Below are 61,801 nucleotides of genomic sequence, written 5' to 3' on the forward strand. Positions count from 1 at the left end.
TATATTTATTTTTATGCCTTCTCCTCCAGCCTGACATTTCTAGAGTGCTACCAGAGATACAATCTTATTTCTTGACATGCTACCTTATTGAGGATGGGAATTAGACTTTCCAATGGGACAATGTAGGAAATGGCCCAACACTTTACCAATAATTGCCATCATGTGTCTATCCAGGAGCACAATCCTTTATTTCCCCTTCTGGCTTAGTACACCAGAAAATATAATAGATGCATAGTCATCAACCTGACAGGGCTATTGACCGTAAAGATTACATCCGTCATCTGATGTTCACTCACCTTGCCTCTGGAAAAAAGTACCCGCAGAGCGCTCAGCAAACATGCTACCTGGCTTAACTTCAGCTCAATGTGTGCTTCAATTTCCTGCAGCTACGTGACTGTCACACATGCCTGGCCTAGGGAGCTGTTTGCATGGAAATGCATCTGCTACTAAGAAGCATTATGGATTTGTCCAGAAGATAGATGTGTTTGAATCTAAACTGCCGTGACTTAGAAGACCAACTGGTGGAAATTAAGAGCATCAGTTCTAAACCTGACTTGAATGAAATCTGTCTTATCTGACATTGGCAGTAATGTAATATTTTTCCTTAGCTTCCCCACTTATAAAATAGAGACAACAATAAGGCCTCCTGATAAATTGTTGTGGGTATTTAACAAGATAATATTTTATTTTATTATTATTAGTAGTAGTAATAGTAGTACCAGGGCACTACTTAACCACCGAGCCAACTTTTTTATATTTTATGAGCGACAGGGTCTTGCTGAGTTGCTTAGAGCCTTGCTGAGTTGCTGAGGCTGGTTTTGAACTCATAATCCTCCTACCTCAGCCTCCTGAGTTTCTGGGATTACAGGTGTGCACCGTGCCCAGCAGATGATATTTTTAAAAGTGCTTAGCACAAACCGAAGAAAAATAGAGACTCAGTAGATGAAAGCTGGTAATTATTATTGTTACTTGTCACTTTGACATTTTTGCAAATATGAAATGCCATACTGACCAGCTGCTCAGGATCCTAAGCTGGCCTCTGAAATTAGATGTCAGGAAGGGCAAGGGTTTATCTAGACAAATCTTTCTCTTCAGTCATTATGCTCTCTGACATTCTGTCTGATCCACTGTGTAACACCTAAACCTCACAAGTCATTGATTAATATCTCTTTGGGTTTTTGTGATTTGCTAAGACCATGAATTCACTTCTGAAAGTATCAAAACTAAAATGGGCCTCAGAGATCATCTCATCCAACCCACTTATTTTACAGACTGCTGAGATACTGAGACTTGAGTCTCCAGACTGACAGCTCTCCTTTTTCCAATACACCTTGCCACCTACCCTGAAGTTGTGCTCTTAGAGGCTCAAGCCATGCTTTTCCCTGGTAGTGGAATAGCAGAGGGCAATTTATTCTTTTCTGAAAGCAAATATTTCCTTCCCTTCGTGAGTAGCCAGTACTTCTAGGTAACACGAAATGGCCCCATATACAGCTCTTCATAGGGACAGTCTGATGCCCTGAAGAACTGGTGCAGGATACAAACTGTGGGATCCATACAAATGACATCACCAAGGGATCAGATACCCCAGCAGCAATCACTGATAAGCCCTTATTATTTCCCTTACAAACTGACAAATGCACCCCTTCTTATACTTTGAGGAGCACTTGGTTTTAGAGAGAAGTGAGATTGGACTTTATTGTTTTGCTATAGTTTTCACTTCATGGATGAAGAAACTGAGACTCACAGAGGTTAGGGAATAGGCCCTGGCTCATTCAATTGTCAGAGTCTCAATTTCAATCCTGTTCTCTTTAACTTCAGTGAAGTGGCTAGGGTTAGATCTATAAAATGGAAACTTAAGCACTGAATGAATATAGTTGCTATAAGGATTAGGTGAAGGTAAAAGTGACACAAGAGTCCCATAAGGGAAGAAACCATCTTATTCATGTTTGCATCCCCAGTGCCTGACACATTGTTGGTGATCAATATATTTTTAAAAATAAATCTATGAATGTATAAATTAATAAATGGATGGATGAATAAAGAAATGAGCCACCTAGCACAGGTGCCTGGAACACAAGAGGTGTTAGATAAATATTTCCTTTCCCCTCCCTCACTCTGGAAGGTTAAGGCCGTATTTGCAGTCTCTATGCCTGGCACTTGGTAGGCCTTAATGAGTGTGGGTTGATGGAATGACTTACTCTCAGGAGCTCTGAGCCCTTGAGGCTGTGAGGAAATGCTTGTCTTCTTAGCCACAAGCAGATGCTGGTGTGTTGAATTCCAGGGAATGGTACATTCTCTTGGCCAGGGCTTTCCTCCTCTGCAAGGTAAGGGCCACCCATCTTCCAGGCTGACCTGATCCAGATGTTATTGAGTGTCAGGCCAGCTTCAAATACCAGCAGAAAGAAGTTGCAAATCTTTCCAGCTATCGAGCAGAAGATGTGCTCTGCCTGGCCAGACTCAACTGCATTCATTCCATTTCTCCACCCCACCTCTCTTTCTCTGTCTTCTCAGGGCTTCTAATCTTAGCCCCTTGTCTCTGGAGAGTTAGTAAAATGAGTTTCTTGAAGAATGCCTGGGATATAGCAGTTGCTCAATAAATACTGGTGGAATGAATAAATGAAAACAAGACTTAAGGAAGAGACAGGCTGACTGATGTGGTCTATTTATTGGCACAGGGTCCTACAGGGCCAACACCATACCCTCCCCACCCTCTTCCCTGTAAAAATAAACTCTGTCCTTCCCTCTCCCTGTTCTGTCTTGCTTTCCTGTTTTGTCCAGGGAGAATCAGTCACCCTCTAAAACTTGCTCCCTAAAACACAGGAATTGGCACTGCTACACATGAACACTTCCCCTCTCAGCAGGGAAAATGAGGCAGCAGGGAGGCTTCTAAAGGCCCTCGGCTTCCACTAAGAAGAGAGCATAGTAGATCTCTCGGTGAGGGTGGGCAGCAGTACAGGGAGCAGCAGCACAAGGAGCACGGGGTGGGGGTGGCCTCTGAGGGCGGATTGGAAGGGAGCTGAGCCCACTTCCATCTGGGCACTGAGTAAGTCTGGAGAGAAGCCTGGGAGGCACAGCCGCAGGCCCTGTGGATCACAATAGGGCAAACACAGCAGGCCCCATAGCCCCCAAGCTGAATAAGCTTGGAGCCAAAGACTCATTTCTATGGGAACTGGATTCTCTGCCTAGACCTCCTCAAGGCAGGGTGACACAGAAGAATGTCACAGTGAATGGTGGGGGCTCTGCTGGAGGAAAGGGCACCCCCAAAGCAGAGGCACGATGTGGTGGTCAAGGGGGGACTAGACTTATGTCACCTGTGGGGTGGAGGGGCTGGACCCAGCCCAGCTTGCATTTGCTTTCTCCTAACCTGGGAGTCCCAGGCCTTGGCAATGGCCAGCCATCTTTTTCCCCAACCCAGGTCTACCACACCTCACACAGCTGCCCTGGGTTCATGGAGGAACCGACAGGGCAGCCGAAGTGCCGCAGGAAGTCACGGGAGTTGGAGAGAGTGCCCAGCACGCGGAAGCGGGCAGGGCTATGGGGGTCGGTCACCAGCCCCTCGTGAGAGCTCTCTGGTGTGCGGACTGAGCACCACACCTGCGGGCCAGGACAGACACGGGGACATATGGTGTCTAGTTTGGGGCTAGGCCATATCCTTGGCCACAGCAGAACCATCTCAGGGCAAAACCATCATTGCCCCAGTCCCTTAGTTCAGGAGGACTCAGGAACACTGCCGGGGTCTCCATCAACATCTCAATTCCAAGGGAGGGGAATGTACCCCCACTCCTCCCCCAATTCCTTGAAGCTCTTCTAAAGCTGCCCTGGACATTGGGTTGCCCAGTGTGGACACGGCCCAGTGGAATTGGGGAAACAAAGCCCCTCAAGGCTGGCCACTGTGATGCAAAGTACCTGGGGGAGGCCCCACCTGAATCCTCCCACTGCTACTTACTTTACTCCTGGATAGCCCTGAACAAGCTACTTTGTATCCCCAGATTTCAATCTTCTTCTTCATACCTACCCCACAGGAACATCAAGAGGATGGATGCCTACTCCCATCTCTTACCCCCTCAAGCAAGGCAGCCCTGCTCTTAAGATCTGCAAAATCCTATCCAAGACTTTCCCTCCTCAGGTTGTTTTTGTAGGCTCTGGGCATAAGGCCTTCCCAACCCACCTCCCAAAGCTCAACTTCGGCCCTATTTGTCAGTCCCTTTTCTGCATGCCCCCCATTTCTTCTAATAACATTCTCTAGAGGAGATCAAGAAAGGGCAACCCCAGGTCTCCCGGGGGGCAGTACCTGGGCAAATCCCACAAAGAAGAGCTGGTGATTGGTGAGCCCCACGGCTGGCAGCTGCTGCTCCTCCCCATGCTTCCTGAGCCATGCTTTGTAAGCCTGGGGGAAAGAGTGGGCAGCAAGTCCACCTGGGCCTGCTGCTTCCTTCAGCACCCTTCCACCTAGGCCCACAGGCCTCGGCCACGGGAGGCCCACCAGGCTACTCACATTGTAGGCAGCCTTAAGCCCCCCATTGTCAGCGATGTTCTCCCCCAGTGTCTGGCGGCCATTGAGCCTCTCCCCATTGACTTGGTACTGGTTATACTGTTCCTCCATGCAGGCCGTGTGATTGCGGAAGGCTGCCAGTGACTCATTCTGCCACCAGGGTCGCAGATTCCCTTCCTTGTCGTACTCACGACCTGAGGAGAACTCACCTTTGCACCCCACAGGATGATAGCTCACCCCTTGAGAACAGAAACACCCCTGCCATCCCTGATCCACAGATTCCAGGGCCCCTAGGACCTGCCCCCCAAATTCCAAGGTCTTTCAGGAGCCACTAGGAATTCTATGGGACAATTCCCCAGGTCCCTACCTTGGTCATCAAAAGCATGTGTCAACTCATGACCCATGACTACGCCAATACCTCCAAAGTTCAAGGCCCTGGTAGATGAGGAATGCTGAGTGAGGACATTATAGGGGACTTGTGAATCCCCTCCTCTAGTTCTGCTCCAAGCTCACATGCAGGCCCAGGTCCCAGCACCCAGCCCCTTCTGCTTCAGATATACTTGGGGTGGTTGCGGGCATAGAAGGGGGCCTGCAGGATGCCAGCAGGGAAGACAATTTCATTCTTGGTTGGAAGGTAATAAGCATTCACCGTCTGAGGGGTCATACTCCACCTAGAGGGGAAAGGGAGAGGCTGAGGCTCTCTACTCTCAAAATGCCCACCCCCAAGTCCAGCAGCCCTGCCCTACTTTCCGCAAGAGCCATGTGCCACCCCTTGTTTCCCACCTCCCCTGATGTCCCCAGTGTCTGTGGCCTCCCATTCTCACTGGTCTCGGCTGGGAGGCTTGCGGAGCTGGTCAGCCATCACCTTAGCAGAGAAGTTGTACAAATTCAACATGTTTTGGAAGAAAGAATCTTCAGAGACTTCATACTATTGGCATGGCGGGAGGTGGAAAGGGAGAACATAAAGAAGATAAGAGTCCCAGATTGACTACTCATTAGCCTCTCTCCAAGCTTCAGTTTCCTCAACTGTAAAATGGGAGTAAAAGATTGGGGATATAGTTCAGTGGTAGAGTACTAGTTTAGTATGCATAAGGCTCCGGGTTCCATAAAAAAAAAGGAGTAAAATACCTGGTAAATAATTGCCAATATATAAAAAACAACTTATTGCCAGGCATCATGGCATATGCAACTTGGGAGGCTGAGACAGGTAGACTGGAAGTTCAAGACTAGCTTCAGCTATTTAGGGAGAATCTGGCTCAAAATAAAAAATTAAAAGAATTGGGGATGGATTTGTGCTGCTGGTGCTGTTATGTTTTTTACATATTTCCTAATTTTGTTCTCACAACAACCCTGTGAAGTATTAGTAGGACCCTCATTTTGCAAATGAAGACACTAAGGACCACAAAGGTCTTGTCCAAGGTTATATAGTTAGTTATGGGTAGAAACATGATTCGACTCAGTCTTGATCCAAATCCCTACTCACTCACTAATATTTACTATCATCTGGCCTGCAGCCTGGCACAGAGCCTACACTTAAGCAATGTGGGTTGCCTGTATCCTTTGAAAGAAACCAACAAGCACCTCCTTTCCTTCCAGTGCTTGAGTCCCAGTTACTGAGGCTGCGGGTCAGTACTCTGAGCACGGGTACTCACCCCATCATAAACATCATCCAGCTCTTTGGGCTCCAGGATAAAGTCCGGGAAACCAATCATATCATAGATGGCGTCTGCCTGAAGAGAACAGGTTAAAGGGTTCCCTTCCCAGGTCCCAGTAAAACTGTATCCTCCATTCCTTCCTCAAGATGGCGCTCCAACTCTAGACATTACTCACTTTCTCCTTGGCTGCCTGACGGGTCTTCTCATCCATCCAAACCAGCTGTCCCAGAGCCTCCTCAAAAGCAGAACGAATTTCACTGATCATCCCCTCTGCCTGGGAAACAGAGGCACAAGTTAGTCTCCCATCCACACTTAATGTATCCCTGCTCACCTATTTGCCCTACAGCCCCAACCCCATCCCCAGGTGAGCCATGGGAATGTTCACCTAAAGTTTAGCATCTGGGAAGGATAAGAAGGAAGGATCATTTATGAAGGTACTGGCATTAAGGATGGCTTTCTTTTTCTAATTAATTCAAAAATTTTTAAATGTTAACAAGCCAATTAAATAAATTAATAATATAATTTAATCTAGCACATTGTTTTTATCAGATTCTGAAAGAAAGGAATTAATGGAAACTCTGGGAAGTTGAGAAGAGTTGAAAAGAAAACACAGTGTTTATAATCCAATCACTCTGAGATAACTTCTTTTAACATTTTGATGTGTATTTCTAGTGTTTTCCTCTGTCCAGATATAAATATAAAATATGGAGTATGTTGTATGACATATGTTTTTTGCAGCTTATTTTTTCACTTAAAAGTACATCTTGAATTTAAAGTTGCATCATAATCTAATCTGTTCTAACCAATTTATTTTTCCTATGGTTGGTCATTTAAGCTGTTTTCATTCCCTCTGTTATAAACAACACTGTCATAAACATTCTCATGGATAATACTTTAAGCACACCCATTAATTCTACCTAACAAGAAAATATTACCTTTTTCTAATTATATAGATAATATAAACTCATTATAAATTTTTTTGAAAATAAAGAAAACCTTAAAGAACAACAATAAAAAAAATCTTTATGTTTCCTCTGTCCAAAGTAACCACTATTCATTTAAGAATTTCCTTCCAGTTTTTTAATATATACTCATATAATGGTGAATTTTAAGGTAGGGTCAAGAAGCCTGAAGACTCACAATTTCCTTGCTTTGTCGGTCAAATGTGGCCTTCACAAAGAGGGATCCCAAAGCAAAGCCAAGGGCATCATCCGTGTTGGAGATGCAGGTCTGCCATCGTGGTGTGCAGGACTGTAAATGAACAAGAGGGCCTTTCTGTCTCTGAAGCTAGCCCTTCTCAGCTCTGGACAACAAAGGCCTGGATTTTGGGTGCCATTTCTCCCCCAGACTCCAGGGGATATAAAGGCAATATCTCAAATTGTGCCAACACCAGGAATGAAGCTTCAGTAGGAACACATGGCTACCCACTCTGTTCTTGGCACTATTGTCTCTTGCCTGAAGATTGCAGTTGTCTCCTGACTAGACACTGGTTTCATTCTCATCCCCCTCCCCCATCATTCTCCTCCATCATCCATTTGGACATCAGAAAGATCATCTAATATATAACAACTCTAGTGCTGATCTCCTGCAGTTACTCCCGTGGTCTTCCATGAAAGAATCAAGGCAAAACATCTTAACACAAGAGCCAGGTCCCTTCATGGATGCCCCATGCACACCTCACCAAGCTCATCCTCTCTATTGTCTAGTTCTCAAGCTCCTATCAGAACCAAACTCTTCCTTTCCTCTGGGGATTTTCATATGCTATTCCTTCTGGCTCGAATGCCCTTCTTCCCTAATTTCTTGGTGAACCCTTTCTTCTCAGGGAAACCTTTCCTTATGCCTCTCCCTTTGTTCCCACCTCTATCCTATATCACAAAGAAAGTCTTTCACTCAGTGTGAGCTCTTATCCCCCCCCCCAAATACATGTATTTGTTTATAAGTCCAAACCCACAAAAGGGAATTGTAAAATGAAGGGACAGCATTTATTTGCCTTCCCCATCCATCATCAAAGTTACAATGTCTGTACATATCATGTACTTAGGACATTAACTCAATTAATCCTCATAACAACCCTGAAAGTTATTCCTGCTTTACAGACTAGGAGATAGAGAATCAAGGAAGCTGGGTGACATGCCCAAAGTACCACAGGCTAAAAAATGGAGGAGTTGGAATTAGAACCCAGGTCAGCTTGATTCTAAATTTTGTGCTCCACACTCTACACCATGAGGCAACTGGTGCCTGATGCACTGTGAGTGTGCAGCATCAGCTGGGATGGGTCAGAAGGTGGGGGCAGAGTCAGAGAGCCCACCTTCTTGGTGCCATAGAGGGTCTCCAGCAGCTTTTCTTGTGCAGACTCAAAGCGCCGATCTAGGCTCGAGGTCGTCTTTTGCACCAGGTTCCAGATCAGGTAATTGTTCAGGACACTGGCATTCATACCAGGAAATAAGGGGAAGTGGAGTACCTTTTTCCTTTCCCACCAGCCAATCCCCAAGAACATGCAGGCAGCAGGAGTCCTGAGAAGCACATGTTGAAGCTGTCCTAGAGTCCCTCTCTCACCCTGAGACCACATACCTGCCTGCAGAGGTCAGCTCCAAGCTGACTTGGGAATGGAGGTCACAAATGGGCAACCTGAAACCCTGGTCTGGAGGAAGAACCTACAGACATTCTCATGACTGGAATGACCCAGGTCCTTACTCATCAAATGCTGCTTTGTGTGGTTGTATGCATCCACTGGGTCTAGTCCCTACTATCTCCACAGAGCCCCGAGTCCCACCCCCTGCACCTTGGGCTCCCTCCCACCTTGGTTCGGTGCGGTTGATGAGTTCTGACACCTGCTGCAAATAATCCGTCCCATACACCACCACAGGCTCAGAGTCACCCAACTCCAATGGTGACAGCAAGAAAGACAGGAACTCAAGCCAGTCCATGGAGGGCGCCAGAGCCTGAGAGCAAAAAAATTCTCAGGCTTGGTTGACTGCCTGCTGATGCTTCCAGTGGACCCCTCCCCCACTGATACATTGTAGCCTGGGAGGTCTTCCCATTGCCATGGCAACAGCTACTGGCTGCTTAGTGACTTCCTCCCTCCCTTTTCCAGGCCTGAGAACCACTCAGTCTGGGAGCTCAACCACTTACTATACAAGGAAATGTGTGATATTCAGCTGGAGCACAGATAGTCAAATATTTTCATAACTGTTGATACAATACCACTCCCCTGACACCTCCCACACACCTGGCCTCTACTCCAGAACCTCCCCTTTCCTAGCCTTCCCATAATTCACCACCAAAAGGACTGCTGCCTGACACAGAAGGAGCCTACGGGAGACACTTCCATATCCATTCTGATTGTTGTGTGAACATCTCATCCAAGTCGTTATAAATTTTTAACACAATCTCTCCATTCATTCACAAGAAAGAGACAAATGGATGATCCTGTGAGAGGTGGCTTAAAATGGTCACCATTTGTCTTTGCAGGATAGGAACAGTGCAGCTGGGAAGCTCAGAAAAGAGAGGAAATGAAGAAAGGACCAGATGCCTCAAGGAAAATGGCATGAAGGAAAGCTAGGTGCTCTGTACCAGGGACCGGCCCATCCCAGATGTCTCTAGTCCTCTGCCTATCCCACCTGCAGCTCTGAGATGCTCATCTTGTGATAGATCTTCTCCTCATCCCGCCGCTGGTCCTGGGGTACTGTGATGTTGGCCAGTTGTGTCTCCAGCTCCAGCACCTGCCTCATTTGTTCCCGGGTGGAAGTTGGCTGTCCACCAAGTAGCATCCCCAGCTCCTCCATGTAGTCCAGGTAGGCTGTGAGCACCTGTGAAGCACCAAGACATCCTCAGAGTCAGCAAGCGCTGGCTCAGGCGGCAAGGATCTGTCCTGGCCCCACCTCTGCCCACTCTCTCTTCTGCTCAACTCATTCTTAGGGAAGCCATCCTGGCTGACCCTGTTTCATTTCCAACACAGCCCTGACCACTGTCTGCTCTATCTTGATTATTTATTTGTGCACTTGTCAACTACTTTCCCCAAGGAGAACTCTGTTCAAGTTTCAGCAGCTGTTTACCCCTGTATCCCAAAGGCCTCAAACAGGACCAACCAAACACAGAATTGGTGCTCTGCAAATATTTGTCCAGTGGATGGTCTGGACAAATCTGCTTTGCCTTCTCATTTCCTAAAGCTCTTCTAGTCGTCCTAGCCCATCAGTGGCTGTGGGTCTTCACTGAATAGCTGACTGGACCCTACTGGAAATCTGGCCCCCTGTAGCCTTCAAATTATTTCTCTCTTTCATCCTACCATGCCTCACACTTGCTGTTTTTTCCAATCCCCCCTGATCTCCAAGGGAGAGAAAAGCACAGAAAATAAATCCTTAGTGATTCTATATACACACATCAGACTGCTAGGGGCTTTGCATATAATATATATTCCCCCACGCTCCCACAGCAACTTCATAAAGTGAGTACTAATCCATTTTACACAGAGCAGAGGGAATAAGTTTGGTAAGGTGACATGGCTTGATTCCTATCTCAAATTACTCCATAAAAGAATCAGAATGTGCCATGGCCTGAGCACTACATGGGTCCAGCACAAACTTATGTTGCTGGCATACAAGCTCTGTGAGAGTGGGGACTGTTTGCTTTGTTCACCACCATGGCACAGTGTCTGCCACATAGTAGATGCTCAAAATGTATTTGTTGAAGAAAGGGATGAAAATATACAAACAGAACTCAGTACTGTTTGGCACCAATCCCTGTGGCTTTCTTCCCAGAGACCACTCCCAGCCCTATCCTGGACTCCCTTAATGGACAAAGAAAGGCCATCTCCTTTTCTATTTTACTGAAAAGGTTTTCAATCCCTTAATATTCACAATGTCTGTACTACAAAATATCTCTTTTTCTCACTCTCCTTTTTCTTGCTGCTGGTGCTAGAGGAAGAGAGAGAAGTGCCAAAACCCAATCATCCCGGATCCTAACTGGGATGGTCAGCTCAACCAAATTACAGCTCCAGCTCCTTACCTGTGGCTGAAGACTTACTTTGGAGACTTCCCTAAAGCCTCTGTATTCCTACTTTTTTTTTTTTTACTCCATCTTAACCTTTTGTGCTGCACCCTCCTCTAGACCTTGGCAGGAAGCTTCTGCCCAAGGCAACCAGTGACACACTGAGAATCAAACCCAAGGCTTTCCCTCACTCCATCAGACATGCTGAATGATGTGGTTCACTCCTGCATTCTCCAAGTTCTCTCCTCACAACTTAGATGATGCTAAAAACACACATCTATTCACATCATTTATTTTGCAATAAATCCTAAACTTGACCAACAATATTCATACATAAAACTGGTCTATATCCCTGTCCAGAAGGACTTAGCCACTCTCCCCTCCTGGTCCCTCTCTCCTTGAGTATATCAACAGGCCATCTGCCTTCCTACCTCAGAGCCTTCACCTAAGCTGCTCCCTCTACAGAACCTCTCTACTCACTGGGGTCCACCCTCACCCCAGCACTAGGCTGGTTCCTGGTCCTGCTCACACTGGGAACCATGCTTCTCCTCTATTTCAGTCCCAACAACTGGGAACAGGACACTGTGTAACCAGCTACTTCATGTCTTCTCTTCCATTCAGAGGGCCATGGTGATGTCCTGTTCACCAATGCTTAGAAGAGAATCTGGCCCAGGAATGCTCAGGAAATGTTTGTGAAGGACAGTGTGATAAAGGGCTCTCCAGGTTGTCCTTCCCCACAGCAGTCTCTTTTGCTGATGCTCCTTCTTCTCACTGCACTTAAAACACTAGGATTTCCTCCTTTCCCATGTCCAGTCTTTTCCTTTCTCTTACTTTCCCTAAATCTTTGTGTAGTTCTCAAAGAAGATGCCCCTCAAGCCTCACATTTCCTTCATACTGTCGTATCTCTGGGATTCCACTTGACTTTCACAGCTGCTACAGACCTCTCACAGACAAGGCATCCAGGCCCCTTGTACTCAGACATCTAATAGGAGAGGCTCTCACCCACTGAGTGTCTACTACAGCAGGAGCAGAAGCTTGCACTCCCACACCCCACGCCCCACATGAGTTAGAGGCTCTGGTTCCCCTACTTACAGAAGAGAAAATAACCTTAGCAAGATCAACCTTCTTGCACTAAGCAGCAAAGACGAGATTAAAATCCAGGTCTGACTCCAAAATCTCTCTGATGACATCACATTGTCTCCTTTTCCCCAGTGTACCCAAAGCTGGTTTCTCCTGATTCCCTAAGGACCCCTCCATTTCACCATCACCATCCTAACATTCCCTCTGCACTCTCTCACTTGGGCCCTTACTGACTCACAGCCTGGAATTCAGAGCAGAGACTCTTACCTCCTCTCCAGGCTCCCTGTCTTGCATCTACTTTTCACACCCTAGCCAAATTGTTTTCCCAGAGAGTGCTCACTGCATCACTTCCTCCCTGCTCTGGAGCATACAATGGCTTTCTGGGGGCTATAGAATAACTCCTTAGTGAAACATTCACAATCCCCTCCATAACTAGTTCCTGACCACCTTTCCAACCTCTCTTCTACTTAGATCACCACACCTTACCAAACTAGACTCATTCCCATGATCTGAACACACCTTGTCTTTCCTTCTTCAACACTTTTGTTTAACTTGTTTTTCTCTACCCAGTATGCTTTCATATGCTTCTACATGTTCTACAGGGTCTGGCTCAAATACAGTCTCTTCAGGAAACCTCTGGACACCCAAGTCTCTCCTGAGTCCCAGAGATCCTCTTTTGAGCCCTTTTCTTAGCTATCTAGGTACACCAACAGTGCAAATTTCCAGTGATAATGGCTCTGCAACTTACATCTCAGAATTCCCCCACTGTACCTGGCACACAGTATGTGCTTATAAAATGTTTTCCTGGAGCTGAGGGTATAGCTCCATGGTATAGCCCTGTCTAGCACTCACAGACCCTTGGTTTGATTCCTAGAATCACAAAGAAAAGAAAGGAAAAGAAAAGCAATGCTTTTCTGGAAAAACAAAATGAAGGAAGGAAGAAAAGGAAGGAAGGGCAGTCAGCTCACTAGGTGACAGAATGGGCTCACCTTCCCCACTCTGACCCTGGACAAACAGAAAAGTATTCAGGGATCAGTCCAGCTCAGCAAGGGGTGAGGATGGGGGTTCTGAGGATGTTCCTTACTTTCTCATTGGCGGTTCTGTTTAAGTAGTAATCTCGAGAGGGCAGAAAGAGCCCAGACTGGTCCACCTGCAACAGCAAGGAAAGAAGGTGAGTCCCTATCACACCTGGAACCTGGACTCCTGTGCAGGGTGCACCTGCCTGTCACCAGGTAGAGGAATCTGGGCTCAGCAAAGAGTCTCTCCCCACCCTTTCTCAGTCCAGCACCTGGATGACATTGCTGTTGGAACTCTTGGAGTCGGCACTGATGTAGACGGTGAAGAACGGGGTGGCCCTGTAGGTCCCTGCTACTGCCTTTAGCACCTCCATGAAGTTGTCCTGGTCCCAGGGCCCCGTAATGTTCCAACCACCGATCTGAGTAGAGATCATAAGTGGAACCTCTAGCACAGGTACCCCAAAGCTTTCTTTGAGCACATTCTCTTCCAAGGCCCTCTTGCTCCCCCTGCCCGCAGTCCATTCAATAGCCCTGCCTTGTCAATGAGGTCTCTTAGTGGCTGGGCTCCCAACTCCTCAATGCGCTCCACCTGTAGGCAGGACAGGTAGAAGCGCTGTGTCTTCCGCTCAGCTTCACTGCTGGAGTTGAAGGTGGTGTTCTCTGAGGGGTGAAGACAGAGTCCAGGTGCCAATTAGGTTAACTGGTGAGGGGGAGTCCCTGGCCCTTGATTGTGCTTCTCCTTGCCCTACCAATGAGAGTCTTCCTAATGTGGACCTAATAAGACTGTCTGAAACAGCAAATGTGGGTGCCTTCCTCTCCCCTGTTCGTGGAGACCCTCAAAGATATCCAAACACTACAGGGTCCCTGGTGTCTACCACATCTTGAAAAAATGCAGGAAGGAGCCCTTTTATTATACTCAATGTTTTGCCTCCCTCTAACCTGTCTCCACCTCTCTGGAGCCCCCTACTTTCGGCACATTCTACCTCACAGAGCAATCTACTTCTTCACATGTGGACATCAATTGAGTATCTACTAAGTGCCAGGCCCTGGGCTGGACACCCCTAAAAATATACTTGGCACACCAATTCACTGACAGCTCCACTCACCAAGCAGGTGCTTCAGTATGGCCTGGTTCTGGTCCCAGAGGCTATTGAAGGTATTCCAGCGAGAACGCCCATCTGGCAGAGGGTTCCTCCGAATCCAGCCCCCACAGGAGAACTGGTAAAAGTCTTCACAGGGACTCACCCCACGGTCTAGGGACTCCAAGATTTTTCCAGCCACTCGAATGCAGGCCTCTGTGAGGCAGGTACTGTGGGATGGGTCTGTGGCAGGAGACATAGTTTGAGAGTAGGAGACTTTCAGATAATCTGGGAGAGGCAAACTCTTTCCAAGGGCCATGATCATAGGAAGGATGGGAAGGCTGCCTCCAAACAGAGGAAAGCTTAGAGGCCCTTCAGCCTCCAGATCCCTCACAACTATGAGGGCTGGTGACAGGTGTGGGCCCACGTACCTCTGTGGTACTGGACCCCCAGGACCACCAAGCAGCCCAGAAGCAGTGCAGCCAGCAGTAAAGAGACACCTGCCAAGATCAGCTCCAACTGGGTGTGCAAGCCTAAAAGTTGTCTTGTCCCCTTCCGGAATCCCACCTGGGGAACACAGGGGGACAGAGGGAATGAAAGGCAGGGCAGGGATCCAAGATTACAGAAGTACTCCCAGAGAGTGAAGTCACAAGCAATTCCGGAACCATGAAGCAAAAACACTAAGGGGTTGAACATTGGGCCCAGGGGCAATGAGGCAGGCCGAGTGGAGCACTGAGCCTGTTTTGTGCAACGTCATGGCTTAGAATCACCTCACCATAGTCCTAACGCAGAGGCCAGAGATGGAGCGGAGATGGGGGCAGGTGACCCTCCAGAACAGCCCAGAGCTCCTGGGTGTGCCAGGCGTCATGCCAGAGCTGGGGCCTGGTGAGAAAGGGGGAACCCCCTTGCCCACCTCCACGGCGTCTGGGGAGGCCCCGCCCTCTACGGGGGTCTCCGGTGCGTCTTCATCCAGAAGAGTGGCCCGTTTGTACTCCACCATCTGCCAGACAGTCCGGGGGTGCCAACGAGGTCAGGCAGGCAGAGAGAGCTGATGCCCATGTCCCTGGCCCAGCACCCGTCGCCCAGCGGACCCCTTCCCTCCTGCAGTGAGGGCCCTTTCCCACCACCCGGGCTCTTGGGCCTGGGGTCCCCTTTGACACTGTCCCCCACCCCAACCCCCACACGAGGCCTCATCTCGGCCAGCCAGAGCCTCTTGCCCGACGCCGCCTGCTTCCTCGCGGCGGACCCCGCTGCCTGGTCCCTTCCTCCACCCGGGTCCTCTGCCTTGGAACCCCAGGCCCCCACTCACGTTGCCGCCGCTGCCCAGCTCCTGAAGCGCGACGTTCATGGTGAGTTGGGCCGGGCAGCGCTTTAGGGCTCGGGGCCTCTGACCCTCTCCCGGGCCGCGGCCCAGGACCCGCGCCTCGTCCCGCTACCGACCGCCATCACGGCCGCTGCCGCAGCCCCTCGCATAGTCGCGGCGGCCCCCGCCTGCCCGAGTCCCCCCTTCCCCGCGGCGCCGCGCCCGGGGGTGGGGAGCGAAGGGGAGGGGCGGAGCGCGCCGGCGGCTCCCAGCCAGCCACCCGGAGCCCGGCGCTTGAGCCCGGTGCTTGGCCCGCGCTGTGCTCCAGCCTCTCTGGAGAAGACCTCCTCCGTTCCCCTCTCTCTTTATAATCATACCACCTCTCAGGAGCGTCTTCCTGCAAACCATCCATAATTTACTTTCCTTTTACCCAGGCCCAATCCCCGTTAATATTCCATGGTCCAGTTCTCCAAGTTTCAGGCCTTTAAGCACCTTGGAGAAATCATGCCCTCCTGAAGAAGACCTTTCCCCAATAGTCTGAACAGCTTGTGCAAAGCACACAAGCAGTTGGCTCCTATGCAGGTGTCCACAGGATGTTTACACAGAGCACAGACCCCAAGTACACAGGCAGGCACAGAGCCCAACACCCAGTCCCCCCCCCACACACACACACACACCGAAATTGGCAGAATGCTCACACACTACATACTCACATGCAGGAGGCACCCAGAGTCAAAGTACACTGTTGTTGGGTACACAGGATACGCGTGCAGTCAAGTTGCAAGGGCAGCATGCACTCCACACGCAGCCCCCACTGACTCCATTCTTACATGTTGCTTCAAGACTGCACTTTTACTCTCCAAGATAATTGCTGTCATCAGATCATCTCATAAAGGGAGGGTTACAGATGGTGACAAATTGGCAGGGAAAAAAACAGCCATGCACAGATATTTAAAGAAAAGACGTGCTAACACTTCTAACTTGGGGAAAGCAAAGGATTTTATTTGGGAGGTTTACAAGGAAAAAAAAAAAAACCAAGCAATATTTAACTGAAGCGCAATAGTGTGGCATCCATGCATTTGCCATCTGCCTTCCATATTGTCATTCCTTAATCAGGCCTGGTGTTGCCACAGTCTGCTGTACTGAAGACTGCTTAGTGTTTTTTACAGTTGGGGGCAGGGAGAGGAAGAGAGACAGACATTTTCCTCTCACCAGCCTCCTTCACCAAAAGACTACAAGAATTTGACCTGAGCTGACTTGAAGTGGTTGCAAATACATAATCCGTTTCCTGACTCCCACCTCAGTTCCCAGACATCTTGCTGCAAGTGGTTCTAGCAATGGAATATTGTTGTGACTGAGAAAGGGAGTATGATGAATGGATTTGGCTGAGAAGTGTTGCATTGCTTTCGTAGTCATTTTTCCACCCCAAGTTGCATATTCTCAAACAGGAGACAGTACAGTGTCAGAGAATGAAAGATTCAGACTCAGTTTCCCCATCTGTAAAATAGAAGAAAGAATAGTACCTACTTCAAAGGGTGGTTCTGAGTATTAAATGAAATGGTATTTGTAAAGTACTTTGGATGGTGCCTGGAATTTGGATGGTACTCTTTATGTAAAGAGTACTTGTTATGTCAGTACTATTTCATTTTAATTATTATTATCACTCACGCACCATAGCTACAAATGGGAATTGTAAGACTAGAAGAAGCCTGTTCTAATTCCCAGATGGCAGAATAAGCAGATATTTACTAGGTTAGTCAGGGTTCCCTTTCACTTCTTTGCAAAACTGGAGACTGAAGCAGCAGATCTTTAAAAAATGACACACCACTTTCCTCTTCCTCCTCCCCTCCCCAAAGTTACATGGAGAAAAACAGGGCATCAAGGTCATTCCTTCTCCCGAGGAATTCCACCATGGTGTGTGGTCGTGAGTACAATCAAAGCTACTGCAGAAGAATCACCTGTCAACAGGATGATCAGAATTAGTCTTATGACCACTGCAACACCATATTGTAATTGACCAAGTTTATGCAATACTTTGCTATCTGGCAACCACTATTCTAGGTGCTTTATATCTATGTGTTCATTTACCCCAATTATATTTATGAAGCCATTCTACAGATGAGGAAACTGAGGCATAGAGATGCTGAGAGCCACAGCTAGTAGGTGGCAGAGCTTGGATTCAAACCCAGGGGTTCTGACTCCTTTCTGGAAAATAATTTGGCAATAGGAATCCAAAGGAGGCTATGTATCCTCCTACCATTAGTTGCTAGTCTTTTCTACATCTCCTCTAGAAAGAGTAAGTGGAAACATCAGTTTTCAAGCCAAGCAGATTTGGACTCAAATCTGGAATATCTTTATCAAGTTCTGACGTTTAGTTTTTCTTATCTGTATCATGAGAACAATTAAATGCAAGCACATATGAAAGAGTCTGATACCTATGTTTACAGTGTTCTCAGATTCACAAGGCTTTCCTTAATAGCATTTCTTTTCATACATCTTGTAACCATAATCATTTATAAGGCCCATAACTATTCCTGATTACATATTAAATAACCTATTATAAAAGGTTTGAAGGTGGTTTTATTCTATAAGTCTGTTATTTCTTCTGTATGTATTTATTTATTTTTAGAGAGAGAAAGAGAGAGAGAGAGAGAGAGAAAGAAAGAATTTTAATATTTATTTTTTAGTTTTTGGCGGACACAACATCTTTGTATGTGATGCTGAGGATCGAACCCAGGCCGCACACATGCCAGGCGAGCGTGCTACCGCTTGAGCCACATCCCCAGCCCTTTCCTCTGTATTTATAACTTTTGACTTTTTTCTTATAGTCTTCCATTTTTTCTCTTTTCTGCTCTTTTTCTTTTCTTTTCTTTTTCTTTTTTCCTTTTTTTTTTTTTTTTTGGTGCTTGGGATTGAACCCAGGGCCTCATGCTTTTCAGGCAAGCACTCTGTCACTGAGCCACATCCCCAGCCCTTCTGCTCTTTTTCCTCCGACATATTTTTCCCCTTTCTTTCCCTAAACTGACTATGAACTGAGAGAGAATGGACAATTCACTCTTAACTTTACAAGCACAATGCAGTCACAATGATAACAAGAAACATTAGTGTTTAGTATTGACAAAGATGGGAAATATGGGTATTCTCATTTATTGCTAGTAGTTTATAAATTGATACAACATTTTTGGCACTTTGAATCAAAAGATATAAAAGTGTTCACACTGACCCAGAAAGTCATGCTTCTAGGGAACTGTCATCTAAAGAATGTTTGTATCACTGGGTATAATAGCACACACCTAGTATCCCAGCTACTCAGGAGGCTGAGACAGGAGGATCTAGGTTCAAGACTAGCCTGGGCAACCCATTTCAAAATAAAATAAAAGTGCAATGGCACATGCCTATAATCCCAGCAAAGTGGGAGACTGAAGCAGGAGGATTGCAGGTTTGAGGCCATCTCAGCAATTTAGCAAGGCCCTAAGCAACTTAGCAAGACCCTGTGTCCAAATAAAAAATAACAGGGTTGGGATGTGGCTCAGTGGTTAAGCACCCCTGGGTTCAATCCCTCCTACCAAAAACCAAACAACAAAAAATACATTGCCAGTGTATCTCAGTAGCAGTGTCCAGTACTGGGGGAGAAAAAACATATTTGCATTAATTAGCTTTTGCTGTGTAACAAAGGATCCCAAATGTAGCAGATTGAAATAACAAACATTTATTACCTTTTATTCTGTGGAGTGATTGCTATGATTGGGTGATTTTCAGGGCTGGACCAGCTCAGTAGGAGCTGATGATCTGGGATGACTTAAAATGGTCTCATTAACATGTTTGGGCTTTAGCTGGGATGACTAAATCCCATCTCTCTATAGTTTTTCCTCTTCTAATAAGCTAACTATAACTTCTTCAGAGAGTGGTCTCAGGATTCTCAGCATCAAAAAAGGAGGCATGCCTTGATATATAGGCATCTTTCAGGCCTCTGCTCCATCATACTTGCTAACATCCCCACTGGGCAAAGCAAATCAAATGGTCTAGCCCAGATTCAGAAATAGACTCACTTCTTGATTGGATGAGCAACAAAATATCATGGTCATGCTTTTAAAACATTGGTTCATTGTAGCACTATTTATAATATAAAAGAAAAAAGGGGGGTGTCAATGTCCAAGAGAAGAGGGCTTCTTGAATAAATCAAACACCCACACAATGGGACATTTGCAAATGATAGAAAAGGAGTTAATGCTATGGGGAAATATATTCTACATATAGGTTTAGGTGGGAGAGAAAAAGGGTTACAAAATCTCAATTTTGTGAAGCTACACACACACACACATTAATTACAGGTGTTTGCCACTGCACCTGCTCCAGTGTCATTCTTAAAGGTAATCATTATCATTAGCAGTTTGGTATCCTATCATATCTTTCTCTTTTTTTTTAAATAATATTTTCACTTGTAGATGGACAAAATACCTTTATTTTATTTGTTTATTTTTATGTGGTGTTGAGAATCCAACCCAGTGCCTCACATATTAGGCAAGCCTTCCACTGCTGAGCTACAACCCCAGCTTCAGATCTTTCTTTTATGCATTTACATACTTAAACATCGTGTGTGTGTGTGTGTGTGTGTGTGTGTACACTTTCCCCTCACATATGAAATTATATTTTTCATGTGTTATTCGGTGACATTTTGATAAGCCTTGGAGATCTTACATGTCTGTTTACACAGATCTGCCTCATTCTTTTTTTGTGTGTGTAATTTATCAGCATCTTTTAAATAGAATAAGTCCTGGAAATACCCTGATGGTAAAGGCTTCCTTTGAGTGGATAGGGTAGGGGCAAAGGGCCTTATCAGAGCATTTAAGAAGGAGAAATCTTCTTAAAAAAAATGATTACCCCAAAATATTTGAAACAGCTTGTATTTATTTCCAAAGTCTGGTGTAACAAAGTACCACAAACTGGTTGGCTCAAAACAACAGAAATATTCTTTCATAGTTTTGGAGGCTAGAAGTTCAAAATTAAGGTTTTGGGAGGGCCATCCTCCCTCAGAAAGATCTAGGGAAGAAACTTTTGTGGCTCCTTCAGTTCCTGGTAGCTTCCACTCCTATTTCTCTGCCTCCTTCATTTGGTCTTTTTCTCCTGTGTGTTTCTGTGTGCCTGTCCTCTTCTTACAAAGACATCAATGATTGGGTTTTGGGCCCACACTAATTCAGTTTGGCCTCATTTTAATTTTGTTACTTGTATTTGTAAGTATTTTATTTCCAAATAAGGTCACAATCTAGGTATTGGGTGGACATGAATTGAGGTGTATGTGAAAAGGGTTCTATTCAACTCACTATATGTCTGTACAGCTTCCACTTGAATAAAAATGTTGATAATTGCCAAAACACATATTATTTTGTTTGGAACCTATGGAGTAAGTACACTAGGTTTTGGGGGACATTCAAGTGAGAAACAATGTGCCATTACACATCTCCAAATTTTATTTCATTTTAACTGAAAATATATTTTCTTCTCATGAGAAAGGATGCAAACATCAGAATTTTAAGTATAGGATCAAAGTTTAAAGAACTCCTCCACATTTTTATAATATAGCTGAATCTTATTTATACACAGTATTGCAATATCTTTACAATTTTCCCTTAAGTCTTTTGCTTTAAGCATGATCCAGCATACATAGGAAGGACAAGAATATAATTTAAACAAATGAATTCGGGCTTACATTGTTAATCCCCGCTTTCCCTCATTCTGTAGGGAGAAACGAATTGTTTAAATTCCCCACACAAAGCTGTTATCTTTGCCTGAACAAGAACCCTCATGGCCCCTTCTTTAGCACCTTAGGTGAGGGGTTACTCATTACCTACTGAGACAACATACAGTCTCACTATCTTTGTAATTTGACTGGAATGAGTAGAAAGGGCCTCCGCCTGGGGTGTGGAGTGAACGTACAAAGTGATTATTACCTTCATCAGCGCTGTCGTCACTTTCGCCGAATGTGAGACACCCACTCCGCTCCAAGGCCTGTGATTGCGCCAGAGCCTTTGCGCTCTAGCAAGCAGGTGACGTTGCCGCTGACGGCCAGCTAGGGCGGGGGTGGGGGTTGCCAGAGGTAAGTGGGAAAGAGCTTGTTCCGGTCCAAACCGCTAGAACTCTCCCATGGTCCCGGCAACCAGGGCTAGGGGCGCCCTCAGTCCCTCCCTCCCTCCCTCGCGACCCATACTAGCAAGCGCCAAGTCCTCAGGCGCTCCGTGCTTCCCCGCGTCACCCGCAGCCCAGGCACCCCCCACGACGCTGCCATTCATTCCTCCTACACTGCAAACGCGCGGGAGCCTCCTGGGCTGGAAGAACCAAAAGGCGCAGCGGGCTCTACGAGTCCCGATTTCGGCCGGGAGTCCGCTTTGGTGCGCGATATGACCTTGGATTTACTTAGACTCCTCCTAGCAGAGACTGAAATAGACTAAGGAGACAGAGACACCGTACAGCAAAGGTTACAGAGGCCAAACATGGAAACAGATTCAGAAAGGCAAAGATCCTAACACAGAGATATACAGGGAGACACGTAGAGATACACTGACATACAGAGACAGACATAGAAAGGCAATCGGAGATGAACAGACCCTGAAGAACCGCAAGAGACCCGCAGAGCAACTAGGATAAGAGAGCGCGCCAACCACGAGGGCACCACCCACAGGCCTGAGCTCTTCCCGCGCTCCTGCGGATTTGTGTCTTTTCCACTCTCCACCCGTACCCAGAGCTTCCTGCTGCCGCGGTTCTGATGTCCGCTCTTTGGGTTGATTGCCTTGCTGCTGTTTTCAGGCCCCAAAGGGCCGCGTCAGCTTTTGCACCCCTGCTCAGTCTCCTTTGCACCGCCTTCTGAGCTTTGGTGTCGGACCCTCCCCCTTTCTCTCTAAGTACCAGGCTCGCTCCCAATTTCTCTCTGGTCCCGCCCCTCCCCACCAGCTCTTCCCAGCGTTGGTCTGTACAGTTCTTCCAGACCCACTGCGGGCCATTCCCCGCCACTGTGCGGGAACCTCCCACTGCTGCTCCTTCCTTTCGGGGGATAGCTGGGCGCGCTTCGGCCCCTCGACCCCGCCTCTTTCTCCTGGCCGGTGCCCGCCCCGCCTCCACCGCGCCCCGCCCGCCGTTCTCTGCCGCAGTCGGGCGCTCATCGTCATTCCGCTCTCGCCGCCGCCGCCACCCCCGCCCCCCGCTCACTGCCCCCGCCCCCGCCCGGTCCCCGCCGCCGCCGCCGCCGCCGCCTGCCCAGCGGCCCGGGAGGCGGAGGCGCGGGGGAGGAGGCCCCGCTTGGCTCCGCAGTCCCGGATGCTGCATGACTTCATCCTTCCGCCGGCTCCCCTACTGAGCTAGGGCCGGTCCGGCAGCTAGCCCGCCGCCCGCGCCCAGCTGCAGTCCCGCGCACGCCCCGCGCCCGCCATGTCCGAGATCCTACCCTACAGCGAGGACAAGATGGGCCGCTTCGGCGCAGACCCCGAGGGCTCCGACCTCTCCTTCAGCTGCCGCCTGCAGGACACCAACTCCTTCTTCGCGGGCAACCAGGCCAAGCGACCCCCCAAGCTGGGCCAGATCGGCCGAGCCAAGCGAGGTACGCGGCCCCGGCTCGGAGTCGCCGCCTGACCCAGAAACCCTCCGCTGGGCGCCCCCCTGCTGCCGTTCCCCGCCGAGTAGCCGCAGCTCCTGCCGCAGACCAGCGCAGCCAGCCGCTCTTCGGCCCGGGTTGTGGGGGGAGGGTCCCTGCTGCAGTGTTGTCCCCCTCTTCTCCTCTCCCTGGAACACAGTGCCCCGGATTCGATCGGTGCTCGCCACCTCTGGAAGCAGAGCCCTGGCACCTGGGCGAGGGGGAGGGGCCGGTCCGGGCATTTGGGGCTGCTTGGAAGTGGGAACAGAATGGTGGGCAAATTCTTTGGGATCAAATGCTCAGTCGGTGGATGCTACGAAGAACCTTCAGGTCCAGAGGGTCGTCCGACTGGAGGGCAGAAAGGCCAGGGGTTCTGTTGTCCTGGTTGTTTGCATGGGGAGGGGGACTTTGTTGGTCCCAGGATCGGAAGAGGGGTTCAAGTAGCAAGAGGTTTAGGTGAGGGAGAGGGTCGGATTAGCTGCATGTTCCGTTTGAGCCCCATTTGAGGAAGGGGTTCTGTTGAACTGAGGGTTGAAGAGGGAGGTTCTATGAGCTAGAGATATCTCTGGTCAGCTCAGATTAAGGAAGGCTCAGGTGGCGGGAGGGTTCGCACTGGGAGGCACAATTGCCAGAGCTTTTGGAAGAGGGGCGTTCCAACATAGGGAGGGAAGGGGGTCTGTGGGAGCGAGGCTTGGTAGCCTGGAGGGAGGCAGGGGATGGGGAAGGCTCGGTGGCACCGGGTTCCGAGGGGGCGTCGCTGGGCCGGGGGGCAGTAGCTACGCGGGGCGCGAGGACGCGGGGCCCATTCTCGCCGCCGCCCCCCGAGGCCGCGCGGCTGACGCGCTTTCTCCCTGCGCAGTGGTGATCGAGGATGACCGGATAGACGACGTGCTGAAGGGGATGGGGGAGAAGCCGCCGTCCGGAGTGTAGACGCGGTGGCTCCGGCGGCGAGCTCCGGGCCCAGCCCCGCAGCGGCCAGGAGCGCGGGCCGGCGATGCGGCTGCCGGCGCCCCCCGCCCCGGCCCAGGAGCCCGCGGGCGGGGGCTGCAGGTCTGCGCCGCCGCTGGGTCAGTGTCTCTGCCGCCGCTGCCAGGCACTCCGGAGCTGTCCGCTTCAGCACCACGGCGGCGGTGGTAGCGGCGGCGCGGACCGGCCCGGAGCCCGCCGCTGCGCTCATGCACTTTAGAACCTCGGGCCGCAGCCCCACCCCGCACACCGGAACGGACACAGAGACCCGCGGCCCCCATTCCCCGGCCCGCCCCCTCCCGCACGGCTCCCCTGCCCCGCCCCCCTCCTGCCAGTTTGGTCTGCAGACCGGGTGGCTGCCGGTGTCGGACCGCGCGTGGCCAGGGATGTTTGGCTGCGTATTTGCATGAGCTTCCCACCCACCTGAGCCCAGCCCTCCGGGCAGTTCCTAATCCTCACCCCAGTCTGGCGTGACCCCAGCCTCTTTCTAAGGAACTTCCTCAGCACATTTGTATTTTTATATCCGATTCTTTGTTTACTGGCTCCGCTCATGATTCGTGCCCTCCCCCCATAGCCTCCGCCATGCTCTTCTGCGCCTGGCAGATAGGACGGGTGTTGAGGCTGGGTTGGGACAAGCCCCCAACATGGTAACCAATCATATGGTCAGTCTGCCAAAGCCTCACTCCAGGAGGTTCTCGGGCAGACCCCTTTCCCCCAAGGTATCACCTTGTAAGGGCCCAGATCTGATTTTACCTTGGATCCTTTCGTTCTACCCCTGGGAACCCAAATGGGACTGCTCTGCACCTCTGGATGACACCTGTGGACCTGGAGATGTCCTCAACCCAGGGGTGTCCTTTGTAAAATGTTCCTCCATCCTCACTGTATCAGGAGTGTGTGAATAAACACAGACCTCCCTGTGTGCGTGTGTGGCCACTGCTTCAGTCTGCTCAGGAGCGGGGCCAAAATGGGAGGGAGGCAAATACTTGGTAATCTCAAGTGCAAAGTTGCTGGTAGGGGAGGGTTGCCAAGGGAATACAGGCAGGCCAGCCTGAGCTGGGAACATGGTTACCATGTGGTCTCCTTAGGTACATGAACAGTCTAAGCAGGACAGGTAAGCAGTGTTGGGGCTGGAGCTGGGGTCGGAAGCATAAAGCAATCTATATTCAAAGTCTGCTATCTCCTGTACACAAATGCAAGTTGGAAGGGGGCCCCTTAGGCCAGCTGTTGTACAGAAGGGCTGTTAAAATTTACCCCAGGGGATGAATTACTGGTGGTCCGGTATGGTGGAGAAGTTTATGGGGAACGAAGTAGAGTTCAAAGGATCATAAGAAGGAAGCCAGAAATCTAGGATCTGGGGACCTAGTTGGAGCAGGGCTGAATTGGCTCACATGGGCTTGTTCTCACAACCTCTCTCTTGCACATGAGACCTCTGGAATGTGAGCACCTTTGAAACAACCCCAATCCTGAGTGAGGAATTCCTGAGAAGCCCAGGGAGAGCTGGAGGACAATGCCTCTGGCCTCACAGCTGAATGGCATTGAGAAAGTCTTCATGATCTGAGTCTTGGAAGAAGCAGGGTGAGGTGGGAGGGCTGGGAGGTGACAGGATCTGGGCTCCTAGGGCCAGCTGGGCCACACTGAGCTCCCCACCCTTGTGCATGAGGTAGAAGTGGTAGTGGAAACCGCTGCCGTAGGTTGCATGCCTCAAGGACCAGCCATATCGGGCTTGGGCATAGTGTCTGGTACGAAAGTGGGGGGCTGCAGAGGTCATTGAGATGAACCGGCCCCCAGGGACCAGCACCCGGCTCACCTGCAAGGCAGACAGAGAAGCCATCGGTGATGAGTCATCTCCAGGTTCTCAAAGGTCAGTACTGCCCCAGTCAAACCTCAGGTATTACCCTCCATCCAGTAGCTCAAACTTTCCATGGCAAAGAGTAAGCCACATTCTCTGCTCCTCGCCATTTCATGAAAGCAGGGCTGCGATCTAAATAGGAGCATGCGAGTTCAGGAGGCATGGCTTTCCTATCAGCTGTTCTCCTTCTCAGTCTGTATCACCTGTCTGGAATTTGCCTGTTACCTTACCCCTGATGCAACCTAGTAGCCAAACATTGGCCTTTGTAAGCTTAATCACTCCAGCCCCTTCTAATCTTGATCCAGCTTAACACTCCCATTCTTTAGAGAACTATACTTCTGAGGGTGATCCACCATCTGCTCCAAACCAGACCTCTAGCTTTTGAGTTCTTTCCATCCCCTCATCCCCACCCCTTAATCTGCCCTTCTCTCTTGCTGATTCCTCACCTCACTGAGCACCTGGTCCACAATGTGGATACCTTCAGATGATATGGTCCAGGGATCCTGTTCCCCAGCCAGCAGGGCATCCAGTGTGCCCTTCTCAAGCACCACATCAAAGGAGCCACTAGGGAAGGCAAGCATCCGCACATCCATGGTCTCCCAACGCAGCCTGGGTATATGGGCATAGCGAGCCTGCATGGTAGCCACCACTACTGATGAGTAATCCACACTGGTCACATCGGGAAAGCCTCCAAGGAACAGCTCGTAGCTCAGAGCACTATTCCCGCAACCTGGTGTGGGATGGAGTGGGTGGCAAAAGAGCTAGGTTAGTTTTGGTTCTCACCTTCCCTGTTATTCATCGTGGCCCCACATTTTCTCTCAGTCCAAATCTTCTAGTACTAAAGGAAAGGCAGAAGTGTTCAGAAAACACATAAGCTTTGGAATCACGCAGACCTCAGCATAAACCCTGGCTCTATCATTCCTGGCTGTGTGAACTAGGGCAAGTTGTTTCAATACCAATAACTTGGATTTCTTATTCAGAAAAATGACGATAACAGTCAATAGGCTACAGAAAGGATGCAACACAAGAACTAAAACATCTGTTGAATAGCTGAAGGAGGTCCATGCTTAGGAATTCAAGGGTCTGGATTCTGATATCTCTAACCAAACAGCCATGGAAAAAATCATTTGACTTGTTGAATTTCAGTTTCCTCAAACTCAGGATGGTAATAATACTGGCATTATTAGGACTGTAATCTCAGTATTATTCTAATCCCTAACCTTTTAGAGGATCTTGGAAGATATCTACCCTGGGAAGGTTTCGTGATAGGAGTTATTATCTTACTTTGATTTCCATGGCAGAATTGGTAAGTGAAGGGTAAACTAGGTGGGGACACACAGCAGGGTTGATCTCTTATAATTTTTAATGTACATATTTTTTTAAAAAAAATTTAGCTGTAGATGGACACAATAGCTTTATTTTATTTATTTATTTTTTTAATGTGGTGCTGAGAATCAAACCCAGTGCCTCACACATGCCAGGCAAGCACTCTACCACTGAGCCACAACCCCAGCCCCTCATGTACATATTGAATACTACATATTGGTCTCTGTTGATGAATAAGAGTGCCTTCCTTCAAGAAACTCATGCTCTGGTGGAAAGGAAAAACATGGAAGCAGGCAACTGTCACATAATACAATAAGTATTTCAATAGGGACAGGCTGTGGGAGCACAAAGAAACCCTGATCTCACCCCAGGTGGATTAGCCAACAATTTCAGGGCAGCTAACAAGCAGTATCTTGGCGGGGGGGGGGGGGGGAAGAATCACAACTCTGATGGGAAGTGCTTAGAATGCAATCTCAAAGAGGAACGGTTAGAGAAGGGTAGAGCTTAGAGTAGATGTGGATCTACATCACAGTGGACATGACTACTTTAAAATATCCAGTGGTCTCTGCCAGGCCATCCTGTGGCCAGTCTCAGGCTGAGAATGGGACAGGATGACAGCTCTTGGCAGTCCCATGTAGGGGATGTTAGATCTTAGAATTAGTCTCATTTTAACCCTCATTTGGTTCCCTAAGAGGATCACAGGATCAATTGTTGAGATATCCCTAATCTAGCAGAGCTTGGCACCTAGACAGAGCATCCAGAAGCAGCTCACCAGTCCTCAGCAGTCCCTTCCCATGCTCCTCCTCAGGCCCTGGGGCTCAAGGAGAGTACTATCTTGCCTGGTAAAGCCTAACGCATGCTTCCCCATGTTGGACCTGCAAGCACTGGATGGCATCTTTTAAGAAAACTTTCACACTTACAAAGCAGTGATTTCTGCCTCAGTGATTTGGGTCCACAACTAAGAAAGGGATTGGAAAGAACACTGCCTCCTAAATGGTGCCTCAGGGAAGCAAAGCCCTGGAGAACTGACCCAAATCCAAGAACACATCATATGTGGATCCAAAGCTATGAGGATGCTAACCCAACACTAAGAGTCTGAGATGTAATCCTGAATGCCAATTCATTAATAAAAAATAGCCATCGTTGGAACTGGACAGTTGAATTCTTTGGTCAGTCCCTTCTCTCTATAGGAAACTAGAAGCCAAATTATGATCAGAAGATTCCTAAAGGATATGGAACCAGGCAAAGATGGAAAATCTGAGAAGTATACTGACAGTAAAGCAGAGACAGCCATCCATATGCATTCACCTGCCATGAGAACAGTCTACTTATAGGGATCAGACACACAAGACTTCAGTCGGGATCTCTGAACATTCATGGATAAACTGTCTCTGACTTTCATTTTCAATAATAATGAGGGCTAGGGGTATAGCTCAGTGGTAGAGTGCTTTCCTAGCATGCACGAGGCCCTGAGTTTGGTCCTCAACATGTGTGGGTATGTGGCGTATGTACACATGCACAAACACATATGCACACACACAAGCATGGTTCAATAATAACAATGATCATTAGCCAGTAACTGAAATTGAAAACCAGGTACTGTGCTAACCATTTCATAAGAATTATCTGTTTATTTTCACAATAGATCCATATAGAAGACACTATTATATTAACATTCCCATTTTCTAGATGGGGAAATTGAGAAACGTGGATAAGAAACATACCCCAAGACTACAGTCAGATGTAGAGTCCTAATTTGGACCCAGACCTGCCTCACTCCAGAGCCAGAGCTCTTAAATCACAATGCTCAACTACCTTCCAAGTTCTGAGAGGCCCACTCACCTTCAGTAGTGACATTTCAACTTTATCAATAAGACCATTAAGCTATAATTTACAATGTAGTCACTGGACCAGTTTCAACAGAATGCTAGATGTCTCTCACCCATCTATGTGGTGCAGCAGCAGAACTAGAAGCTCTGGAGTCAGAGTGTACCCTACTTCACCTTGCTGCATGATAGTGGTAGACACTGTCAATACTCTGACCAGATCTCCTCGAAGTCCTTTAAGCAATTTTTCTATGTCCCTAGGTTGTGGTATATGTTTGCATTGAAGTTTGCATCTGTGATTCTTCAGGCTGAAATTACACTTAGGGAAACTTTGTCTGACATCACAATTTTGCTTGGCTTCTTCCCTTTTGTTACCCCAATTTCTCACCAATATCTTCTGGGAGCTCTTATCTAACAAATGACTTGGACATGATTCTCATCTCAGGATGAGAAATTGCTCCTGAGAAACCCATAGCAATGACCCATAGCAGTGGTTGCCAAATCCAGCTCACCACCTCCTTTTGTAAATAAAGTTTTATTAGAGCATGGCTATTCCTATGTATGTGTTTGTACAGTACAATAGCAAAACTGAGTAGCTGTAACAGAGACTGCAAAGTTTAAAATATTTACCATCCAGCCATGTTCTGAATAAGACTCTTAATACTTTAACTTACCTTTAGGGAACGATTAAATAAGTCAGAAAGGACCCAGCATGTTCCATGGCATCTACCAGATACCTTATGTTTGTTAAGGTGGCATGTAACATATGGTACACCCCATGTCGAGGGTCCTATTGTTAAATCTTTGGACATCCTTTCTGAAAACTCTTCGCTTTTGATTTTTAGACTTTTCACCCCTCTTATCCAGAAAAGGCTACTTCTCAGTCAAGCAAATTTTAAGGCAGAGTTACTCTGCCAACCGCCAGCATAAGAATCAGCTGTGGGGCTTCTTGAAAATAGATTCCTCAGCTTGGGAGGCAGAGGCAAGAGAATCATGAGTTCAAAGCCAGCATCAGCAACATAGTGAGGCACTAAGCAACTCAGTGAGACCCTGTCTCTAAATAAATATAAAAAGGGCTGGGGATGTGGCTCAGTGGTTAAGCATCCCTGGGTTCAATCCCTGGTAAGAAAAGAAAAGAAAAGGGAAGGGGAGGGGAGGAGAAAATAAATAGATTCCTAGAACCCATCCCTGGAATTAGAATCTCACGGTGGGGGTCCAGCTTTCCAGATTATTTTGATGCACACTACATCTTTAAAAAATAGCTCTATGGTAAATCTATACATAAATCATTTAGTTTACAATCACAAAATTCATGAACATTTACCTCTGGGGGAAGGGGTTTTGGGAGGAATTACACAGAAAACCTTAAATATACATGAGGCTTATTGCCAGGCCTTGCTCTTTCACATTCATTCAATCACCTTAGAAAATCAATATTTAAGTACTCATTTTTTAGAGGCTGGGAAAATGTAGGTACAGAAATTTAAGTACTTTGATGATAACACACAGCCAGAATTAGATGAGCCAAAATTCCAAACATGATTAGCAACTTCCACAGTCCAAGTTCTTTTTTTTGTAGTGGGAGGGAACTCAGGGGCACTTTACTATGGAGTACATCCCTAACCCTTTTTATTTTTATTTTGAGACAGGAACTTGCTAAATTGCTGAGATTCTCACTAAATTGCAGAGGCTGGCACCAAACTTGCAATCCTTCTGCCTCAGCCTCCGGATTCACTGGGATCACACTGCACCTGACCAGAACCCAAATTCCTCACCATTAGGTTATACTTCTTTCTAGTCCTAAGTGCACACACACGCATCAGATTTATTATTCATATCTTACATATATATGGTATTACAGGTATCAAATATTTCACTTACAGACAAAGACTTTGACGCTGAAAAATAAAAACTATAATTGGTAGGAAAACCTTTGCTCATTCAAGCTTCACTATGTGCCTCCAAGGCTGACAGAGGAAGAGAACTCCTAGTGGGGCAACTGGACCTCTCAGAGCCCTCCCTACTTTGCATCCCAGCACCTCTTTTCCACAGGAAATCACACCAATCTCGGCCGCAATCTCCACTTCGATCTCAGAGGGCGCTGTTTTTACCTTCACTTCACACTGAGCATAGGACAAAGTTTCAGTCAGGGTTTGGAGAGTGCTAACTCCCTCTAGGTATCAATGGCTCCTGGTGCCAACTGGCGCAAAAAGAAAAGCGCTAAGCAAAGTGCTCGAGATGCCTGCATTTGTATTATCTCGTATGAAATCCTAGTCCCATTTCTAAAATTGAAACTGACGCTCACAACGGATTCATCACTTGTCCTAAGTTATACTGCCAATTTGTATTGGGACTTAAACTAGGTCCTCTGCCTTCTCCTGGGCCAGAGGTTACTTCCCAAGAGTCCGGAACAGGGTCCAGGATCACTCCTGTTTGCCCTGGCTAACTACAGCTGGATTCGGAGGTACTGGATCTTAGCTTCCCACTGGGGTCCACTGAGAGGGGCAAAGAGACAAGGAGAAAGTGGATGAGGTCAGATCAGGCCTGACGCAGCCTGATCTCCTGGCCGGGACAGCTCTGGGGATACCCACCTAGCACGAGGATACGGTCCTCCGGCCGCAGCTCAGGCTCTAGGAGGGAACGGAAGGAGGAGAAGTCCCCGAACCACTCGTAGGGCGCAGAGTCCGCCGCGCCTTGGTAGCGCTGGTCCCAGTACTGGACCTCGCAGTACTCGAAGTTCTGCTCGGGTAACTCCGGCCAGGGCGCCGGGGACCCAGGAGAGGCCATGCTCTAGGCACTCTCCAAGACCCGACCTACGCAGCCAATCCGGAGGGTGGGATGTGGTGGGCGGGGCCCTTGTGTCTCCGCCCACCACCTGCAGTTGCTCAACACAAACACGTGGAACTTCCGTCTTCTGCTAAGCGCTCTTTGAAGAATCCTCCGGCTGGGAACACTGAATCATCGTCTACTTTTGCAGTCCTCCGGCTGTACTGCTTAGTCGCCTTCGCGGGCCACACTTATAGCGCCAGACTTCTCAGGCTCACCACTGCCCTCTTATGTTTCAGTTTGAACTGCTACTTCCATTAGTAACTGAAAACAAACTGAAAATTCACTTCTTCCCAAGCAGTTTTTGAGCACCTAGAAGGCTCAGAAGGGAAGCGGGAGGAGTGCAGACCGACTTTGGCCTCCAGCATGAACACAAGTATTCCCAGCATAGGGGAAGTGGAATGCTTGGCTTGCGAGGAACAGAACTGTTGTTTTCCGGAGCAGACATTCGTTCTGTATTGGCGCCATGTGTGCCCAGAACTGGGTATATACTGAGGAGTAAAACTTTGTTCCTGCTATTTCGAGGTGTGTATTCCGCCGGAGGAGACAGATACGAAAGAAATAAATTTTAGTGTAGTAAAGTATTCTGGCTACTTGGATCAGCGCTAAGTTTGGTGTTCCGGAGAAGAGGAACGGAACTGAAGTGTCGAAGGGTTGGATTTCCGGGGTGGTGGACCAATTAGAGCGGCGCACCGTCAACATGGCGGCTGGGCTGCGGAAACGCAGCCGGGCGGGTTCCGCGGCCCAGCCGGCGGGAGTCTGCGGACAATGGCTACAACGCGCCTGGCAAGAGCGGCGCTTATTGCTTTGGGAGCCGCGCTACACGCTGCGGGTGGCCTCCTGCCTCTGCCTGGCAGAGGTGGGCATCACCTTCTGGGTCATTCACAGGGTAGCATGTGAGTGCGCCGAAATGGAGGGGGGGAGGGAGGGAGACCCGAACCCCTACCCTAAAGTGGGTCCTAGACCTGGACTCAAAAGTAACCTCTATAGCCACTCATTCATCATCTGTAGAGTCATATCCTTTATCGGAGCCCCAAATCTGCTCCACAGGCAGGGTGACCTTAATTCTGCTCCCGTGACTAGGGGCAACCCTAAAGGTTGGCCTTCTACCCTGATCATACAGCCTGCCAGGCTAAGAAAAAAAAGCAGCCTGGAAGTCAGTTCTGGGTCAGAGTTAGTATGATGCTACTGCTGCTTGTCTTGTGACTTGGACACGTCACTTCCCTTCCCGGATCTTGACGTTATCAACCATTTAAATTCTGAGGTCTTCGAAGTCCCTTCTCTACGATGGCATTTTGTGACCACTTGAATCTGTTAGGCATTATTAGTTGTTCTTTCCAGGCTGAATCTAGACTCTGGGCTTGAGGCACCTCTGTTTCTTGTTAAGGACTTTTTCACTGAGAACATATTGAGTGCTTGTCCTATGTCTAACATTATGTTTTCTTCTCTTTTTTTTAATTACCTAACATTATGTTATGTGCCACAAGTACAGTGGTGAATAAGAGAGATGTATTTATGACTTGGGCATATGGTTTGAACTAAGATGTTAGTAGGCAATTATAATGTATCATATTCATCTTGATAGGAGTAATACAGAGTGTTATAAGAATTTAGGAGGGTTCAAGCGGGGGGACACTTGCCTGTAATCCCAGTGGCTCAGCAGCTGAGGCAGGAGGATTGCAAGTTCAAAGCCAGCCTCAGCAACTTAGGGAGACCCTGTATCAAAATAATTTTTTTTTAAAGGGCTGGGAATGTGGCTCAGTGGTTAAGCACCTCTGGGTTCAATCTCTGATGGTGGGTGGGGAAGGGCTGCAGTGACTTAGGAGGGCCAGACACCAGGAGTAAGGGAAAGTTTCATAGAGCCCCTCTTGAAAGGTATGTAAGAACTAGCCAGATAAGGAAAGAATAAGGAAGGAAGGGGATGGCAGAGAGGATCTTGTACCAAAAACCTCCAGTCAAAACAGAGAATGATTCCTTTGAAGAATTTATTTTTTTAGAGCTGCAGTGTCGAAACTGATTTGAATGGTAATAAGAGAGCAGATTATACAAGTCGAGATCAGATCATAAAGAAATTTAACAGTGTTGTAAGGAGACAGCATGGTGGTTAAAAACTTGGGGCCCCCAACTCTATCCTTTCTAATTCTTAAGTTAGTTGTTTAGGGCTGGGGATGTGGCTCAAGCGGTAGCGCGCTCGCCTGCCATGCGTGCGGCCTGGGTTCGATCCTCAGCACCGCATACAAATAAAGATGTTGTGTCTGCCGAAAATTAAAAAATAAAAAAAAAAGTTAGTTGTTTAACCTAATTAACTTTTAGATTCCTTTTCTAAAAAATGGGAATAATAGAGATCGATCTTTATCTTTAGAGCCTTGGGAAATCACTGAAGGGTTTTTAAGTAGAGAGACCTCATAATGATTTTTATTTCAAGAAAACTGTTTTGTGCAGGGTAGAATATGCATTGTAGTGGAGTGAAAGTAGAAACCAGGAGCCTAATTAGGATACTATTGTGTTGTCGAGGCTACAGGTTATGTTAGACCCAAAATTGACTATGTAGTATCAGAGAAAGATGAACTACTAGAGATCTTTAGGATGAGAAAACAGAATTTGTTGACCAAGGGTTAGAATGAAGGAGGAAAATGTATCAAAGATGTATTCCAGCTTCATGACCTGGGCAGGTAGGAGGTTGGTTGTTCTATTAATGAAACCCAAGAAAGAGAGCAGATTTGGAGTGGGAGGAAAGATCATGAGTTCAATTATAGACACATAGTTTGAGATGCTTGAGTTCACCCAGCGAGTAGGCAGTTAGATAAGGAGTGGAGATGGAAGTCCTGGGAATGAGCTGGAACTCTGCTTTGATGTTCTGGAGGCCTGGTGGTATGGGGCAGGCAAATTCTGGATTCAAAATTAACCAAACCATCTTATCCTCTTCCAGACACAGAGATTGACTGGAAGGCCTACATGGCCCAGGTGGAAGGCGTCATCAATGGCACATATGACTATACACAACTGCAGGGTGATACTGGACCTCTTGTGTGAGTTATTATAGGAGGTTGAGGGAGAATGTGAAGGGCTAGCTGGGTATCAGGCTGATTAGCCTGACCTAGTCTCACATTCCCCTTCATCTTCCAGCTACCCAGCTGGCTTCGTGTACATCTTTATGGGACTATACTATGCCACTGGCCAGGGCACTGACATCCACATGGCACAGAATATCTTTGCTGTGCTTTACCTGGTGACTTTGCTACTCGTTTTCTTAATCTACCACCAGACTTGTAAGGTGAGTCCATGCTAGAATCAGAGGGCCCCAACCTGGGATGGTGGGTTATGGGGATGGCTCAGATTGGGGGAATTGACCTTATTCCCCACCGTGCCCATCCCTCAGGTACCTCCCTTCGTCTTTTTCTTCATGTGCTGCGCTTCTTACCGGGTCCACTCCATCTTCGTGCTGCGGCTCTTCAATGACCCAGTGGCCATGGCGCTGCTTTTCCTCAGTATCAACCTCTTCCTGGCCCAGCGCTGGGGCTGGGGCTGCTGCTGTTTCAGGTTGACGCCCCTCCACTCATGCCTCTTCTCTCACTTTCTGCATTTCCAACTCTTTCTCTCCAATTTTCTGTAGCAGAGGGAATAAGGGAGTGAACAGATAATGTAGGTCACTCAGGGCTCCACAAGCAAGTCTAGAAAGCCTCTGTCTTCCATGTCCCTTCCCACGTATAGCCCTCTTCCCCTCTTTCTCTTCATCCAGTGTTGGGGTTGTTCCTTGAACTTCTAAATACATCAGTATGTGCTCATTCAGTTTGGGCAGAGGGACTACATACCTGTCCCCTTCCTCCAGCCTCCTCCCAAACTACCTAACCCTCCCTCAGCAGTTCTGAGTGAGGACCTCATCCTGAAGCTTGCTGGTAGGAGGCCAGGAATTGCTGTGATGATGGTGGTACATCTTCAGGCAGGATAAAGAGTTTGGAACTGATCTTCACCCTTCCTCTCCCCTGCCCACTTCAGCCTGGCGGTCTCCGTGAAGATGAATGTGCTACTCTTCGCCCCTGGTTTACTGTTCCTTCTCCTTACGCAGTTTGGTTTCCGTGGTGCCCTCCCCAAGCTGGGCATCTGTGCTGTCCTTCAGGTATCCCTTCTTCACTCTTCCCCTTATGGATGAGGAGACCATTAATCTGACCTTCTTCTGTTACTTGAGACTTTCTCAAACTGAGAGACAGGGTTTGGGAGTTGATTCTGAGATGGGCAGCTTTAGTTTCCTTAACTCTAAAATAAGACTGTTGAAGTAGTTGGCCTCTGAGAGGCTTTCCAGTTCTGTCTACTTGTGAGTTGGTTAATCCTAACCTACTTGGGGAGATGTTAAACTCATGGGGATGAGTCTTAAAGCATCAGGTTAGGATTATTTCCTGTTATTACCTGCAAAGAAGCTCAGATCAGAGCCTCTTTGGTGCCAGGCTCTGATCTGAGGTAGTTGTGGAGGATGGATTTTTTACTATTCCTGATAGAAATTAGGGAACCTCTGAGACCTCCATCCACTCCCACACCCCTCATTGATTATCATGGAGGCTGGGGTAAGCCTTGGCAGCTCTTCTGACATCACACTCATTCTCAGGTGGTGCTGGGGCTCCCTTTCCTGCTGGAGAACCCTATTGGCTATCTATCCCGCTCCTTTGATCTTGGCCGCCAGTTTCTCTTCCGCTGGACAGTAAACTGGCGCTTCCTCCCTGAGGCCCTATTCCTGCATAGAGCTTTCCACCTGGCCCTGTTGGCTGCCCACCTCACCCTGCTCTTGCTGTTTGCCCTCTGCAGATGGCACAGGTAAGAAATAGGCAGTGCGATGGACAGGGTTGGGGGAAAGCCCTGAGCTTTAGGAGCTACTTGGGGAGATGTTAAACTCATGGGGATGAGTCTAGAGTTTGGCCCACGATGGAAGCTTGATAAATGTCTGAATGACTTCTCCCCAGGACTGGGGAAAGTATCCTGTCGCTGCTGAAGGATCCCTGCAAAAGGAAGGTTCCACCCCAGCCCCTCACACCCAATCATATCCTTTAAATAATGGAAAGGTAAGTCTTGTACTCTTCAGGTACGAGGTGGGGTCTCAGGTCTATTGACCTTAGATGGCTGATAACCTGGGGGAGTGAAGGGGAACCCATTCATAAAGCTCTTCTGTACCAAACACTGTGCCGAGCACTTTACATATCAAAGCTTAGTTTATTCTTTTGTTTTGTTTTGTTTCTGGGTACCAGGGATTGAACCCAGGGCCACTTTACCACTGAGCCACATCTCCAGCCCTTTTTTATATTTTATTTAGATGCAGGGTCTCATTGAGTTACCTAGAGCCTCAACTAAGTTGCTGAGATTGACTTTGAACTCATGATCCTCCTGTCTCAGCCTCCTGGTCAGCTGGGATTACAAACATGTGCCACTGCACCTGACAGTTAATTCTTAATTCTAAATATTGAGCTTCTGTGATAGTGTACACACTCCCTGCCTGGTATCCTAAGATGTATATACATTCAAACATTTGAAGCTCACAAGAGATAAGGAGACACTCTTATTATCTTCATTTTCTAAAAAGCAAAATAAAGGCTTTAAGAGGTTAAGGTTAAGTAGCATCACATAGCTAGTGAGAGATTCAAACTCACTAGGCTTTTTGGTCCTAGGTATTACCATCTCCCTGTTAGATTAAGGAACAGGTCCAGAGAAGTTGAGAAATTTGCCCAGGGTATGCATCTAGGAATGGCAGAACCAGGGGGCTTTCTGACCCCAAAACTTTTGCCCTGTTGGGGACACGCCCCCCCCCCCCAACTCCTATACCTTCTATTCCTGCCCTTGGCCTTGACCATCACATACAGATTGTTTCTACCCTCTTCACCTCCAACTTCATTGGTATCTGCTTCAGCCGCTCTCTCCACTACCAATTCTATGTCTGGTATTTCCACACACTGCCCTACCTCCTGTGGGCCATGCCTGCACACTGGCTCACACACCTGCTCAGGTACTGGCTGGGACAGCCTGGGGGAGTGGGAAGGGCTAGGGGATGTGTCTAGGGCATGAGAAGTCAAAGGACTGTTGGTCTTGAAACTGGACCAAACCTGGGGCCTGTTTCTGATCTCTAGGTTGCTGGTGCTGGGGCTCATCGAGCTCTCCTGGAATACATACCCATCTACATCCTGCAGCTCTGCTGCCCTGCACATATGCCATGCTGTCATCCTGCTGCAGCTCTGGCTGGGCCCACAGCCTTTCCCCAAGAACATCCAGCACATCAAGAAAGCCCACTGAAATCTACCCCTTTCCTTCCAGTCCACTCTCAGGACCCTGGGTGGAATGGACTCTGTGCCCTTTCAAATAAACCTTTCCAAGTCGACTTCTGTGCAGCCTACATGGAGATAGGAGTAGCTGGTTCCTGGACCAGGCTGTGAGGGGTATGTACCCAGCAGATAAAGAGCTTACTCAGGCAGTCCTAAGAGGCACTTTATTGCATAGGATTTGGGGACTGTGGCTCTCTCTCCTTCCCCTGTGCTACACAGAGGAAGGGGCACAGGGTGGGAGGAGGAGAGAGCACTGGCAGGCACTTTTTGTGAGGGTAAGAGGATTTCTAGGGAGGGAATGAGACGCAGTGGAGGACAGGCTGACACCAGCCTACCTCTTCCCAGCACCGAGCAGCCGGCCTGGGCGGCAGTGAATTGAGTATGTTGGGGACACCAGTCCCAGTGAAGGGCGGCCCTCACACATTTGCTGGGCTGTAGCACAGCAGGTGCAGCTGCAGGTTCTGGTCCCAGTGGCGTAGCAGCAGGAAGAGTCCCCTGGCTGCAGCCTTGAGGGCGGCCAGGTCAAGACCATCAGGCAGGTGCTGGGCCCGCAGCCAGCAATCTGCCTTGGCTGCTGTCAGTTCCCATTCACTGAAGGCAGCCGCGCAGCGGTGCTCCAGCCACGCAAGTGCCACAGCTGTGGCCCAGGTGCGATCCCGAAGATCTGAGCCTCCTATCCCTTCCGCCCCTTCCGAAGCCTCGGTATCTGAACCCCGCCCACTGTCTGCCTGGCCTGGACCCTCTGAGCCTGAGCTGGGGGACGGGCTACAAGAGGCTGTGGCACTGTCACCCTGGCCAACACTAGGGCCCAGAAGTGCCCAGGGAGATGAGGCAGAGGTGGGGCTGAGGCTGGCACGGTGTGCAGCAAAGGGTGAAACACGACACAGGCGCTCCTGGGGAATATGCACAGCAGCACAGAAGGGTGCATCCAGACGGAAGGAGCCTGGTGCTTCTTGTAGCCGCACCTGAGGAGAGAGGAGGTGGGGGGAGAAGTGAGCTGAGACATCACTCTAACTCTGGTGACACTGCCCTCCACCTCCCGAGTCCTCACCAAGGGCAGGTAGTCGTGGTCGCTGCCTCCACTGTTGCTTCCATTGGCCTGGCCAGCCTTGGGACTACAGAGTCTCCGTCGGCGGCCCAGACTGAGCCTCGAGGAAGGCTGGTAGGGCAGGTGGTAAGGACCTCCAGTGGGAGTTGTTGGCTCCCCCAAAGCTGACTTGGAGTTGTCATTTCGTTCCAGGTCCCAGGTGCCTACCAGAGAGCCTCCCTGAATTCTTGTGGTGGGGCCAGCCAGTGTCAACTGGTAGTCCCTCAGCCTTGAGCTACCTTTTCCCCACATTTGGGCTATACCTTTAGGGTGAGCTGCAGTGGGCAGAGAAGTTGCATCTAGATGGCCCTGAGAGATATAAGTGCCTGGGGGTTCAGCCGATTCTGCAGGGGCATAGGAGACAGGAGTCAGGTTTGTCTGCACAGGTAGTTAGGTGAGAACTGTACCTAAGAGATCACCAAGGGAGGACTCCTACCTGAGCTCCGCACCTGCAGGACTCCGGGCAGGACCTCCCTAGTAGTAGCATCCACAGCTACTGGGCAGGTGAAGCAGGAGGGAGCACAGCTGACCTTGCTTGTCTGAAGGGCTCGAAGCCAGGACCTCCGGGCGTGGCCTGGAATCCAAGGAGCAGCATGCTGAATTCCCACCCTCTACAGAGGGCTACATAGAAAAAACCATGTTCCCCACATCTTCTCCCTTTGTCTACTTTTAAACAGAGTAGTAAAGTGCCCTTCTCAGGCCTAGAACCAGCTATGACAAGCAGAGCTAGGAACCCCTAGCTGCCCAGAAATTCAACAGTCTAGACACCACCAAAGGAACATTGCCTTTACTCTTTCCTCCACTCATTTCGCAGTGTCCAAAAGAACTTTTCTGAGGGAATGGAAATTTTCTGTCTGCACTATCCAATATGGTAGCCACTCGTCACATGTGACTTCCAAGCACTTCAAGTGTGGCTGGTGCAATCAAGGAACTAGAATTTTAACTAATTGTAATAGTCATTTTCAGAATGACAAAGATTTGTTTTTGTGTTGCAGGCACTGATAATTATTACAAAATCATATTTTCCTCTGTATTGGCAGCTAGGAAGCTTATCAGGCTTGGGTCCCATGCTTTTATGGATATATAACTTCATGGTATACATCGTTAATATAACCTAATTCTTGGCTCCCATTATTTTCATTTTTTCCCATTGTCCTGCTTGATTTCTAATCTCAAGCCACCTGAATCCTTTATGAACAAAGTGAGGAAAAGAGTGATCTAACAGACATACCTCTGCTGCTTTCTGTCCCATGCCCTTGGGCTCCAACTGGGCCACTAGCAACTCACCCCGGTCAGCTGTGGTCTCAGCTCCTCGGAGCGCTAGCTGTTCATTGTCTCGGACCACTGAGGCTGCTGTCAGTCGGTGAAGTGCTTGGTCCCAAGCAGCTTCTCTTACAGCAGTTGATGGAGGCTTTGAGGCATCCCCAGGTCCCCACAGTGTCTCCAGCCCAACACCCACCTCCCAGCACATTGGTTGCTCCCCATACAGGCCCCGGATCACCACATGGCAACGTGGAGCCTGGGGAGGCACTGGTACTGCTGGAGGGGTTGGTTCCCTATTTGGGGGCACAGCTGTGAACAAGAAGGGTGGTTCCATCAACATGTCCCAGTCCATGGGGGCTGGGGAGAGCAGGTTTCCTAGGGAGAAAAGATGGCAGGGACATTGGCAGTGTAGTGCCCTGGGCTCCATGTCCCCAAGCCTCCTTTTTTTTTTTTAATTTTTATTTTTTATAATATTTATTTTTTAGTTTTTTTCAGTGGACACAACATCTTTGTATGTGGTGCTGAGGATCGAACCCGGGCCACAGGCATGCCAAACGAGCGGGCTACCACTTGAGCCACATCCCCAGCCCTCCCCAAGCCTCCTTGATATTAGAGAACCCAGCTCCATTTCCAGCCCTTACCTGAATCGTCCAGGCCCTGCCCAAGCTGTTGGCCTGACTCAGGGCCTGGCACATCTGGTACTGCACCCAGAGAAGGTTGCCGGGGTCGACAAGGGACTGGGTTTGCCCGGCCTGGTGGAGATGAGAGACTTCTGCCAGCCAGAGCTGCTCTATGCCTACGGCCCAGTACCTCAGCACTCAGGGCTCCTGGCTGCATGAGAGATGTGGGGCCACTGGTCAGGGGCTGCAGAATCCCCAGCCTTCAAAAATACATGGTGGGCTACATGCCCCTTGTCATCTCACTCTACTCCCTATTGCCCACTTCAGGTTGTTGCTTCTCTGTTTTTGTTTATGTCCCCTTCTTTGCCTAGTTAACTTCTTCTACTTATTCCAGACATGGCTTTTACTTTCCTGACTCCCTCTGACAGAATTAGCCATCCTGATTTGGAGCCCCTATATTCATCACTGATTATTGCATGGTATCGTCATTATAAATTTAGCCATTTATCTATCTAGACTTGATAAACATTGCATAATGTCTGGCACACAACAGGTGGTAAATAAATGCTGGATACATGATGGTTGAATGTGGGCTGGATCTCACCTTGAATGGAGACTGTGGTGGTGCAGGCAGGGGGCAGGAACGGGAGCCTGTAGATTCTCCCCAGGCCAGGCTGCGGCAGCCCTGCTGAGAGGGAGGATCCAAGGGAAAATAGCCCTCGGGGGAGCCAGGGCCCTGGGAGCCAGGAGACTCACTGCTGCCTGTGGAACCCTGGCCTGGCTCAGGGCTGGCAGAGCAGTGGGTAAGCACATACTGTTCCCGGATGTATGAAGACTGGAAGATGCGGCGCCATATGGCTGTGTCATTGGACGGATTGGGTCCAGGATCTGTGACTGGGTCTGTCAGAGCATCAGTACCTGCTGGAGGCAGGAGAATGGGCCCTAGCCCTGACCTTTCCCATTGTCCTCTCTTACACAGCCATACACATACACTAGAGTACTCACTCTGATCTGAGTCCCCAGCAGCCCATGGACTGGACAGCTCTGCCGACACAGTGCGTGTTTCCAGTGGCTCTGAGGTGCCAGTGGGCTCAGTGCCAGGGCTGGCAACAGATGGTGCCTCCTCTGGGGATGGGAACACAGAACCACCCAAGCTCTGCCAGCCAGGATCTTGGCCCTATGGAGAATAGCATTGAGGAAAAAAATTGATTGTAGCTATATACTATCTCTTTCCAAGTGGGATTTTAAGATGGTTCACAGCAAGAAATAAAAACCCAGTACTAAGGAAGAAGGAAACATGTTAACCATAAGGATTAATAGAGCTGCTGTGGAGTTGAACTTCAGGTTTGTCTTGAGCTTCCTGGCAGCCAGGCAAAAAAGCAAACTGTAGTTGGGCATAGAAGCACACACCTGTAATTCCAGTGACTTGGGAGGTTGAGACAGAAAGATTTCAAGTTCAGAGCAAGCTTCAGCAACCTAGTGAAGCCCTAAGCAACTTAGCAAACCCTGTCTCAAAAAAATAAAAAAGGGTTGGGGATGTGGTTCAGTGGTTAAGTACCCCTGAGGGTTCAATTCTGGTACAACAACAAAAACCATAATATAACTCTCAGTCAAAAAAGGAGGAAGCATGTTTAGTTTTAAAGAAAGAGACAGGTTTTTTTTTTTTTTTTTTTTTTGTAAAAAAAAAAAAAAAGAACCTACTTTTCCTCACATTCCTATTATGTTTTAAGTATCATGCTAAGGGCATTGTACCTATGAAAAACTTAATTTACATAGGACGAAATGGGCACAAAGAAGTTAAGTGACTTGCCCAAATCAAGTGGCTAGCCAGTGGCAGAGCTGGGATTTGAGATTGCACCTACACTAAGCTCATCTGTCACTGAGTGTTTAGATGTGGGTTTTATTTTATTTTTGTGGTGCTGGGCATCAAACCCAGGACCTCATGCATGCTAGGCAAGCACTCTGTCACTGAGCTACATCCCAGCTCCCAAATGGTGCTTTCTGTAAGGCACTGTTTGAAGTAATGAGCAAGTTTTAACATAAACCTCACAGCAAATGCTGGAGTTTTGGGGCTGGGGATGTGGCTCAAGCGGTAGCGCGCTTGCCTGTCATGCATGCAGCCCGGGTTCGATCCTCAGCACCACATACAAACAAAGATGTTGTGTCCGCCAAGAACTAAAAAAATAAATAAATATTAAAAATTTTTAAAAAATGCTGGAGTTTTTTGGTGGCTATGTGTTTCAATGACTTCTGGTGAAAACTAAGGGCAACATTTTATAAGGCAGTGGAAGACCTCATGAGGGGGGCAAGATGTAGTTACCTTGGAGATCCCAATGTGATCTCTTTGGGGCCCTAGGGAACAGTAGGGGAGCTTGGCAGAGAGAGAGATAGGAAAAGGAATAAGGAATTTGAAGAGATGCAGGGACTTCAGCCACCCAGGTCTATCTATCACACCTAGCCCAGGCCTACCCCTGGAGGGTGGGGCCGGAAGCCATCCACCCTGAAGAGTGAGCAGTAACCAAGCAGCTGGTCCCCAGGGTAGAGTGCTGGGATTTCCCTGGGAGTCAGGAGAGCCTCCACGGCATCAGGCACAAACCAGTCCACAGAAATGTCACTCAAAGCAGGCTCCAGTGCCTTCCGCAGAGCCTGCACCAGCTGTGGGGAGGGACCAGAGGGAGGAAATCAGAAAGGAGTGTCACATACAGACAGTTCAGGCAGGCTGCCTTTCCCCAGCTGCCCTTTGTCTAACTCTGGGCTGATGGAGAACAGAGTTAGTCTGGGGTCAGGAGAAGTAATGGGGTAGAAGCAAGCAAGGGAACTGAGAGCTTAGTCCTGGGGGCTTGATCTTTCTCCTGGCCTGAGCTTTGCCACATGGATGAATCAAGACTTCATGAGGATAAGGCTCAGACGCAAAACAAAACTGAGTAAGATTTGGGGGATAGTCAGATGCTGTATCCGCATATCTTTCGTCTTCCACAGCATCCCACAGCAGTACCAACAGTTCTTCTCCTGGCTGGCATCTCCTCAAGGAGAGGAAGGTTTAGAGTAGGGAGAAGTCCTAGTGAGGGTACCAAGAGACCCCATGGCCTGACTAGGTTCTATTTCAGATTTGATGTATAATTTGGGAGAATTTCTAAAAATATAGAATAGGATCCAGGCTCAGACTCACCATGGGCTGCAGCCTCTCTCCAGGCCTCAGGAAGTAGGCCTGGCCTCTGCTGAGGGCAGACAGACCCTGGAGCAGCTGGTGGCAATCAGGCCCCAGCCCAAAGGAGAAGCACCTGACAGGGAAGGGGAGCAGCTATGACCTTCAGGAGCTTTTGGGGGAGAGGGATCAATCTTAGGCACCTGGCTCTGCCCACTCCATACCTGGCTGCCCCTCTGTGCCACCTCATGAGCTCCAGGGTTTGGTGAGTAGTGACAGCCATGGGCGAGGCAGCAGTGAGCAGGAACAGCTGGCGAGGATGGGCCTTCTGCTGGGGCTGCCCCAAGGCCCAGTCCAGTGCAGCCAGTATATCTGGGGGACCACTCCCAGCCTGCAGGGTCTCAATGCTCTCACAGATCAGCTGCACAGTGTCCTGGAGGGAGAAGGCAAGTCTGGGCTGGGTTGGCCTGAAACATCTCTGTAAGGGCCCCAAATCCCTGGACCACACTCACATCGCTGCAAGACCGGCTCTCTGGGAAGAGTGGCTGCACCGAAGTCCCAAACATGGCCAGGTTGACAAGTGTCTGAGTTGGGAGGGACTTCACAGCCAAAACAATAGCATCCTGGAGAAGGCCAGAGAGGGCAGCATGAGGCAGGTCCTATAGGCACTGGCAGAGAACAAGGAACTCCAAAATGCTTGCCTTCTCCAGGCCATGATTAAAATGAGGTCTGGATGAAGTCACCTAGGAGAGGCCTGAGTGTGTGAGACTGTGGGGCCTTGGGAGTGTGAGGCCGCCTCTGAATGTATGTGAGACACATTTATATATGGGACTCTGCAGGCATGTGTGAAACCTGGGTCTCTATGATCAGGTCTCAATGTGACTGTACAGGAGAGAAGCTCTTCAAATCCAGAAGAGACAAATATTTGTATAAGAGAAAGAGAGACTGGGGCCGGGGAGGAGGACAGTTGGGAAAGGATCACTCTCTAAGGGATCTATCTCTAAGGAGTTTCTGTCAGGTTCTTTTCTGAAGTTGATGTTTTAAGCAACAAGGCAACTCCCAGCATTGAGAGCCTGCCTCCAGCCCACCTCAGACTGCTGCCCCACCCAAGCCCAGGGCTGCTGCACAATCCCCACAAGCCTTGTGTGCTGCGCTGCTGCCATCCAACAGAAAGAGAAGCTCCCTGGTAGCTGTGCCCAGGTGTCCAGGCCTGGAGCTCAGATCCGGGCAGAAACTCAGTACCAGCACAGGGTTCAGCAAGATGTCCTTGTGGAAACGTCGCTGCAGGAACCACACCTAAGCGCAGGAGCCCCAAATCAAACTGGGCCAGGTTTTAGTGCAGATCTATCCAAGGTAGGCAGTGGGACTTGGCCCTGTTTCTATCTGATTCACTTAGAGAGGGTGCCTTTTTGTAGTGATCTGAATAAAGTCAGGGGAAAAGGCAGGTGGCTGAACTATGCCTATGTCAGACGTGGCCTCCATCCTCTGAGACATATCCTAGAGAGACTTATGTGGGTCCTCCTGTGATGATACTCATCTGTCCCATAGTGGGCTGGACTGAGACAAAAAGAGGCCCCACCCTTCCCGAGGTGCAACTGCTTGCCTGCTCGTCATGCATATGTGCAGTTAGCGTGAAGGCCTGAAGCCATACCTGCCGGTCCCCATCACTGTCCCTTCGCTGCAGCCTCTGGAAATCCCTGCGGGCCCTCACCTGGGCCTCATATTCTGATGCACTCAGGCTGCCAGCCTCCAGTATCAAGTGTGGTTGATGGGGCTCTGAGAAGAAGGGATATAACTCTGTCAGGAAAGTCCCTGCCCGTGGTCCTCTTGTCTTAAGAGGACCCTGCAGGTCCAGCCTCCCTGCACCACCCTCACTGAGATGATTCAGTCCATCTGCCTGGGGCCCAGAAATTTATACTTGAAAACTGCTTAGGTTATTCCTAAGGAGGTCAGGGCTGGCCCACTGTGGGTCTGTGTCTCTCACCACTGGGGTATAGCAGGATCTCCAAGGGCCGGTCACATAGGTGACCCTCTGCCAGTGTAACACAGATGGTGGCTGCAGAGCTGGCATGAGGGGGGGCATCTGCCCGCAGGGCATGAGAGGGGCTGTCCAGGCCTGAGGGACAGAAAGGCAGGGAGGAATGATGACCATCTCACCCCAAACCAGTGTTAAGGTCACAGATATCTCCTTCTCTGATGACAGTTGCTGTGGGCTGGGACTATGGCTGGTCCAGTTCAGCTCTTGGAAACTGATCTATAGGGTCTGATGGACAAGGGAGAATCTATTTCCATGGGCTGGGACATGTGTTCTCAGGTCTGTTCCCAGCTAATGAAAGGATTATACACCAGCCAATTTGCATTGTTCTCCATCTCTTGCACAAAGAAAATCTACTTCAGCACTGAGACTGGTCCCATAGTAAATCTCTCTCTTGCCATTGGTGAGTGGAGTTGGATATAAATAAACTACATTGATAAAACTAGGTTGGGTAGAAGTGGCCAGGGGATGCGCTACCGTCAGACTGAAGGTTCCTAAGGCTTAGGTCCCTGTCTTCTTTTTGTCCTCTGTTCCTCCCATCCCTAAGCCTTGAATTATTTCCTAGTCTTCTACAGGGGGATGGATGGGTCAGGCCAGGTCAGATGCACCCACCTGCCAGCAGGCATGGCCCAGTCACCAGCATCTCGAAGGAGAAAGTATATGGGGCAGGACAGCGGGCAGGGCCTGAAAACACGTCTGGAGGGGCAGGTGGCTCCTCCCAGGCCAGCCCTTCCTCCTCAGGGCTGCCTGCCCCGAAGCAGCTCGTGGGGCTGGAAGGGAGCATGAGGAGGGTCACTGGGCCACCATGAAGGCCCCTAGCCCCTCTGACTGATTGCCCCCACCCTTCTTCACCCTATCCATCTCCCGGGGCATCGTGTTGAGACCCCTCACCCGCACTAGACCCAGAGAAGCCGAGGGAGGGACGAAGAGAATCACCATAGGCCCAACCTGTCGTCACAGAGCCCCGGAGGCCTGGGGGGCCCTGGTGGGCCTGGTGGGGCCAGCGGGGTGAGCACAGTGGGCAGAGCCACACGCAGTACCCCATCAGGCCTGGAGGGCAGCTCCCGGCTGCTGCACAGGGTCACTGTCATGGTGCCAGCTGCAGCGATAAGGCCCGTGGGCAGCACCAACGTGGACCGGGCCTGGGCCAGATCCAAGACAAGATGACCTATGATGAGTGAGAAAAGGGATCAGAGGGGGCTGGAAGCGAAGGGAATGGGAGAAAATAGAGGTGGGATTGGCAATGAGTCAGGGAGTCTGGGCAAAGTGGACTTTGTACAGTTGACAGGAGATTGTGTTAATGCGTTAGTGATGCAGGATGGACACGTGAGATGAACAGTGATAGCAAAGGCAGTTTGGGCATGGAGGGATCTAGCTGTCATCATGCAAGGGAGCAATGACCTCACTGCTAAAGGAGGACTGATGAGAAAGAGGGATATCCATTCTCAAGGTCCTGGGGGAACTATACCATCTGCCTCTCTTGCCCTGCCTGCTCCTTCCCATTCAGCCTTTGGATACCATCTTTCTAAAGGACTCTCCCTTGTGGACCAACACTTTCCTTACATCTAGGACCCACAAATCCCCTGCTAATGAACCATCAGGGACTCCTCATGCCCATTAAAATAATTCCAGACTTTTCCCCCCAGAGAGGAGCTTAAAGACAGCAATCTGCTTGGAATCAGACTAGAGGAAATAAACCGCATTTGCATGCTGAGCACATGTTTTATTTAGATGGTAGGTTCATTTGAGGACTGTTGGGGTAGTCACCACTGCTGCTGGACGCTTATACCACCTACACAGTCTGCCCCCGTCCACCTTTATAGCCCTACTTTACTTCACTTCCCCACAATAATAAATATTCATTCTTTTGAGAAATACTTGCTGAATAAGTGAAGAAAAAGAGACCTAATACAGTGGAGAGAGTACAACATTTGGGTTTGGAGTCTCAGTCTGTGATTTCTAATTGTGTTCTCTAACAACCATCTTAGGAGCCTCAGTGTTTTCATCCATAAAATGGGGGTCAAAAAAAAAAAAAAAACATAAAATGGGGGTCATAATAACTATCTCTCGAAGACTGTGGTGAGGAATAAATGAGATAATGTATGCAAAGCACCCAACATACAAGTAAGTAGCCATTGCTACCATTTTCATCACCCATAAAAGGGGGACAGGAACAATGTACATTTTACATACCTCTCCCAGATTCGAATAAGGTGATACTAGTGCCTGGGCTTTGTAAACTGTAAATCACTACAAACCTGAGGCATCGTATCACCATTCCCTGTATAACCTACTTACAAACCTTTGTTTATACTATTGCCTCTACTCTCCACTCCACCAAGCCCTAACCTTCTTTCAGTCAAATGCTGGCTCTTCTTCCTTCTGGAACATTCCTGGGGCCTGAACCCAGAACTCACTCTTGCCTTTAACTATCTGCAGGGCTTATGCCAACTCTGAACACCACTGGATTCTCTCTTCTTATCTAGATGGTGAATCCCATGGGCAGGGTCAAATGAATATATGAATGAACAAAGGAAAGAATGACATGCAAACCACAGAACCTAGCCTGGAGCTGGACTCCCATCTCCTCCCATAGAACTCACTGAGCCCCTTTATGCCAGGTTCTGTGTGATATACTGGGACTCGGAGATGGCCAAAACACAGTCCTAAACTCAGGAGATAATTCTTCAAAGGGGGAGACAAGACATGCAAGCCTGTGACAATTACTCCCCCTAATAAGTGCTATAATGAGGTGGGAGGAAGGGAGGAAGACTGGGGGGGAAGGGAAGAGTGCAATTAATTATTTGTGAAGTAAGGGCAGGTTTCCTCAAGAGTGACGATTGAGTGGATCTTAAAGGACAAGTACAAATGTGCTCATTAGAAGATGGGAAGATAGAACAGTGAGGTGTAAAAGGACTTGTCAGTAAGGCCAGTGCCTGTGGTACCTAGTATAGGAGCGCGGCAAGAGGAACAGAATGTAGTGAATGAGGATCTAGGCTACTGGGCAGAGAAGTTTGCACTTGATCTAGGAGCTGACTGGTTTACACCGCCCTGGCAGAGAAGGTGTGTAATCTAAAAGATGAGCGGCTGTGGGGGTCAGCTGGGGGCGGGTCTGCTTCTTCTGCCACACCCTGGAGAGCCTATGGCCACCTGGGTAGTAAGGACGTGTGGTGTCTCAGCCAGCTTTGTGCCGCCTGTTGTGTCTGTCTCCCAGGTCTGGGCCACATTCCCAGAGCACTTGGAGAAGATCAGGTGCCCAGTCCACGACTGTTGGATAAAGGGATGAATCAATGAATGAAAAAACAACAAAAAAGCGCCTGGAGGAAGGTGGGGGAGGGGCGGGAGACTGAGCGAGAGCAGGAACCTGAGCTTCCTCTGGTGTTCAGGAGTTCGGGCTGCAGGCGCCCGGGACTCACCCTGCGCGCAGCGGCGGGGCGTGGAGGTCCCCAACCCTGGGCCCAGCGCGCGGCAGCAGGCAGCCTGCAAACGGCGCCGGCTCTGCAGCTGGAAGGAGACGCGCTGTCCGGCCGCCTCGGCCTCGAAGCCTGATACTACTTCGGCCTCCGCCAGCGGGTACACGAACACGCCTGCCGGGAGGGGAGGGCAGGAGGCGGCGTCGGACCCCGCCCAGCACCCACTCCCACCTCCCCGCGCCCGCGCCCGGCCTCACCGTCCACTGGCTGCGGCTGCGGGTTGTGGTAGGTGAGCCGAGCCCGCAGGCTGAGGCAGGGTCCGTTGGCGCAGGCCCGGACCCAGGAGTCGGTGAGGGGTAGCGGCGTCCAGCTGGAGGGGCAGTAGAGGCCGGGCATGGTGCCCACCGGTCGGCCCTGAGAGAGCGGGGTATCGTGAAGCCGGTGTGCAGCGCAAGTCCCGTGTGCCGCGCCCGGAGCTCCTGAAAGCCAGTCTCCAGAGCCGAACTCAGGCACTAGGACGAGTGCCTGCAAGGGGCACAAGGCTGAGCCGCGCGGCTTTTCCCGGGCTGACAGGTGGCCGGGAAGATAAGAAAGGGAGGTGCAGGGATGGCAACCTGGACAGCTTTGCCCGTTACCTGGGAAGTCGGGCGGAGCGCAGCTCGGGGCAGCACGGGGTCCCGGGGAGCGGAGGGTTAATGATTAACCGGCACTCCCGGCGCCCTACAGTCCCGCCGCTGGCTCCTCTGGGGGTGGGGGTAGGGGGTTGTCACAGCTGTTCCATCATCCGCTGGGGCCTCACTACCGCCCCCGTACCTGCGGGCCCCCCGGGGCTCCCCGTAGCTGCCAGCTGTCGGAAGTGGCGCGGGGTGGAGATGGAAGATGTTCGGGGTGGGGATCAAAGGTTTAAAGGGCCAGCATCCTCCCGGGTGCCCCCAGCCCAGCAAGGGACAGGAGAGGATGGGGAGTCGAAAAGGCTGCAGTCTCTCCTGTACCTTATCTGCAGCGAAGGGCTGCAGACCTGAATGGAGGGTTTGGGGTAAAAAGAATGAGACAGGGAAGCGAAAAGAAGGGGTCTTTTGGGAGGCCAGACCGAGAAAGGCGTCGGAGCAGGGGGAGTCTGTGCGATCCATCCAATGCACCTCTCCCCACCCTGGCAGAGCTGATCTGGGAGTGGGGAGCTGCTGCAGTCGCCGCGTTTTCCACAGAGGATGCTGGGGGCTGAGACTTAGGATCGGTCCCCCTCCCTACGGGCAGTCCCAATCTCACCGTGGCTCCTCCGCGGAGTTCTGGGCTTCGCGATCCGAAAAGGGTGGGTTGTGCAGCCTCTGAGTTCAGGTTCGCAGTGAGTTCCGGCACCTTCGGAAAGCCGGCTCGGGACTCCGGCGGCGGTCGCTGTGATCCTAGCTGGGGCGCGGGCAGTGCTGGTGGTGGTCCCGCCCCCGCTCCCAGAGGCCGCCCCACTCGCCCGCCTCGGCCCCGCCCGCCGCTGCGACTGGGCCTCGCTCCCCCTCCTGCGGGCGCGGTACTGCCTCAGCTCCAGCCCCGGCGGCGGGAGCCAGGCAATGCACCGCAGTGCGGGGCCCGCGTACCCGCTGCCGCACAGCCCCCATCAGTGAGGGACCGAGGCCTCAGAGGCCCCACCCCTTCAATCCTTGGGGAAGTGAGGCAGCCTGCGAGCGCGGCAGAGCCGCTCAGTCTGCAGCCCCCACCCCTGTAGCGACCCCAGCCATCCCATTATCACCCTACCCTGCCCACCCACACCCCGCCCTGAGTAGGCTTCCCATCACTGCAGTGACCCTCCCTTCTCACTGCAGCGAACCCCAGCGCCCCATCACCGTAGGACTCTTCCCCTCTAAAGCCACCCCTTTCTTCTGCAAAATGCTCTTTAATTATTGCAGAAATCCTCCCCCATTTCTGCAGGTACCTTTAGCAGCTGTGGTCACTTCAGTGACCACTCACCCCAAGCGACGCTCCCCCATCACTGCAGCGACTTCCCCGCACCAGGAAGCAGCCAGCCTTGCCATCACTGCAGCGCCATCCTCCTACTCTTGCTGGGGGTGGGGAGGATGTGCAGGATGATTCCCTTAGGCTATAACCCCCTGGTTTCTGACGTTACCTGGGGCCTTGAGAATGAAGCCTTTCAGCCTTATGGCTGCAGACTGTCCCTGTCACAGAAGTGACCCCCGTCCCCACACACCCATTCCTGCAGCGCCTCAGGAGAAAACATCTCTGCTTCTAAAAGAGGTCCCTTGTTATTGAAAGAATTTTCATGTGGTTGACACTGTTCCCCTGCAGATTAGGAAAGTCTGTAAAACTTCTTCCAGGAAGTGAGGGTGTTTAAGGGTCACACATGCAAGCATTCTTACAGATGCCCCACTCATTCTGCAAAGAGAGCTTGAGGAGAGCTGGGTGTGGGGCAGCCACTGGGGAGCAGGCTTTCAAGACAGGCTCAGGGTTCTTACCCCCCACCCCTTAACTCCATCCTTTTAATTCCAATCACACTGGCCCCCAGGGGATATCCTGCCTCCTGGAGCACCTGAGCCCTTAACCCCAACCCTCTGCCTTGCTTAAACCACTTAGCATAATAGAGATGGCTTGGCCTTTCCCAGAAACTTCAGGGTGGAAATGCACAAGGACAATATAGAAAGCACAGACACTGTCACAACAGTGTAGTCCACAGGACACTCCAGCTGGGTCCCAGCTCTGTTTCTTCCATACTGTCTGAGCCACTAACCTCTATTCTCCTTTCTCTGCTGAATCCACCCCAGTCTCAACACTAGGGAGAATTAGTGGATGAGCTGGGTGGTCCCTTCAGGGTGATACAGGCTCCCAGGCAATACTAGCCTTGCTCTTGAGAGCCCCATGGAGACCCAGGCAGTGCCCACCTTCCCCAAGGACTTTATGTTCTGTTCCTTCAGCAAATGAATCAGAGCCATGTGTGGCCCTCAGGCCAAGTATGCAGGAAGCTGTCACCTGGGAGACTTGTACACATAGAAATGGAAGAAGATGCCCTTGTCTTTGGTCCTGAGGAGAACTTGAATATAAGACAGTCTTCCAGGAAGACGGTGTCCTTATGGGAGATCACACACACATGGGCAGAAGCCATACTGCGCTGGAAGCAAAATTGGCCCTGAGATCCTGTTGGGAAAGCTGTCTTAGCTGAGGCAAACCAAGGCAGAGACAAGACAGCCGCTCCACAAGACACCTAGACCATGTTGCAGGGTGGGGCAGGCCAGTGCAGGCTTCTTGGCACCACTGGGTAGGGACACCAAAAAGGGGTTCTGAGGTCCAGCTAGAAGGCACTTTGGTGGTGGGGTGTCAAAATGGTAGCTGAAGGTAAGAGAGGACAGCACAGCCACAGAGGGTTCAGGCGCTTGGTTCCAGGAGTTGGAGGAGATATGATGTAGTTAAGGGATGCCTGGGGCTAGTGTGAGCTGCTGAGTGCTAGGCAGAGGAGAGGGGTTGAGGTCAAATAACTGAAAAAACTCAGCCTCTGCCTTAAAGAAGTTTACACTGAGTTGGGTGACCTAGGCGCTATGGTGCAAGCCTATAATCCCACAGTTTGGAAGTCTGAGGTAGGAGGATAGTAAGTTCAAGGCCAGCCTTAGCAATTTATTGAGGCCCTAAGCAACTTAGCAAGATCCTGTCTCAAAAAATGGAAAGGGCTGGGGTTGTGGCTCAGTGGTTAAGTAGTTAAGTGTCCCTGGATTCAATTCCCAAGACCAAAAAAAAGGGGGGGGGGTCAGGTTAACATACACACACAGCCAATGTAGACTAAGATAAGCGCTGCATTACAAAGGAATAATGGGTGTTATAAAAGCTTTTAACAAACAGCAGCCTTATATAAGAGGGACACTTGCTGGGAGAAAGTATTTAAGTTGAGTCCTAAATGGGAATTAGGTCGTGAAGGGGAAGGTGTTTCTTCAGAGGGATCAACCTGGAAACTGTGAGAGATCTAGAGGGGGTGAAAAATACAAGTAGATATGTGTTTTCTTGTCTTAGTCAACATTTTGGAGTGCTTAGCATCAGCTGGCTGTGTAGATTAGTGGTAGAATAAGTGTTTAGCACATGCAAGGCCCTGGGTTCACTCCCCAGCACCAAAATCAGTATCACCACCACCATCATCATTGTCAAAGCAGCCCTAAAAGATAGATACTACTATTATCTTATAGATGAAAAGATAGATATTACTATTATCTTACACTTTTCTTCGCAGAACCCAGAGAATAGAAGCTCAGAGAATTAAGTAATTTGCTCACAAGCTGTGGTAGAGCTAAGCCGCGTGGCCTTCTATAATCTAAGCTTCTTAGGATGCTGATGCAGGAGGATCACAAGTTGGAGGTCAGCCTGGGCAACTTAGGGAGACTCTGTCTCAAAAAAATAAAAAAAGAGGGCTGGAGATATAGCTCAGTGGCAGGGGCCCATCAAGCTCAATCCTTAGTACCACAGACAAACAGAAAGTGGTAGAACCAAGATGTTGAACTCAGACCGTCTGGCCAGAAACTTTGTTTTTATTATTATTTTGCACTGCAGATTGAACCCAATGGTGCTTTACCACTGAGCTCTATCCCCAGCTTTTTTTATTTTGAGACAGGATCTTGCTCAATTGCTGAGGGTGTCCTTAATTTGCTGAGGCCTCAAATTAGCAATCCTTCTGCCTCAGCTTCCCAAGTCTCAAGGATTATAGCATGTGACAATTCACCCTGCTAGAACCCTTGCTTTGAATTACTACTATAGATAAAATTTTTGTATATTTATTCATTTACTGAAGATGAGGTTATGCTATGTTGCTCCCTCTGGCTTTGAATTCCTGGGCTCAAGCGATTGTCCCACCACAATCCCATTTCCCCACCTCAGTAGCTGGAACTGTAGATACATAACCCCATGCCCCGCTTTCTTTTTTCACTCTCTCCTGACCCCCTGCACTGGGAATTTTGTTATTGGTTCTTTTTAGTTATATATGACAGTAGATACATTTTTATATAATTATATACACATGGAATATATCTAGTTTGAGTCCCATTCTTATGGTCGTACATGATGGTGGTATTCACTATGTCAGATTCATTCCACTGTCTTTTTTTTTTCTTCCTGTCCCCCCACCTTCTCTCCATTCCTCATTGTCTAATCTATTTCACTTATATTCCTTCCCTCAAACCACCCCCTACATTATTGTGGGTTAGTGTCTACCTATTAAAGAAAGCATTCAAACTTTGGTTTTGTGGGACTGGCTTACTTCACTTAGCATGATAGTTTCCAGATCCATCCATTTGCTGGCAAATGTCATAAAGTCATTCTTCTTTATGGCTGAGTAATATTCCATTATATATATATATATATATATATATATATATATATATATATATATATATATAGCATTTTCTTTATCCACTCATCTATTGAAGGGCACCTAGATTGGTTCCATAGCTTAGCTATAGTGAATTGAGCTGCTAGTAATACTGATGTGGCTGCATTACTATAGTATGCTGATTTTAACTCCTTTGGATATATACCAAGGAGTAGGATAACTTTGATAGTAGGGTCAAATGGTGGTTCCATTCCAAGTTTTCTGAGGAATCTCCATACTGCTTTCCAGAATGGTTGCACCAATTTGCAGTCCCACCAGCAAATGCCAACATTTATTGTTATTTGTATTATTTTTTTTAACAATCCAGAAACATTATCCATGAATTTATTATCCCAGATGACCAAGCATTTTGATAATTATTATTTTCTAGAAATCCTAGGGGAAGACCAAAAGAAAAATTTACATATATTCACGTAAGGAATTTTATGTGCTGTGCAAAGAGAGGGCCATGTGGCTCCCCAGAAGGTTCTGGGCCCCATTTAGACTGTCCATTTTACAATTCTAGTTCCACAAACAAAAAGTGGTAGAACCAAGATGTTGAACTCAGACATTAAAAGAGCTCCAAAGGCCTGTGATCACAGGCACTGAAGAGAGTCACAGGCCTTCCTGCTCCAGTTAGACCCTTGATGGTTGAGTGTGTGGGAGCTGCTGAGGCTTGCTTCCTGGGTCTGGTGGAGGTCCTGCTACAGGACCTGCAGCAACTAGCGTAGGAGTGAAAGGTTGCTGTCTCTTCAAGGCAGAGTAGGGCAGGAGGCCGTTCCCTTTTTATTGGATCACTGCCATCCTGGCCCCATCCTGTTCACTGCTGTTTGGCATCTGAAGCTTTCTTGTGTAGCTCCCATTCTGAACTTGGAACCAAGGGGCCAGTACTTGAAACAGTTTTGGGATCAAGTCCTTTTCCATGAGCCAGAAATCAACCATGCGCATAGCTCATTTGTTTGTGTCTCCCAGCTTTCCATAGAGCTTCTCAGGGTAGCCCCTCATCCCGTCCACACACGCCCATGGTACCTTGATTCGTTCGTGTCACACTAGTCCAATGAGCAATTTCCACAAAAGGTAGATGCGGGACTTCAGGCCAAGGCCTAGTAGGTGAAATACCTGTTATTTGTTCTTGATAATTGCCATTCTGACTGGAGTGAGATGGAATCTCAGTGTCATTTTAATTCACATTTCTCTAATTGCTAGAGATGTTGAACTGCACTAGGAATTGAACCCAGGGGTGCCCCAACTCAGACTCCCCAATAGATAGGATTACAGGCATGTACCACCATACCTGGCCAAACTATTTTTTAATTAACAAATAAATACCTCATAGTTCTTGCATATAACATGTTGTTTTGAAATATGTATACATTGTGGGGTGGCTAGACAGTGTGGCTTTCTCTTTCATTTATTTACCTATTTATTTATTTATTTATTGGTGCTGAAGATTGAACCAAGTCCCTTGAGTACATTAAGTACATGTTTTACCATTGAGCTACATCCCCAGCCCCAATATGACTTTATTTCTTTCTTCTCATTATTATTCTTCGCAGCACTGGGGATTGAATCCAGGGCCTCTCCATCAAATCAGTACCCCAGAGGTCCAAGGAGTGGGTGGTTGAAGCTGGGCTCATTCTCTCCAGTTGAGCAGGTAGGAGGCCAAGGAGTGGCTTCCTTGCATAGGATAGGGCCTGGCACACAGTAGGTGCCCAGTACATTTTGGCTAAGTGATGGTGCGAGGAAACCCAAGATTGTACCAGTTTTCTAATCTCCCTATGGAGCAGAGAGCAGGGCTACTGAGGTCCCCTGTTCAGAGCATCCACTTACCTACCTCAGCCACTCCCAAGTTCGTCTGTGGGCTGCTGCGTTTCCTCGGATCTGGTGTTAGAGGGACGATTCCAACTTGTCCCTCAGGACAACACTCCCCAGGTTGGGGGCTGGAACTTCGCAATGACTTTTCCAAGGGTGGTGGTGATGCAGGGAGTGGGGCCATAATCCTAAGGGAAACAGCCTTAGAAAATGACAGTGGGGACTAGGGATGTAACTCAGTGGTAGAATGTTACAGGCCCTGAGTTCAATCCCCAGTAACTCCTAAAAGGAAACAGAAGAGAAAATGACAGTAAGATGGGTCACCTTGTTGTAAAGCACAGCCTCTTTGTCTTCTGCTCATGGGTTTCATCCCTGTCTTTGAGAATGAGGTCTTGTTTCCCTCAACTTCAGAAGTAGATATACACTCAGAGCTGAGCTCAGAAAAAGTTAGGCCTAGAGAAACAGAAGGGTTTTGCTTCTTGCATATCTAAAGCTCGATTTCCAGAATCCCAGCCCCTGTCTGAAGCCCAGATTGGAAGCTGGCTTCATTCAATCCTTCGTCACTCCATACACACTTCTTGGAGCATATTATGTGCTAAAGTTCAAGCTACAGCAGGAAACAAGACAGTGATGGGGATTTTCTCTTCATGGAAGACATCAAACAGTCAGACAATGACCTCTTTAAACTTCTTATTTGGAAATGACTTCAAAATTTATTCATTTCAAAAGTTACTTGGAAAAAATTTCAAAATAAAAGTTGCAAGAATAGCATTTTTTTTTTTCTGAACCATTTGAAAACAGATTGTACATATCGTGTCTCTTTACCCCTAAACACTCCAGTTAAGAACAGGGACACACTCTTATATAACCATACAATAATTGTCAAATTCAGAAAACATAATATTGAAACAATACTATTATCTAAATCATGGTCAATATTTCAGTTTCACTAATGTTTGCAAAAATGTTTTTCATAGCTCTCCCCACTCCCATCCAATCCAGGATCACACATCGCATTTAGTTAATAGTTCTCTTTAGAGTCTTCTGTTGAAAATGGTTTCTCATTCTTTTTGTCTTTCCTGATTGTATTTTTATATTTTATTTTTTTGCACAGTTTTGGGGATTGAAGTCAGGGGGGCTTCATGCATGCTAAGCAAGTGCTCTGCCACCAAGCTAGACCTTCTGTCCCAGAGTTTTCCTCCTGATTGGAAGTCTAAGGTTTTTCTTTTCTTCTCTCTCTCTCTCTCTCTCTCTTTCTCTCTCTCTCTCTCTCACCCCCTCTCTCTCTCTCCCCTCTCCAGAGAGGGGGGGGAGAGAGAGGGGGGGAGAGAGAGAGAGAGGACTTTGGACCTCCAGGGCCCTCTTCTGTGTACTGGCTTGATGGTGAAGCCATTAATATATATATAAACATAGGAAATATATATGTATGTACATATATGTATATATATATATAACAGCTATTAAAAAAGAAGAAAGAGAAAAGAAAAGAAATACATGAATATATATATGAATATATATATGAATATATATATACTTCCTTTGTCACCCAGGCAGGCTCCAAACTCATGGGCTCAAGTGATCCTTCTGCCCCAGCCTCCCAAGTGGCTAGGTCTACAGGCACACACCACTGCAACCAGCCAAATACTGTTTTTTTTTTTTTTAATAGTATTAGCCAGTTACTTTACAGAATGTCCCTTTGTTTAGGTTTGTTTGCTGTTTCTTCATGATTAGAATCAGGATATAAACTTTTGGCAGGAATACTACATAAATGATAAATTATTCTGACTAGACCACCTTGGTATGGTTTGTGTTAGAAAATATGATATAACTTTGAATATCTGATTAAGATGCTAACTTAGTGTTCTCCAGACAGAAAGAGAGAAAGAGAAAGGGGGGAAAGGGAGAGAGAGAGCACGCTCGTGTGTGTAAATGTGTGTGTAAAATAAGGAATTAGCTCATGCAATTATGGAAATTCATAAGTCCAGATCTGCAGTGTAGTGTGACAGGCTTAGGACCCAGGAGATGGTGGCACACACCTGTAGCATTTGAGTCCAGCCTGGGCAACAGTAAGAAAGGAAGGAAGGAAGGAAAGGAGGGAAGGAGGGAAGAAGGAAAGAAGGAAAGAAAAGGACCCAAGAGAGCCAAAGGTATAGAAGAAATCAAAAGGCAGTCAGTCTACTGGAGAATTCCCTCCTTTGGGAGGAGGTCGAATTTTTTTTCCATTCAGGCTTTCAACTGATTGGATGAGGCCCACCTACATTGTAGAGAGCAATCTGTTTACTCAAAATTCACTGATTTAAATGTTAATCTCCTCCAAAACCACTCTCTAAGTTGACACATAAAATTAACCATCATGGGTGGTATCTGCCAGATTTCTCCACTGTAGTCTACTACTATTTTTCTTTTTGTAATTAATTAAGTCCTTGGTAGAGAGATAGTTTGATTCTATGTAACTTTCATGATATTCACCAAAATTTCAGCCACAACTTTCATCATCCATTAATGACATGTTTTTTTTCTGTTTTATTGAGGTATAATTTATATATGATAAAAGTCACCATTTTTATTGTGGCAACACACACATAATGTACAATTTGTCATTAATGATATCAAGAACTTTTCCAATGTTGTGCAATCATCACCATGATCTAGTTCCATTTAATTTATAAATTTTTAATTTTTAATTTTTTTTTGCGATACTTGGGATTGAACCTAGAGGCATTCTACTTCAGCCCTTTTAATTATTTTATTTTTAAATCATCATCATCATTTTGGGTACTAAGGATTAAAGCCAGGCATGTTTTACCAAGGAGTATATCCCCAGTCCTTTTTTTTTTTTTTAATAGCATGTGCAAAAATTTATTTAACAGAATGATGAAGAAGGGACAGTAAAAAGTTTCAACCAGTTAAAATGGAAATGCGAGATGAGCGCATATATATATATATATATGCAAATAGGAATGCTGAAACAAATATATAAATACATGTGAAACTAGCCAATATCCCAGTTCATTTTATTTTGATTTTTGCACAGGTTCTCCCTAAGTTGCTGAGGCTAGTTCTAAACTTTGTATCTCCTGCCTCCTTCCTGGGTCACTGGAATTATAAGCATGGACCACTACATCTGGCTCCAGAACCTTTTTTTTTTATTATTAATGAGAAGCCCTGTACTCACGAAGCAGTTATTCCCCATTCCCCACTCCTCCCAGTTCTTAAAAAACATTAATATGCCGTCTCTAAATTTGCCTGCTCTACATGTTTCATACAAATGAAATCATACAGTAGTTGGCCTTCAGGTGCCGGCTTCTTTCATTTAGCATAGTGTTTTCAAGGCTCATTCATGATGTAATATGATATACTACTTTATTCCTTTTATGGGTGAGTAATAGTCCCTTGAATGGATATACCACATTTGTTTATACATTCATCTGTTGAAGGACATAAGTTGTTCCCATCTTTTGGAAAAGTGAATAGTGTTACAATGAACATTTAGGTACAAGATTTTGTTTGAACATCTTCCCCTCCCCTTTCACTCTGCCCCTCTCCCTCCTCCTTGCTAGGTCAAATCCAAAGCCTCATGCATGCTAGGCAAGTGCTCTACCATATGTCATGCCCCCAGCCCACCTATGTATTTTCTTTTTTTATATATTTATTTTTTAGTTGTAGTTGGACAGAATACCTTTGTTTTGCTTATTTATTTTTATGTGGTCTGAAGATCGAACCCAGGGTCCTGCATGTCCGAAGCGAGCACTCTACCGCTGAGCTGCAACCCCAGCCCCCCACCTATGTATTTTCAATTCTTTTGGGTATACACCCAGAAATGGAATTTCTAGGTCATATGGTAATTCTGTGTTGAACCTATTGAAGTTCTCCACACCAGCTGAACAATTTGACATTTCCATCAGCAATGTTAAGGGTTCTAGTTTCTCTATATCTTCACCATCACAAATAAAAATAACTTACCACATTTCCCTTTTATGAATCTTGCTTTTAGTGTCATTCTAAGACCTCTTAACCAAACCATGGGTCTCAAAAGATTTTCTTCTGTGTCAGCTTCTAAGAGTTATATCATTTTACATTTATTTATTTATTTATTTTAAAAACAGTTCACATATTTACTGGCAGACCAACCCAAACCAGTACTACAGCACCTTCACAGCTAAAGAAAGATTGCATTCCTAGTTAAATATTCCCAACTCCCCGATTGATCCGGTGGTGACATTTTCAGCTTGATGGGACAAGATGATCATAACCTTGAGACAACATGAGTATGGGTGCCATTTCAGGTGTAATTCCTGGCAGACCCAGCTGGGTTCTTCTCCAGGATCTACTCTTGGAGTGTCTCCCCCTTCGTTCAAATCCACTGGGGAATGGGACAATTTTGCTTTTGTTCATTGGCCAGGAATCGCTTGATCATCAAAATCTTGTGAGAAGACATGGCGAGGAACAGAGTCAAGTGCACATGCAGCTATGGCAAGAAAAGGCCAAGAGGGGGATGAGGGCATTTAGAAGGTGCCACAGACAGGTGGAGCTTCTAGAGTTTATATTTAAATCTCTGACTCACTGGAAATAATTTGTATAAGGTATGAGGTTTAGACCAAGGTTGTTGTTTTGGGTTTTTTTCTTTTTTTTTTTTTGGGGGGGGGGTCTTTGCCTATGAGTATACAATAACTCCAAAATCTTTTGTTGAAAATACTCTTTTGCTCCATTGAGTTGCTTCTGCATCTTTGTCAAAAAATCAGTTGACTTTACTTA

At 48.3% G+C, this 61,801-nt stretch overlaps 4 protein-coding genes and 1 pseudogene across 11 annotated transcripts; 2 read left to right on the forward strand and 3 right to left on the reverse strand.

The window, feature by feature from the left end:
• Positions 1-2,646: 2,646 nt before the first annotated feature.
• Positions 2,647-32,036, reverse strand: Ece2 (endothelin converting enzyme 2). Of its 5 annotated transcripts, XM_046462524.2 has the most exons (20): positions 31,791-32,036; positions 26,494-26,777; positions 15,222-15,308; positions 14,740-14,875; positions 14,336-14,551; positions 13,765-13,889; positions 13,502-13,648; positions 13,298-13,363; positions 9,768-9,956; positions 8,947-9,089; positions 8,456-8,570; positions 7,288-7,398; positions 6,323-6,421; positions 6,145-6,222; positions 5,317-5,420; positions 5,053-5,163; positions 4,860-4,927; positions 4,496-4,686; positions 4,292-4,387; positions 2,941-3,594 (listed from the first exon to the last, which is right to left on the reverse strand). In XM_046462524.2, exons 1-20 carry the CDS (start codon positions 31,984-31,986, stop codon positions 3,418-3,420), a joined length of 2,739 nt encoding a protein of 912 aa, XP_046318480.1. In that variant the 5' UTR covers positions 31,987-32,036; the 3' UTR covers positions 2,941-3,417. The 5 variants fall into 5 exon arrangements, with proteins under 5 accessions (XP_058441078.1, XP_046318480.1, XP_046318477.1 ...); XM_058585095.1 differs by lacking the exons at positions 26,494-26,777; positions 31,791-32,036 and adding an exon at positions 15,618-15,802 and having other exon boundaries at positions 2,647-3,083; positions 15,084-15,308; XM_046462521.2 differs by lacking the exons at positions 26,494-26,777; positions 31,791-32,036 and adding an exon at positions 15,618-15,802.
• Positions 22,852-25,117, forward strand: Camk2n2 (calcium/calmodulin dependent protein kinase II inhibitor 2). The gene is made up of 2 exons (XM_046462527.2): positions 22,852-23,199; positions 24,092-25,117. Exons 1-2 carry the CDS (start codon positions 23,031-23,033, stop codon positions 24,160-24,162), a joined length of 240 nt encoding a protein of 79 aa, XP_046318483.1. The 5' UTR covers positions 22,852-23,030; the 3' UTR covers positions 24,163-25,117.
• Positions 32,037-32,156: 120 nt separating the features above from the next.
• Alg3 (ALG3 alpha-1,3- mannosyltransferase) lies at positions 32,157-38,450 on the forward strand. 4 transcript variants are annotated; one of them, XM_046462525.2, is made up of 9 exons: positions 32,157-32,550; positions 34,955-35,054; positions 35,152-35,299; positions 35,405-35,565; positions 36,022-36,142; positions 36,626-36,831; positions 36,978-37,054; positions 37,869-38,011; positions 38,133-38,450. In XM_046462525.2, the coding sequence occupies exons 1-9, from the start codon at positions 32,427-32,429 to the stop codon at positions 38,433-38,435; spliced, it is 1,383 nt and encodes a 460-aa protein (XP_046318481.1). In that variant the 5' UTR covers positions 32,157-32,426; the 3' UTR covers positions 38,436-38,450. The 4 variants fall into 4 exon arrangements, with proteins under 4 accessions (XP_046318481.1, XP_058441079.1, XP_058441081.1 ...); XM_058585096.1 differs by lacking the exon at positions 32,157-32,550 and adding an exon at positions 32,646-32,921; XM_058585098.1 differs by lacking the exon at positions 32,157-32,550 and adding an exon at positions 32,657-32,921 and having other exon boundaries at positions 36,978-37,053; positions 37,866-38,011; positions 38,133-38,380.
• A 21-nt stretch (positions 38,451-38,471) lies between these two features.
• On the reverse strand, positions 38,472-51,314 carry Vwa5b2 (von Willebrand factor A domain containing 5B2). Its single transcript, XM_058585051.1, has 18 exons — positions 50,145-51,314; positions 49,891-50,061; positions 47,423-47,642; positions 47,087-47,244; positions 46,424-46,555; positions 46,091-46,215; positions 45,580-45,735; positions 44,952-45,062; positions 44,664-44,872; positions 44,464-44,575; positions 43,764-43,949; positions 42,300-42,471; positions 41,899-42,212; positions 41,316-41,505; positions 40,699-41,049; positions 39,848-39,985; positions 39,376-39,755; positions 38,472-39,289 (listed from the first exon to the last, which is right to left on the reverse strand). The coding sequence occupies exons 1-18, from the start codon at positions 50,281-50,283 to the stop codon at positions 38,741-38,743; spliced, it is 3,813 nt and encodes a 1,270-aa protein (XP_058441034.1). The 5' UTR covers positions 50,284-51,314; the 3' UTR covers positions 38,472-38,740.
• Positions 51,315-55,830: 4,516 nt separating this feature from the next.
• LOC124105420 (large ribosomal subunit protein bL17m-like) lies at positions 55,831-56,568 on the reverse strand (annotated as a pseudogene).
• Positions 56,569-61,801: the final 5,233 nt, after the last annotated feature.

This window comes from Marmota monax, unplaced genomic scaffold, assembly GCF_021218885.2.
Source record: "Marmota monax isolate L192 unplaced genomic scaffold, Marmota_monax_Labrador192_F-V1.1 WCK01_AAM20220418_F8-fsc00100, whole genome shotgun sequence".
NCBI classification, from domain to species: Eukaryota; Metazoa; Chordata; class Mammalia; order Rodentia; family Sciuridae; genus Marmota; species Marmota monax.

Excerpts from the sequence above, each read along its gene's own strand:
- Camk2n2 (XM_046462527.2), top strand. The coding sequence starts at position 23,031 with ATGTCCGAGATCCTACCCTACAGCGAGGACAAGATGGGCCGCTTCGGC. Across the intron at positions 23,200-24,091 it reads GATCGGCCGAGCCAAGCGAG|TGGTGATCGAGGATGACCGG; the intron begins GTACGCGGCCCC and ends CTCCCTGCGCAG.
- Ece2 (XM_046462524.2), bottom strand. The coding sequence starts at position 31,986 with ATGGCCTCTCCTGGGTCCCCGGCGCCCTGGCCGGAGTTACCCGAGCAG. Across the intron at positions 4,388-4,495 it reads GGCTTAAGGCTGCCTACAAT|GCTTACAAAGCATGGCTCAG; the intron begins GTGAGTAGCCTG and ends TCTTTCCCCCAG. Across the intron at positions 3,595-4,291 it reads TCTTTGTGGGATTTGCCCAG|GTGTGGTGCTCAGTCCGCAC; the intron begins GTACTGCCCCCC and ends CCTGGCCCGCAG.
- Alg3 (XM_058585096.1), top strand. The coding sequence starts at position 32,726 with ATGGCGGCTGGGCTGCGGAAACGCAGCCGGGCGGGTTCCGCGGCCCAG. Across the intron at positions 37,055-37,868 it reads CCAGCCCCTCACACCCAATC|ATTGTTTCTACCCTCTTCAC; the intron begins ATATCCTTTAAA and ends CATCACATACAG. Across the intron at positions 38,012-38,132 it reads TGGCTCACACACCTGCTCAG|GTTGCTGGTGCTGGGGCTCA; the intron begins GTACTGGCTGGG and ends TCTGATCTCTAG.
- Vwa5b2 (XM_058585051.1), bottom strand. The coding sequence starts at position 50,283 with ATGCCCGGCCTCTACTGCCCCTCCAGCTGGACGCCGCTACCCCTCACC. Across the intron at positions 47,245-47,422 it reads CCGGGGCTCTGTGACGACAG|CCCCACGAGCTGCTTCGGGG; the intron begins GTTGGGCCTATG and ends GCTCCCTTCCAG. Across the intron at positions 39,756-39,847 it reads CCTGCAGGTGCGGAGCTCAG|AATCGGCTGAACCCCCAGGC; the intron begins GTAGGAGTCCTC and ends ATGCCCCTGCAG.